The sequence below is a fragment of the Mytilus galloprovincialis genome, chromosome 2, assembly GCF_965363235.1.
Source record: "Mytilus galloprovincialis chromosome 2, xbMytGall1.hap1.1, whole genome shotgun sequence".
NCBI lineage: Eukaryota > Metazoa > Mollusca > Bivalvia > Mytilida > Mytilidae > Mytilus > Mytilus galloprovincialis.
This window is the reverse complement of record NC_134839.1, coordinates 1226281-1298369: the sequence shown is the minus strand read 5'-3', so window position 1 is coordinate 1298369 and position 72089 is coordinate 1226281. Positions and strand designations below refer to the sequence as shown.

The 72089-nt window shown below is 33.0% G+C and overlaps 2 protein-coding genes across 2 annotated transcripts; one reads left to right on the top strand and one right to left on the bottom strand.

The window, feature by feature from the left end:
- The first annotated feature begins 951 nt into the window (after positions 1-951).
- Positions 952-18037, top strand: LOC143062647 (fibrinogen-like protein 1). Its single transcript, XM_076234335.1, has 6 exons — positions 952-1306; positions 2262-2361; positions 3212-3345; positions 6313-6409; positions 8048-8212; positions 14995-18037. The coding sequence occupies exons 1-6, from the start codon at positions 971-973 to the stop codon at positions 15249-15251; spliced, it is 1089 nt and encodes a 362-aa protein (XP_076090450.1). The 5' UTR covers positions 952-970; the 3' UTR covers positions 15252-18037.
- A 19107-nt stretch (positions 18038-37144) lies between these two features.
- Positions 37145-50948, bottom strand: LOC143062646 (uncharacterized). The gene is made up of 3 exons (XM_076234334.1): positions 50584-50948; positions 39272-39421; positions 37145-37531 (listed from the first exon to the last, which is right to left on the bottom strand). The coding sequence occupies exons 1-3, from the start codon at positions 50807-50809 to the stop codon at positions 37332-37334; spliced, it is 576 nt and encodes a 191-aa protein (XP_076090449.1). The 5' UTR covers positions 50810-50948; the 3' UTR covers positions 37145-37331.
- Between the last annotated feature and the right edge of the window lie 21141 nt (positions 50949-72089).

Here is a 72089-nt window from a genome sequence, read left to right as displayed (position 1 = left end):
TCTTTTTGATGGGGATCTTGCTGTTTAGTATTTAGTTTTCTATGTTGTTTTGTGTACTTTTATTTGTCTGTTTGTCATTTTCTTTTTTAGACATGGCGTTATCCGTTTATTTTCAATCTATGAGTTGAATTTTCCTCTGGTATCTTTCATCCCCCATTTTTATTTTAAATCCTATCTTTGAAATAGTTAGTTTATATTTGCCTAGATGTTCTTATAAAAACATATGCTGTTGCTAATGATTGTATCCAAACCTTTATATAAGTTATACATTTTTTAAATTTGTGACTATACACGTATCATTTGGGCAATTAGTCTTCAATGTGTCTGGTATCTATTATGAGTTTATTTATCATTATCACTTAACAAATAAAAACGCCATTGATAAAGAAAAATCTCCATAGGAACATCGATGTCTGTCTATACATTAATAATTTTCCTTCTTTGGAAATGAAAGAGTAGATAATTTATGTCATTGTGAATCAAGAAAATGTACGAACTGTTTCGTATGGCATGAAGTTTAATTTTGAAATTGTAGTTATATATTTCATATTCTTTTAAAGGAAATATAATCATAAGAAATCATATTTTATTCTGAATTTTTTTTTTATTTCTTTGTATGAAAGTGTAAAATTTTACGACCAAAGATGTAACAAAGCAATTATGTCAAGTCATTGCAAAACGTTATTGTTCACTAAAAATAATGAATTATTCAGACCATTTAGAGAAAAATAATTAAAGGCTGCGGGACAGGAACTTGTCATTTGCTAGCATGGCATTAAGAAATTTAATATTTCGTTGACATACACAATCATTGATTTTAAAAGTTAAAGCATTTATAATTCATTGAATACTGTTATAAATTATTAACATTAAATTGGTTATCACTGTTGCTAAGGCGTTTATATTTTCAGAATAGTCTTTATTTTGTATGTTCTTTAAACAAAAGAAAAAGCATACCATAGCGACAATCATGGTAGTAGTTTTATCTAATGTCCATGTGCTATATTATTATATCGGATTTACATTACTCATACATTTGATAGGAATATTTTGTCAGGAATGTCGTCTTAGAAGCTTAAGAGTAGACCCTGATCATATCAATGCTCGTTTGCAAGGTTATACATTTATAACGTTTGAAAACGTTGGCGCAAATGCCTGTTTTGATAAATGCATTCGTCGGAGGAGATGTCTTTCCTTCAATTACAAAGAAAAACAACGCCACTGTGAAATGAACGAGAAAAACGGTGAAACTGACTTAGTTGAAGGAATTGGTTATGTGCATTTTAATATACAACAGTACAGAAATGTAAGTATAAATCAGAACATTAACAGTTGCAAAGGATTGCAAACATCCTATCACAGAATTTAAAATTGTACATAATTTCAGAAGCATACTATTAGCCTAGTATATATTGCCTATAGGAGCTACACAACATCAATATATATATTTTTTTTTAATTCAGACACTATCTTCAACTTCTTAATATTGTATCTTACACCAATACAATAATTAAAAAAAAAGACTATTTTGGACTCAGATGATTGTACTATTTATCAAATCCAGTATATTACATAGATATCCTATAAAATATTAGATTTCTTTTCCATACACTTCCTGTTGATTGATAGAAGCACCGTAAAAGCTGATGATATGGCTTGCAAACCATCACCAACAAACTTTTTCGCTTAAATGTACTGTACACAGCTGAAGGTTTATGAAGATTAAACAGCTGAGGTACATAATCATACGCACAGTATCTCTGATGCATTAAAACCGCTAAAAAAATCACTGGGTCGTTGTCACTTGTATACTGGACGTTTTAGCATACCAGTTCCGTATTTAATATCATTTAGTGCTGCCAGTCTATAAAACAATGCTTATTAGATTCTCAAATCATATGAAGGACTCAGGTTTTATTCATCAACACGCATATATGACAGACGATCTAGTCATCATAATTTAAAAAGACAAAAAGAGAAAAGCAATTCAGATTGTGGACGAAACGCGCGTCTGGCGTATAAAATTATAATCCTGGTACTTTTGATAACTATTATGTATTTTTGCTATGCACTCAAATTCATTATTAATCATCATTTTACAAAATGCAAGGTTCTTAGTAACTATTGGTAGTATTTAGGTAGCAACCATTTAACTTAAGTGGGTATACTACAATTTGAGGTAAAAAATGTAGCAGTATTATCGTGAAGTTTAATTGGTTAATTTACTTGTTAAATTAAATTAAATAAAAAATGTTGAACAGTTCTCCAGATATGACCCTTGCTCAAACATAGGAATTTGTCAAGTCGGTGAAATCTGCCAAACCAGTAGGGAGGGCGAAACATTCTGTGTTAAAGACATCAGTAAGTATAACTCTTATTTTGGCCAGGTAAACAGTCCTAAGAATGACTGGAATGATTGGTTAATACATGTATATATCTTAACAGAAAGTCATCTGACAACCCAATTCAACGTAATACCAATTGCTGAAAATGCTAATTCGATCAAAATTTCTTATTTTCAAGATGATTGCCAACCAATCAAAAATGCAAAGTTCGTAGATTTTAAACTTTGTCGCTAATCAGGACTTACATAATATCTACATGTGCATATCCACAAATAAATTGTATATTTTTTTTGTAAAAGTTAATTCTTTATATTACGGATTGAAATGAGTTTTTGTTCACCCAGGGTTAAGTTCTTCTACGCTATGTTCATACGAACATAAATACCACATCTTCCTATATCTATATAAAGTTTGTATTAATAATGCGTAAATAAAACAAAAACACAATATGACTTCAGATATTGCACTGATTAGTTTAATGATAAATCATGACAATTCTGGAGACTTGGTCTCCAAAGCTCCGAATGAATAGTAGGTAATATACAAATACAAAAATGTTCAATCAGAAAATTAATAATTCTTTTGAATAACATATTTTGAATGTATACTATACGTTTCGATCTAATCAGTGAATTTTTCTTGACGAGAGAATGGAGCGAAATTGAAAGATATATATGTAAAAAATAACGAATTTCTCTCTGCATATGTAAATAGTTATACGTCGTATTAAGTAATGAATATAAAGTGGAGGATCTTTAATTATAAACATAAAATTAATTTTTTAACACCCCCATTGTTCTCGTCATAGAATATGATTAACCTTGTATTCAAAACATTTATGTTGCTTTGCACATATACATATTTAGATCAAATACAGCCAGTTACTGACTGTAGTGGATTACACCCAGATCTTCCAAGTGGTACCTATGAAATACGTCCGAACCATTTTCATGTCATAAAAGTTTATTGTGATCAAAGCACTTCCGGTGGTGGTTGGACGGTAAGTAGACTGGTTCCTGATCGCAATATTCAGATGTCATTCTGCAATCTTCGGTAGAATCTGCTTCTCTCCTTCTATGAGATTAGGGTACGGAATCGGCCGAGTTGTGACGAATGATTCAGATATTACACATATACTTATATAACATGTGTAAGGCAGAATAGACGGTAATGTTACCGTAACAAAAATCTTCAGGAATGTCCGTTTTGGTTATCGCACAAAATCAAATTAAAAAAATGAATGATTAAATTTTATGAAAATACTATAGCCCTGATATTTAAACTGAGTAAATAGCATACTTTAAAGTTGTTTTAAGCTGACAATTAGAAAAATAAATTATATTATAAAATATTAAAATTGCTTTCACCATGATCACACGAGCGCATCCATTTATGTAATTTGTAATCTGATGTAATGAAAGAATTGTGGTTTATTATTAATGTGTAAACTTTTGCAATTAATTAAATAATTTCTAATTAGAAAAATAACATCATTAAAAAGTCGTATTAATTGAACAATAATAATCAATCATGAAAAATAAAAACGAATTTGCAGAATACTGTGTTTAAAAGATGAAGATGTATAAAAAAAAAAAAAAAAAAAAAAAACAACTAAATTATAATGCCCGTGTCACACTGTCCCGATTTTTACGCCGATGGCAACACGATAATGGAAATTTTCAAAATCGGGACTGATCGTATCCAGATCGGGCTATTCGTAGTGCCATCTTTAACCATCTTTAACCATCGGCCACTTTTTCTAGCCTTCGGGGACAACTTCGGGAAGGGTTCTAAATTTTTTAACATGTTAAAAAATCCCCGAAGGTGCGTCCGATGTTAAGGGTTCGTATTGAGTTCGGTTCACCATCCTCACCATCGTAATGTCACCGGGAATGCATCTTTGCACATCGTATTGCATTCGTGTTTCCATCGTTTCCATCGGGCAGTTTTGACATTACGATGTCTACACGAATGAATCACGAAGATACCCGAAGGTCTTACGATGGCAACACGACTGCGTGAAGACCTCGTAATCCAGTCGTGCTTCCATCGAATAAAAGTACGAAGGCGACAAGATGGAACTACGACGGCAATAAATCCAGCTAAATATAAGTTAATTTTCGCGCTAAAATACATTTAAAGTGCCATGCGCGATATGCACTGGTCAGTCTAATACGACAGTTAAGAAAGACATGGAGCTCATATCATATGATTCTATGAGAACAAGAAAGGCGACAGCGTTGTTTCTATTAATTCAAATGGAACAAGAAGAGCAGCTATTACAGGCTCAGGATTTACTTTTACAAGAAAAATATTATTTTTTGTCAATTTTTCATATCAAGTAACATAATGAAAATCATAAACGCGCCTCGTACACCAACACTGCAGGTACACGTATATAGGGAAACCAACTTTTTCTTCATTATTCTAATTTTTTAGGTATCGTCTGAGTTGTTGTCACACGAATGTTTACTCCATAACCATTTTGTTTTCTATATGTCATATTTTGCCGCATTTGTTGCTTTCCCCACATCCTTCCTTTTGTCTATATTATTATGATATTCTCCTGGAAAGAGCTCTTTTTGAATAAAAGGGATCAACGAACCCATTACCTTACCTTTAAGATAGACCAGTAAACATGGGCATAATTATGGGTGATTATTCAGACTAGTGCACACATTTTACAGTTCAAACAAGGCAATGCCGAGCGTGGCATCCCCTCGTATGTAACATATTGGGGACAAATATGGACACTATATTTGTATATGACACATGCAGAAAATGGTAAATTGAATATGCATATATACATAAACTATTTTTTTAGAAATCAACCAAAACATTCAGTAACTGGAAATACCTTTAATATTGTCTTTAGAACCAGCAGGTAAAAAAATGAGCAACCAATTTCCTGTGTATTATGCTATTTCAAGGAGAAAAAACAAGTCCATCTGCATGACCTTGACCTTTGGCCTTGAACGTAAAAAATGTCAGATCATTACCAAGGAGGAACAATATACCAAATGTGGTTAAAATCTTTTGAAGCATATTGGTTTTAGAGTGTCCACAAGGGTGATATTGCCTTGCATTACAACTGTCACTGTGACCTTAACCTTTGGACTTTAAAGTCAATAGCGCTTAAGATATTCTTAACGAGTAACACCATACAAAGTTTTGATCATTTTGGTTCTAGAGTGCCCATAACAATTTCATCTACACGCAACTTACACGTAGAAGCCGAGAGGATAATAAACTAAGTTTTATAAGAATTAGACAAAAAGATCGATTTCCCGCCATGCATGGCAGACTTGTACAGAAACGATATGTTGTCGAAATTCTGTTCGTATCTTTGAGACATCGTATGGCCATCGCACCATCATCGTAATCCATCTTTTAGCCTTTGTAATCCATCGTTTAGCCTTCGTGATCCATCGTGTAGGCTTCGGCTGAGATATGAAGCTTAAATACCCGTCTTCGGTTAACCTTCGTATGTCCATCTTTTGCTATCGTATATAATTTCGGCACCATCGTATAGACTTCGTTATTTATCGTACTTACTTCGGTCACTTTTTGGTATTTTAACGAGATCGGGACCAACTTCGTACGAACTTACAATTTTCGCATTCGGGTGTCCATCGTATATAAAAATCGGGACAGTGTGACGCGGGCATAAAGAAAGACAGAAATGAAATAAATTACGAGAACACTTTAATAACGAGATAAATAAAAAAAAAAAATGACCCTTTAGGCTTTCGTAAGAAATACTTAACTACATCAAAAATTTGAATTAAGCTATTGACATAATGTCAAGATAATCATGTTCCCGGGTAAATCTAGGCAACAGTAGTTTAACTTATTCAAAACTTAAATCTATTATGGAGATAGTGGTGTAAAAAGCACAATATAAGAACAAACAGTACACCTCAGTTGAAAAATGCTTAACTCGAAAAAAAAAAAAAAAAACATAAAGGTGTTTCAAAGAAGAAAAGATGGATCTACTGATTTTTATCGTGGCTGGACTGATTACGAAAATGGTTTTGGTGATCTTGAGAATGAATTCTGGTTAGGTAATTATGTTTACATTACAATGATTTTGATTTTTTACTTTTAAGCACCATATTTAGGCTATTTCGTTAAGTTTTTATTGGTGGAGGAAGCCGGAGTGCCCGGAGAAAATCACCGACCTTCGATAAGAAAACTGACAATCCTAGTCAATTAAGATTGAAGTTTAGTGCACCCGCACGATCGGGGTTAGAACTAACAACCTCAGTGTCGACCAGCTAGTGATTACAGTAGTAACTACTAAGACCACTCGGCCACCGAGTCCCCCTGTATTACAATGACCACAATAGAGATATTAGAGAAAAACATCAAGTATTATATTCTTTCATTTAGCATATCAAATAAGCAACGAGCTATAAAGTCAACTAAATACAGTAGAATGATTAAACTTTAAAAAGGAAGTCTATTCGATAATGTGTTACTCTGACAATACTTGCTCCATACAAGAGTCTCTCATTTGTAAATGCGGAAATCGTCTATGTAAAAATAAGGCGATGTGGTATGACTGCAAATAGGAAAAATATCGATAAAAGTTTAACTAAAGCGGATTTTAGCCACTATAAGGTCTTCATCAATAAAATAAATAAAAATTAAAAGAACATACCATGAAATCGAATGTATATGCCTTGACATGAAAAAATTAAGACAATTTAAACGAACAAACTAACAGCATAATTTATACCAAAAATACGTAAGAAAAAAATTGACAGATATGATACAACGACAGACTCTGATCTACAGGCTCTTGGTTAAGAATAGACACACGCAGAGTATGCCAATTGATCGTTAAGCATATTTATATATCTCACTTAGCCAAACGTTCAACTTCCTTAGTAAGGATATACTGTTATATCGAAGATATTCAGGGAGGACTATGTTTTTCCATATTCCACTCATGTATAGCACTGGCCATTATGTTTATCAATTAAAAAGGTTAACCAAACAGGTAAATTTTGTTTTTTCATTTGTTCGGGCGTTTAGGTTATTTGAACGAAATTATCTTTACTAATAACACTTTAAATAACTGAAAAATCCAACGGGTTGAGTTCTTAAGGCATAAACTCACAATTAATGAAAAACTTAATCTCAAATATATATATCAAGCGATAAGTATATGTAAAAGAATGATAATCCCTTTCTTCATGATCTTTCTCTTGCAAACTTAGAATATTGTAAAGTGTTCAATGCACAAGGATCTCTTAATTTGTTGTACATAAGAATTTGTTTCATTGTTGGTGTAAATTAAATATTTATAATTGATGCATGACTTCATTTTGCAGTATTTCATATATGGCCTAGTTTTAGTGATGTGAGGACTTTCTTTTAATTTGGGAATTATTAAAATAATGCGTTATAGACCAGATGTAAAGTTACACAGCAGTACAAAATATATGTTTCTTGACTGTGAATATGAATGTAAATGTTTGAGCGAGGAATTATCTTTTTTTAAGGGGAGTTGTAACTCATTTATAAAAAACTCTTCGTTTTGAATTGTAAGTAGGTCTGCACAATAGGACAATCCCTTACTAAGAACATGATTTACATTCATTCTTCACAAGTGAGAGACACCAAATTCTACAATTTCAATGGTAGAGAACATTTTGCTATAGTCTAAGTGAATTAATCGATCAATCTGTCTTTAGGAAACAAGAATATTCATGCTATAACTTCCCAAAGGCAATATCAGTTACGATTTGACCTTGAAGATTTCGAAGAAGAAACCAGATACGCTGTTTACAGTACATTCAACATTGGGAACGCCTCATCTGAATATCAATTGACAATTCAGGGCTACACAGGAGATGCTGGTATGTATTAAGCCTCCTGCATTTAGAGGTCAATGCATTTTCTGTAAGTCAATCGTGCAAAGTACTTACAAGTATAATTTTTAAATGTTCAAATCGTAATGTAATGCAAGTTATGAAGTAATAATAGTTTCTTTTATTCAAATATGAGTGCATGTTATTCATTGGATCGTATCAAAACACTAATAAGTTAGCTATATGTATCAGCTCAACTGTATTTAAACTGTTTAATTGGTGTATACCCCCCTTTTTGTTAATTTACTTATTGTTTTACATGTCTTTCATATGTTTTTAGAAAATAATGTTCTCCTAAACCTCTTTGATCGTTTCAACCACGACACGACACGATACATACATATGTCATATGAAGTTATTTCCTCTCACCCGTCCAACGTGCTCGTGTTGGCGTTAACACAAATATACATAGTTATCTTATATTTCGAACATCTTAAAATATGTGATAACCTCATTGATGGAAAAAATGTGCAGATTATCAAATAAAGGAAACAGTTATTTACTGCTGTTCAATAGTCATTATTCGATAAAGTATTACAAAATAGGGGTAAAAACTAAAACTCAGGGAAACACAGTAACTATAAGGTAATATAAACTTAACAACAACAAAAAAAAAAAAAAAAAAAAAAAAAAAAAAAAACACTGAACTACAACAAAAGCAAACACCAACATGCATAGAAACGAAATGTAAGTAATAATTGCATATTCCTAATTTGGTACAGGACACCAAATTAGATACAAAAAAAAAAACAACAACAACTCTGAAATACAGTATATGAACAAATAAAACGTCCTAGGTTAATGGATGTGAGGAATTTTCCTCCATTAATCAGAAGCGATTTTAGAAATTAAGGTTATAATCTACCATTAGCTCTTTTGGGACCAGTCGAAAATGAGCATAACATAGTATTCAGAAACAAAAACATGGCTGATTTTGATTTGGGTGGAGTATGCCACAAATAATATTTTTTTTCCTGAAACCTTATTGATTCTTAGTTGTAGCAATGACAAAATAAAATTTGATTCCTCCTTCAGAAATAGTTGAGAATTTTTTTTCTTCCTGTTGTTGAATGCATAAATTTTACTGTTATTTTTGTGCGAGATTGACGGTCACCCTTGACAACTGTAAATTACACCTAGAAAAGCAACGCGACCATATCATTTTTTTTATGAAATATGTTAACACAATAAATATTCTTTATTTTAAAAAAGGTTTTATAATAAAAATCAACTCAATAAAATCAGTACAGCAAGAAACATTACTATTGTCGGCAATGGAAAAATCAATTGTTTTTTACATTCTATATTGGGATGAAATTTACTTTCACTTTCATTTTAGAAAAGCAAGTTGCTGAATCAGACTTTTATTAAAACGTTTTTCTGATTGTGTCAGCATCATGGAGGACTTTTATAAAGATTTAGAGGGGAGATTTCTTAAGAAAACAAAAAAATTGGGCAATATGCATGGTTGTGTAGCATGGGACGGCTATGTTGATACGGTGTCATGAACGTAAACTGGCCAAGGGAGGGTGCAAAAAAAGAAAGAGCACATAGACTAGCATATATGATTAAGGAAAGAATAAGCCACAATGATATGCCAAGACTTGATGAAAACAACAATCGCATAGAATGTAGTCACTTGTGCCATAATAAGACCTGTGTCAATTCAGAGCATATTGAACTTGAGCCCCATGCTACAAACCAGGAACGTATTCATTGTAAAGGGCAAAATTTATGTGCAAAATGTCATGAACCACACTGTATTATATAAAAGAATGCTTTATTTACAAATTAACACTTCTTTGTCACTGCAACTCGTGGTTTTTTGGCGTAGGGATGGTCCTCGGCTTGCGTTTTGGTACGTTTTACTGGCCGCATAAGCTTGTTTTTCTCATAACATTTTTCTTCCTGATGTTTTTCATAAATTTTATACAAATGTTTCCTAGTATTAGACCTCTCCTTTTTATATTTCATTGATTTCTTATAAGCTTTCTGCATTCTGTCTGTTTTTTGTATAGCTTTAAGTTCTTTTTCAGCAGCAGACCCAGGACTGATTTCTGCTCCAAGTTGCTTACAGATCACTAGGAGAGACTCACCAGGACCAAGATTTACACTATGAATAGCTGAATGGACACGACCTTCAAAGTTTTTTGTATAGGTAACATTTTTTGGTAGTGATCTACGCAGTGATCTGTTAAATCCCTCGACTTTTTGAGTATTTAGGTTCAATCTCGTCTTTTTTAAAGCGCTCGGACTGAGACGATATAACACACACTTTCTTATGGCATTCAAATTTTCATCCAATTTTCTGATTTTGAAACTATTTGGTAAGAAAGCTCTGTTGGACAACCAGAACTTTTTTCCACCCTTGCAAACAAAGGAATGTCTACGACAAAGTTCATGATTGCCAGTGTAACATGCGGGTATGGCATCAACGGTGAAAGAGATTTTATTCTTCACTTTGGTAAAGTCACCACCATATTTTTCCATGGCTTGGGTAAACTCCGACTGACATCTCTCAGCTAAATCCAAAGCAAAATTGTTCAAAAGCTTTTCACGGTCTTTTTTAGTTCTACCTGGCATTATTTCTCCCAATTCTTTATTATTCTTGATGTGTTTTCTGTGATTATTTGAAAAATGCCGGGTATCTAGAAAGTGTTCTGGTTCTGTAGATGTTGTATTTTCAAGATACAAATCATCTGCAGCTCTATAAGCAGAGCTATCTGGATCTGTTGTTAAATGTTTAGCCTCAATGCCATCACTTGCAAGATCTTGAAGAGCTTCTTTTGCCCAGGTGTACTCATCTCCTATGCTTTTCATAAATGTTAAATTTGAACTACATGAAGATGTACACTTTTCACCAGACTTGATTGGATGAATTGAGCAAAGTTTATTTTTGCAAACCACTCCTATTATACTTTTATCTTCTGTTTCAGCTTCTGCAACAGAGTACACCACTTGTGTAGCAGGCTGGAATGGGGTTTTTCCAATGCCAGAATATATTGCATTGTTGTATGCACCGTCAGCCTGTAGACTTACAGAACCAGGATCTTTTCTCCCTCTGAGTGTGTTAATTTCAATCAACTGTTTGCGTCGCGCTTTCATGTCTTCCTTATTTATATTTATTATTTCAGGTAGAACTTTATTTGCCCTCTTTTGAAGTCCTGAAGCAGATGGAGCTGGCATGTTACAGCCAAGTACTATCTTCCTCAAACCAGTATATCCAAGTGGTGTTTGACTTAGTGCTGCTTGAGCTGATACATTTATCTTGGCTGCCTTCCTTCCTGGTTTTTTGGTTTGGACTTCTTCGTACAGTTTGAACTTTCTTGATTGATAGTTGCATTTATCACACATGGCTTCCTCACGATTAACAAATCCAAATTTTTCTTCTCGTTCCATATTCCACTGTAAAAATCCATTACAGTTGGGATGAAGTCTTTGGTGTTCTCTAAATACAGAGTTCCACATTATTGCATTCAGTCTCACATTAACTGTTCTATTAGATGAATCTTCAGACCTAAAATTTAATAGAAAAAAATGCCATAAGAGAGTGTGTATCTACCTGTAACAGAAGTTTCTAAATGTACTTCAAAATATTTGTGAATTACCTCCCTTTGGTCACAATTTTTTTTTGGTACAAATATAAAATGGAATTTCTTGGTATTATGAAGCTAAGCAAGTAAAAGTGTCATTATTTTCTTGAAGTTAAGCATATATTTTATAAATTCAAGAAGGTACACCAACAACATAGGATTATTTCAAGGGAAATTTGTAGATTTGATGTACTGATAGGCATTCTCAATCCGCTTTTAGAAAAATGATTTAAAATAGAGTTAATTAATACCTATGTTCATATTAACTGGTATTTTGATATTTTATGTTATTACTTTAATTATCATTTAACCTACCTTTGATTTTTCTTTACTGATTTCTTTGTTTTTGGAATTTTAGGAGCAGTATCCCTTGGTCGCAACAGAACAGCAGGTTTGGTGTCATTTACACATTGAGTATCCGTATCCTTATATGGAATGTTTTGCACAAGAGAAGTCATTTTTCTGGTAAGTCTTTTATAAACTGTTTGTGTTTTGTCACTTTTACTTGGTTTTACAGTTTTTCTTTGTCTATTGTAAGGCACAGTTCCAGTTGGAAAACCTGAATTATTTCCCTTTCTAAATTTGGTCATTTTTATATGTAGAATTTATTTTTAATCAGTGAATGTAACTGTTTAAGAAAAAAGTTTGTGAAAGTTTGGTATTCTGTCTTTACTTTTATATTGAAGATTTGGTTAAAATTTGCATCTTTTATTAGAAATAAAGGCACCAAACAGAACTCTCATAAAAACTTCTCATAAACAGAGAGAGATAGCAGTACAGATATAAATTTTTAATTCTTACAGCTGCAGTGACAGATTTGATAAGATAATTGATTCATCATCTCTGGTCAATGTCTTATCTGTTTGGTGTAAGGTTATGGTTTTTTAGTGCATTAAGTTGTTTCATATTAAACTTTTAATACTTCAAAATTAAGAAAATTGTCATTTTTCCCTGTAGTTTTCAATTCTTGGGTAGAATCTACCCCATTTATCTGACAGCTGATGTTAGTGTTTTATGTGAAAGTCCTATCCACTAGTCTACTGATAAAACACACAGACTTATTGCTTTTGTATATTTAATAAGAAAATAAATAAGTTTTATTTGTCAAAAAAATCAACGCTCAGCTTCACATTTCCTCTGCCGTCATTTGGGGTACATGTTGAACTTTTCTTTTTTCTTCGCTTGTAAGTGATCGACATCTTTTTCCTACAACTTTTCCATTACTAGATATAACAAGTATTCATTTGACCTAAAATTTGCTAGATTCTGGGCCCTTTTTTTGATTCTATAGGTTATAATCTACCATTAGCTCTTTTGGGACCAGTCGAAAATGAGCATAACATAGTATTCAGAAACAAAAACATGGCTGATTTTGATTGGGTGGAGTATGCCACAAATAATATTTTTTTTCCTGAAACCTTATTGATTCTTAGTTGTAGCAATGACAAAATAAAATTTGATTCCTCCTTCAGAAATAGTTGAGAATTTTTTTTCTTCCTGTTGTTGAATGCATAAATTTTACTGTTATTTTTGTGCGAGATTGACGGTCACCCTTGACAACTGTAAATTACACCTAGAAAAGCAACGCGACCATATCATTTTTTTTTATGAAATATGTTAACACAATAAATATTCTTTATTTTAAAAAAGGTTTTATAATAAAAATCAACTCAATAAAATCAGTACAGCAAGAAACATTACTATTGTCGGCAATGGAAAAATCAATTGTTTTTTACATTCTTAATAACATATCACAGTCAACAGTGTATTATTTTCATTTTTGGAATGCTTGATTCGGGCTTCAGATAACATCTCACAGTCAACAGTGTATTATTTTTATTTTTGGGATGCTTTATTCAGACTTCAGATAACATCTCACAGTCACCAGTGTATTATCTTTATTTTTGGTATGCTTTATTCGGGCTTCAGATAACATCTCACAGTCAACAGTGTATTTTTTTTTAATTTTTGGTATGCTTTATTCGGGCGTCAGATAACATTTCACAGTCAACATTGTATTATTCTTATTTTTGGTATGCTAATCAATAATTTACAAATGTTTTAATTTTCCTCTGAGTTTTCTAGCATAACTAAGAAATAATGAATATACGAATTTATTTAAATCTTGAATAGCTTTTAGGATTTTACTTTGATCAGGATCGCTAAAATTTTTAGCATTTAAAAGCAAGAGATATGCTAAGATGTAGAAACATTGGGAGGTTTAAATCCATTCCTTTTCAACTAGACTGATGGAGATAAAACAGTAGCTTCTAAAGAAATTTTTGTATTTATTAACATAGGTTTATAAAAACAAAAGGTATTAGCAAAAATATCGAACTCTAGTGTTATCTTAAAAGAGGGAAGTCCATACAATTTGACCAATACACGACACGAATCAAGTAGCGAAACAAATGGAAAAGAACTGTACCATTCCTGACTTTACACAGACAATTTTCAAAGAAAATAGCGCAGTAAACTTCCCACCAGCATGACAGTTATTTATAATTTATTCAGCTAAACGCAATTGCTAGTAGACAGACATTAATCTGAAAATCAGTTTTTATAAGTTTTGTTTTCATTGAATTCTGTCAATAGGGTAGACAATACTGGTTTATATTTACTTAGGAGTTTATGCTTTTCCATCAAATGCTCTTCAAATTTATATATTTGACATATAATAATGTGTCGCAGGCGGTATTGTTAAATATTATCCAAGCACAAGTAATTCTACCTTTGCACTGTAATATGAATTATTAGCTTATTTCAATATAATCTGAACATAAAATCTGTTATACCACTGTCCCAGGTTAGAGGGAGAGTTGGGATCCCGCTAACATGTTTAACCCCGCCACATTATTTATGTATGTGCCTGTTCCAAGTCAGGAGCCTGTAATTCAGTGGTTGTCGTTTGTTTATGTGTTACATATTTGTTTTCGTATAAATAAGGCCGTTAGTTTTCTCGTTTGAATTGTTTTACATTGTCTTATCAGGGCCTTTTATAGCTGACTATTTTGTATGGGCTTTGTTCATTGTTGAAGGCCGCACGGTGACCTATAGTTGTTATGTCTGTGTCATTTTGGTCTTTTGAGGATAGTTGTCTCATTGGCAATCATACCACATCTTCTTTTTTTATATAAAAGTTGTTTTTGCTAATTTTAAATCATATATATTTTAAAGGCAATGCCATGACGGATTGGGAAAGGAGTTTGAACGGAAGGAAGTTTTCAACGAAAGACAGGGACAACAATTTACATTCCGATAACTGTGCAGTAACACGCCATGGTGCTTGGTGGTTTAGAGATTGTACCCGTTCTCATATGAATGGTCTGTATAGAACGGACGGAACAGAAGATCTAACTACAATTCACTGGTATACATGGCATATTCGCAGACCATTAAAAAGAACAGAAATGAAAGTGAAGCCCGTCTTGTAAAAATACGTTATAACGAATTTTCAATTACATATTTTTCGTAGATTACATTTTAAGTAATCAAATGATGAATTCAAAAAAAGATAAAATACTCTCTTTAAGAATATGAATAATGCATTTCAAAATCAGTTTAATATGAGAAGTTGATATGTGACGAAAAAAATAATAAAAGAGATCATACTTATTGCGCTTGGTAGCTTTATGAATGATCGAATTTAAATAATTACTGTTTTGATCCTACACAGTGGAAAATCAAAGTACCGAAGTACTGAACATCGGATGACCGCAGGTTCTTGTGAATGGTCAAAGGCACATGTCACAGAAACAGATCACATCTCTATACCTGAGGTTAATTTAATCAATCAAGTTCGTGCTTGGATGATGAATTAATGACAGGAAATTCAAAGTAACCATAATAACTATTATAGTGTTGTGATACAAATCAGTATACCTTGAACTATTATACTAATATAATAATTGTTCCAGAGAATACACTAGTTTGTTGTTATATATTATATCAATATTACAGTTGCATGTATATATAATTTTCATCTATTTGTATATCATTCTATTCTACTATTATTGTATTTCAGTACAAGTGCATGGTGAACACTCTTCTGTAAAAAAAAATCAAAGCCTTAAAGGCTGTAAAATAAAAGCAATTGTTGCCATGCTAATGTTTTGGGGACTTTTATTTTTCATCCACATATATAAGAATTAAACCTGACAGAACAGGAGTGTTGACTATGAAAATAACGAGATAACTAGAATTCTGTTGCAATCCCGAAAGGGGGGGGGGGCATAACAGACAAACATGACATTAAATTGTCATTATACGAACAAGAACAAACGGTAATAAGTCAAACTTGTTATGTCACATTCTGTGAAAAGTGGACGGAAATTACGACATTTTGAACATATCCGCTATCCTGAAAATTCTGAAATTAGTACGTGCATTTATAATCGGATTTTATCATTTTAGTCTGAAAAGTGATTTTAGTTTTTGCGATATTGAGAAACATCCTGTCCAATTCATATGAAAAATAAATAAAATGCGAGTTCAAATTATTACGATAATAACCTAGTCGCAATTTTCGCAATACTAAACACATCGCAATAATTGACATTAATTTATTAATGGGATTTTATCATAAGTAGGCTTCTGTTGCCGTAGCATATGTATAAAACTGTAAAGATTGAAGGCTTTAGAAATCGGGACAATTTCCATATTTTTGGGTTCTATGTTCTTTTTTTGGCATATATGTGTTTACTCTTTTTTTATATTTACACATGTTGTATATTTATGTTAAATACTAGTTTATATCTGTGGAACATTTTTATGGCGCCGCAACGGTCGGAGTTGTCGGTGCCATATAGTTCTACCCTGGTACGAAATTCCGTAATTTCGAATTTCCGTAATTCCGTCATTCCGTCATTCCGCAACAAACCATTATATGGATTTTTTTTGTAAACGCCTTCAGATATTGAGCTGATTTTTGGTATGTGAGTTAACCATGATGAGTTTCAGATCAAGTTTAAGTTTCGTTCCGCTTCGCTAATTTTTACCGAAATTACAGTCTTTGGACTTTGATAAATTGTTGAAATTCTCAGTTATACAGACTTTTTTAAAACTCTTTCAGATGTTGGGCTGATTTTTAGTATGTGAGTTAACCAGAGCTGATTTTTGATATGTGAGACTACCATCATGTTTGTGTCCTCATGTGTTACTAAAATTACAGATTTTGCAATTTTTTGAGACGGGGCCATTCGTGTCGATTTGACGCATCTCGTTACATTTAAAAGTACAAACATGAAGATTGTTGGCGTAACAAAATTGGGACAATTCCATATTTTTTTGTTTCTATGTTCTGTTTTGACATATATGTGTTGACTCTTTTTAATATTTACATATATTGTCATATTGTACATTTATGTTAAATACTAGTTTATATCTGTGGAACATTTTTACATTTAAAAGTACAAACTTGAAGATTGCTGGCGTTAGAAAATTGAGGCAATTCCATATGTTCTGGTGTGACATATATGGCTATTCTATATTTACATATTGTATATTTACGTTCAACACTGTTTTATGTCTGTGGAACATTTTTACATTCAAAGGTATAAACTTGAAGATTGCTGGCGTTAGAAATCGGGACATAAACATATATTTTGTTTTTGTTTTTATGGTCTGTTATGGCATATGTGTGTTGATATTTTGTATATTTTCGTTAAATACGTCTAGATAATTTTTACGTTTCAAAATACAGACATGAAGATTGCAGGCCTTAGAAATCGGGAAAGTTCTGTATTTTGGTTTGGTTGTTATTCTGTTTTGGCATTTATGTATATTTATAGATTAATGTATATTTAGGTTAGATACTATTTTCTGCCTGAGGAATATTCATATATATTGAAAAACTTGTGTCTTATCCATGTATTCTTTTGAACAATAACATATGTTTAAACTATTCATATATTTTAAATCTCGGATATGCCATAATTCTGTGGCGAAAATACAAAAACGATTTTTCGATATTTACTAATGGATGGTTTACAGATTTAAGTCTTTGGTTAAGCGAGAGATTTGATGCTTAGGATGTTATAGCGCACAGAGCGTAAATTCACAAGTTGTAATGATCTGTCTCTATCTTGTACACATAAATCATACTTAACCAAAACAACCTCCATTGAAAATCAAAGCATTTTTTTTATTCATGATTTTTATCATTTGGGATGTGATCGAGGCTTTCTGTTTTTTTTTTTTCGAAATAATTAATTTAAATATCGATTTCTTATATTAAATGCGTTTCCCTCGGTTTTAGTTTGTTACCCCGATTTTGTTTTTTGTCCATGGATTTATGAGTTTTGAACAGCGGTATACTACTGTTGCCTTTATTTATTCATGTTGGTCATGATTTTCAAGCAAAAATCCAAATGTTCAAATAGTTTTTTTTTTCACTCGCCAACTCAATGTGATTTAGATGACAAATGTACATTGAATGTAGCAGTTTTAAAGATTTTTATCATTTTAATTCCATGAAGAAATTTTTTTAGTATACTATGGAACGCCAACATACATGTATCTTCTTGTAACCATTTTCATTATATGATCTGCATTTATCTTTACATGACATGCATTTGTTATTATGATGTGCAAATATCCTAATGCGATGTGCAGATATACTTATATGGTGTGCAATTATACTTATTTGTTGTGCATAAATTCTTATAAGATGCGCAAATATACTTATATGATGATATATATTTTGTGCATATATTCTTATATGATGTGCAAATATAAAGATAAAAAATTCACATCTTAAGCCCCAGTCCCACTAGACCACGATCGCACCACGCTCACCGCGATCTAATATAAATTTCGATCGTGGTGAGGTCGCGGTATGAGCGGCTTGAAAATGTAAATTTTCGTTGCTTTCACGATGCTACTACGTCCTCTCTACGCTTCTACAAAGATCCCGCTACGATTATACCACGTTCTCACCGCGCTTATTCTGCGACCTCACTACGCTTATCAAGATCTTTCTACGCTCTTCACGTTCTCACTACGACCATACCACGAGTAATCCGATTGCAACACGATCTTACTGCGATTATTACACGTTCTTACCACGATTATACTACGTTCATAGCGCGATCTTACTACGTTCTCAGCAATAACGTCAACATCGTGTTCCATATCAATACAGTTCAATTCCTTCTATTTCTGATTAAATCGTAAATTTCTCGGAAACAATACAGTCATGCCACCAAAATCTACCAGAACACGTGGGCATGGTGGTAGGAGTAGATGTAGAGGCAGAGGGAGCAAAGTAACGAATCCTGACCAAGCAGAGATGTCGGACCGACCAATCCAACCTAAATTACAACCTATTGCTGGTCCATGAAGCTCAATGACGATATTTTAGTGAACGATAGCAGAGATGACATAGATGTATCAATATATATATAGGAAGATGTGGTATGAGTGCCAATGAGACAACTCTCCATCCAATTAACAATTTATAAAAGTAAACCGTTATAGGCCAAGGTACGGCCTTCAACACGGAGCCTTGGCTCACATCAATCAGCACGTTATAAAAGACCCAAAATATTACTAGTGTTAAACCATTTAAACGGGAAAACCAACGGTCTTATCTATATAAAAACGAGAAGCATGGTTGAGCCGTTAGAGCAAATGGATAATTACATTCAAACAAACAAAATCTAGGGAGCTTTTTTTATATTTTATGTAAAAATGACAATGAGAATGATGGTCGTAGTGTGAACGTAGTCAGGTCGTAAGAAGAGCGTGATGAGGACGGCAAGGGCGTGCTAGACTCGTACTATGGTCGTGAACAGCGTGGTATAGTCGTAGTGGAAGCGTAGTTGGGTCGCAGTGAGAACGTGATGGTCGTAGTAAGGTCGTGATAACGTCGCTGTGCGATCGTAGCGCAGTCTCTCCGAATAGAATCACGCTTTCGCTACGCTCTCGCTACGATTGTACAGCGACCTTGGCGATCTTACTACGATCTTAGTGCGCTCTCACTACGCTTCTACTACGACCTGATTTCGCCACGACCGTACCACGATTGTTTTGAACATGTTCAAAGTTGGCCACGCTCTTCACGATCTTGAAGACCTCACCACGACCGTGATACGACCTTTCTGCGATCTACACGATCGCACTACGATCATCAAAATTTGCATTTTTTTCACAGATCGTAGTGCGATCGTGGCCTAGTGGGACTAGGGTATTAATAATTGTTGGAAAATTGTCAAATTATAAATTGCAAGGCTAATACCGCAGTTCCACTACGATCTGTGAAAAACAAATGCAAATTTTGATGATCGTAGTACGATCGTGTAGATCGCAGTAAGGTCGTATCACGGTCGTGGTGAGGTCTTCATGATCGTGATGAGCGTGGCCAACTTTGAACATGTTTAAAACAATCGTGGTGCGGTCGTCGCGAAATTAGGTCGTAGTAGAAGCGTAGTGAGAGAGCAATCAGATCGTAGTAAGATCGCTAAGGTCGCTGTGCCATCGTAGCGAGAGCGTAGCGAAAGCGTGATTCTATTCGCCCACGTGTTCTTAAAGATTTTGGTGGTATGACTGTATTGTTTCCGAAAAAATCTATGTAATAATCAGAAATAGAAGGAATGGAATTGTATTGATATGGAACACGATGTTAATGTTATTATACTGATAACGTAGTAAGATCGCGGTATGAACGTAGTATAATCGTGGTAAGAACGTGCTATAATCGCAGTAAAGGCGTGGTAAGATCGTGTTGCAATCGGATAACTCGTGGTATGGTCGTAGTGAGAACGTGATGAGCGTCGAAAGATCTTGATAAGCGTAGTGAGGTCGCAGAATAAGCGCGGTGAAAACGTGGTATCACCGTATCGGGATCGTTGTAGAAACGTAATGAAGACGTAGTAGCATCGTGAAAGCAACGATAATTTACATTTTCATACCGCGACCTCACCACGATCTGAATTTATTTTAGATCGCGGTGAGCTTAGTGCGATCGTGGTCTAGTGGGACTGGGGCTTTACTTAGAATCAAATTAAAATTTCTTGGACAACTTTTCTAGCAGTGATGAAAGCCATTTTGATGATTTGCAACTATTTTAAAGATACTTATACCACAGTCTAGTGGGACCAACCCCTACCACTTCGCACTACGATCTGTGAAAAAAATGCAAATTTTGATGATCGTAGTACGATCGTGTAGATCGCAGTAAGGTCGTATCACGGTCGTGGTGAAGTCTTCAAAATCAGGTCGTAGAAGAAGAGTAGTTAGAGCGCACTCAGATCGTAGTAATATCGCTAAGGTCACTGTACCATCGTAGCAAAAGCGTGATTCTATTCGGAGAGACTGCGCTACGATCTAACAGCGACGTTATTACGACATCACTAAGACCATCACGTTCTCACCGGGACCCAACTACGCTTCCACTACGACTATGTCACGCTGATCACGACCATAGTACGATTCTAGCACGCCCTTGCCGTCCTCATCACGCTCTTCTTGCGACCTGACTACGTTCAAACTACGACCATCATTCTCATTGTCATTTTTATATAAAATATATAAAAAAGCTCCCTAGATTTTGTTTGTCTGTATGTAATTGTCCATTTGATCTAACGGCTAAACCATGCTACTCGTTTTTATATAGATTAGACCGTTTGTTTTCCCGTTGAAATGGTTTTACACTAGTATTTTATGGGCCTTTTATAGCTTACTGTTCGGTATGAGCCAAAGCTCCGTGTTGAAGGCCGTACCATGGCCTATTATGGTTTACTTTTATAAATTGTTACTTGGATGGATAGTTGTCTCATTGGCACTCAAAGCACATCTTCCTATATCTATTGACACATCCGTGTCATCTCTGCTATCGTTCACTAAATTATCGTCATTTGAGCTTTGTGGACCAGCAATGGGTTGTAATTTAGGTTGGATTAGTCGGTCCGACATTTCTGCTTGATCAGGATTCGTTACTTTGCTTCCTCTGCCTCTACAACAACCCCTAACACCACCCCCACGTGTTCTAGTAGATTTTGGTGGCATGACTGTATTGTTTCCGAGAAATCAACGTATTAATTAGAAATAGAAGGAATGGAACTGTATTGATATGGAACACTATGTTTACGTTATTGCTGAGAACGTAGTAAGATCGGGGTATAACGTAGTATAATCGTGGTAAGAACGTGCTATAAACGCAGTAGAAGCATGGTAAGATCGTGTTGCAATCGGATAACTCGTGGTATGGTCGTAGTGAGAACGTGAAGAGCGTAGAAAGATCTTGATAAGCGTAGTGAGGTCGCAGAATAAGCGCGGTGAGAAAGTGGTATAATCGTAGCGGGATCGTTGAAGAAGCGTACTGAGGACGTAGTAGCATCGTGACAGCCAGGAAAATTTGCATTTTCATGCCGCTCATACCGCGACCTCACCACGATCTGAATTTATTTTATATCGCGTTGAGCGTGGTGCGATCGTGGTATAGTGGGACTGGGGCTTAAGGTGTAATCAATTTGTCTACAACAAAAATATTATTGTTATATTTTTCCCTCGGTTTGAATGGAAACAAACTATATTTCCGCTTTCCTTCTAAATTGTATAAAGATTTCTTGAAGAAATTTGGAATCAAACATTTAAATAAAATATGCTCCTCCCAAAAAAAAGATGAATGGTTGGTACTTTACCGATGATTACAGTTCGAATCCTTGAGGGTTGAGGTGTATATATGAGATGTTTCCTATGGACAATTTAATATTGCGGGTTACTGTCTAGTTAAAGTACCGTCTAGGTGGTTTCGTGGAAGAGTGGTCGCATTGAGTGCGGGAAGTCATGGTTTTGAACTCAGGGCGGATTAAATCTAAGACTTTAAAATTAGTTTTTGTTATGCACTCGTCTTAAAGAAATAAGACCAAAGAATAATTTGTTAGGAATTAGAATAATGTGTCCGGTTAAGATGACATGTCTTCCTTGTTACCTAGCACGGTAAAAATCCGACTTAACGTGTCGGTCTAGTATCAAGCAGGGAAATGATTTATATTGCATAAACATCATATAAGTAAATCTGAACAGCATATACTGCTCATGTTATTATTAATCAAATTATGTTGTCGGACACCAAAGCTTAGTTTTGCTGATCTATCGTGTCCTGACAGCACAGAAGGTCAAGATAAAGAAATACTGCTTCATTTTTTTGGGGTTAAAATTGTGCACAATCTTCCAAAACTGTATCTACGTTTTCAATGATAATTGAAAATGTTTTTCTTTCATTTAGTACTATTAAAATTTGGTACCAGTATCGCTGGATTAGATGCAATATAGTAGTTTTTCAATGTCCTTCTCTAAGGAATACATAGCAAATACTTAAAAACATTAAATTGAAAAAAAATAATGAGAGAATATCATGAACTCCTTAAGGAGTTAAACAGGATGCATCGACAGATAAAAAGGCATACTCTTGTATAGGACGCTACATTTGAGGATTATTCTCCTATCCAATGGATCTAACACCTGAAAAATTGTCGAGAGTGATTTGAGACACGAACACATTGTAACAGTATGGTGACTGTCAAATTATGTAGTGTCAAATGCAGTCGTTAATTCCTCATATCTCTTTTATATATATATAAAATGATTGCCAATGAGACAACTCTCTACAATAGACCAACTGACATAGAAATTATCAATTATAGGTCATTTTATATTATTTTTGACATCAGGAAAAAGTAAAATAACAAAAATACTGAACTTCAAGGAAAATTCATAACAGAAAGTTCATCAACAATGGCAAAATCAAAAGTTCAAACTTATCCAACTTATTACAGGTGTTTGCTTATAAAAAAATGGTAAAATAAACCTAGTTGTTTAGTTAGCTAGACTTGAACTTGTATGACAGTCGAATAAAATTCCATCATATTGGAAGCAATGTTAGAGCAAAACTAACAGACATAACATAAAAGCAGCATACAGAAGTGCAATAATATAAGTCGCTTTAAAACAATTTACAAATTGATGTTTGGTTTCTCTGAAATTAGGATTTTGAGCAATTACCTTTTGCAGAAGTTCATTTTAAATTATGTTTACATCCTTAATGACATGGCCAGAGGGATGTGAACATAAGACGAGTGGAAACAGTCACATGAAAGCCAGTCTTACAATGCTTGCTTATATTTGAATACTTTTTGGTGCAATAATTTCCGTCATAACTGTTGAATACAAAAGGAACAGACTGTATAGAAAAAAGTAGAATTTTAGATGTCACCTTTTTAGACGAATGACATTGTTGGTGTTGATAGCATCGATTCCTTTATAGGAAATCTGAACTGGAAGGAATTACTTTATTCATCATGTAATGGGGCCCCTTTATTAAAACTGTTCTTCACAAGTTCGGATTATGGCAGTTGTTATCAAATACCGTATTCCGTTTTTGTCTCGCCTTGACTGGTTCAAAAAGCTAGAAGCAAAACGTACATACCTTATTTTGTGATTAGGTAAGTTTATGAGGAACCGCTAGTGGTAGGTCAGTGATATTTGGTATGCAGTTGTATGAGCATTGGCATATCTCATTTCCATGGAGATTATTTAGCTCTGTCCCCTAATTCATATAGACTTTGACAATTTTGTTTAATTTTCATTTATAAGTTTATGATTAGGTCAGTTCAGAGGGAACCATTAATGGTAGGTCAATGCTAATTGGTTTTCAGTTGTTCAATTGGAAGTGTTGTTCCCATGGAGATTATATAGCCCTTCTCTCTCATCATGCTTCATTGACTTTGAAACATTTACAGATTTTACACGTAATGTTTGTGATAGGTTTGTTTAAAGGGAACAACTTATAAGTCAATGGTATTTGGTATGCAGTTGTACTAGCGATGGGACATCTCATTTTAATGGAGATTTTTTAGCCATGTAAGTTCAATCATGGTTTATCGACTTTGAATATTTGCATGTTTTACATGTCAAAGTACTGCTTTTTTTATTTCAATATTTTTATGATCAAAATTTAAAAAAAGGCAAACAGTTTATTTGTGTATGTTGGCGTTTAATTCTGTTGCAGTTTAATGTTTCCTTTGTTAAGTTGTTTTCCTCTTATCGTTGGTGTGTTTCTTGCAATTTCGGTTTATAAGCCAGGTTTGTTTTCGCTAATTCGATTGATGACATAGAACAGCGATATACTACTGTTGCCTTTATTTTCCAATCTCTCTGGTTTAAAAAGACGAAAAGGAGCTACATCACAAGTTATAATGACCATATAAAAAAAAGAAAATGTGGTATGATTGTCAATGAGACAACTCTGCAACAGGGACTAAAATGGCATACAAATTAACAACAGTGAGTGACTACAGGTCACCGTACGGCCTTCAACAATGATCATTCAAAGCACATACTGCATAGTTAGTCTGTATATTGACGTACTGCCATGTTAATGAAGTTTGTATGGTGTGACCATGCATGAGTGTACCGTATTAATTGATAATGCATATGTCACAAGATATAACAGAGGATATGATGTTTGCTACTGTTGAGAAATGAGAATTTAAGAAATGGGGATTTGGTATCATCACGTTTATCATAATTATATTTTAGTTTGAAGCCGTGCATTTTTTGTCACATTTAGGCAACCATTTAAACTGTCAGTGGTTGGTTGTTTTATGTTTATGTCTTCATGGTCTTAATGGAATTTGGTATTGATTTCAAATGTCTCTGCTGAATGCCATCTGAGTCGACCGGACCGAGGGTTGATGATTTCGATTGCCATTTGAATATAAATATGATTGAGTCCTGGTCATTCAATTTTGAAAAATTATTAGTTAAGACATGTTCAAGCATTTTAAAAGTCCTAAAAGGTATGCTGAAAATAAACAGAAATGTTTTACATTCTGAATAGTCAATGGATTTGGTATCGCCTTGGATTTTAATAGTGGGTAGGAAAATTTCAGAGATTGATTTCTTGACCATAGTTTACCCATATTTTTCATAGTTGGCAGTTGTCTCGATGGTATTTTATTGAACACTTCAACTGTTTGTGATATTATTTTAAATGATGAATTCATTACTAGTATACAAAGTAACTTTCAACATTAAAAAGTTGAAGCCATCATCACCAAACGATATTACAAATATGTAACTGTCCGAAGCAGTATAAACACTTTTTTTGAGATGTTTCTTTGGCTTTACGAACATTCTTTACTGGATAGCGGCTACAAGAATCCAAAAGAGAAAGGAGTAGGTTCAGTAAGACCCCTTTTTGGCCCCAAAATATAGCAGTTTTACAAAATTGTTAAAATGTAAACCTTTAGTTATTTATTGGACAGTAGAATGCTTCTGCTACATAAATATGGGCTGTTTTTGACAATACAATGCACATATATCCGGTACTAGCACCATTAAGTCATGCTAAATTACTGAAATCCTCATAATTCTAGCATTTTAGTTAAATTTTAGACGGTTTTCGTGTAAAACGAAAGTGGTGCATTCGTGTTCATCCTTAACATTGAAATGTAAGTTGTATTTTATCATAATACATAACATATATAAAGGTTGAGGATGAACACGGATGCGGCCACTTTCATTTTTACCAAAAACCATCTGAAAAGTGACATTTTTCGGCATATTAGGTAGATTTTACATATTTGAGCTTGAATCGGATCGTTTTTAATGACTTAATCTGTTAAAATCTTTCACATAAACTAATTAATTCAAATAAAATAGACACTTAAGTGTTTAAAAAGTGGTCAATATCTTTCGTATGAACCTGAAATTTGAGGCCAAAATCGGTCCTTACCGGACCTACTCCTTTGATTTTATTCTATGTGGTCTCGTTTCGTTCTTATGCATATTTGTTTTATGGATACCTTTAGTATTGTATGTCAAGAATTATATTTCACATGTCGGAAACATCGGTTTTAATTGACCGGGAAATTAAGGTGTTCAAGGCAAACAATGAACTAAAATATTCAACATTTTCGTTTAGATTTGATATCAACATTTATGAAGGCACAAATGAAATCTTTTCACAACTAGTATTTTAGCTCGTCGTTGAGCCTGTATAACATGCGAGATATAATGATGTTATTACTCAGCATACAGGTATTAAGAATTTATCTTACCTCCTATACATTTCTAGGAATATCATGATTGGTTAAAACGACCGTATAGAGACCGTGTATATTCCATATTAGGTTAGTAGGGAGGCGGGGCTTATTCCCATACAAGGTAAGTAGTGTAGTTACGACTTTGGTACTATTTGATTATTTAAATGTATTGAAAGTTCTGTTAAATATTGTTATATCACGATTGTTGATATTAAATTGTTATTGTTAACTTTAGTTTTTTGTGCAGACCATGCAATGGATGAAATATTTCCACAACTACAGTGGAGATCACTTCTAACCTCTCATTAGAACTGTCAGAATATTCTGTCATAGAACTGTTCTAACCTGTCCTAGAACAGTTCTAGCTAGAACAGTTCTACCCTAGAACTGTTCTAGGTAGAACTGTCAGGATCAGTTCTAGGTAGAACTGACTAAATCAGTTCTAGGTAGAACTGTCAGGATCAGTTCTAGGGTAGAACTGTCTAAAACTGTTCTAGGTAGAACTGACCAAATCAGTTCTAACCGTAGAACTGTCAGCAGAACTGACTAAATCAGTCAGGACTGTAGAACAGTTCTAAATGACGTCACTGCAGAAAGGGAAATTTAGAATTTAGAAGAAAAAATCAGTTTCAATTACTTTACTATATATAATAGCAGATGTTTCTATATTTTTTACTGATCAAAATTTAGATGTACAAATATCGAAGTGGATAGGAGGTTATCCAACTCATCGGAGAAATATTTTTATCAGATTGCAAATGAAACATCATTGTTTACGTTTCTTCGTTCCCCGTTTTTAACAGTCTCTTCGTAAATATAACTCTGCATTTAGTTCAAGTTAATTTAATCTTAATTTACCTTGTTTGCCTTGGATTTACATTCATGATTTAAGATTCTGTGTCGACAAATGCTCAAACGAAAATTGTACAGTGGATGAATTATGGGATATCATAGTACATGTAATGAACACAAAGTGCGTCCTGTCGCCGGCTATATTTTGCCGCCATCTTGGAAATATAAAACAAAGTAATATTTTATTACCTCCCGGGTATTCCAGCACCTCATTTTATATTTTACTAAAATATTTTTATGAACATTTTAACTGTTTCCTGGTAAATATACCCGTGCACTGTACATTATCCCTTGCAAGCGAGTCTGCATCATATCATCCAACCAACATAAACAATCCATTATGAGTCTAGTTGAAATGAGAAGACGTAGTAATAGGGTTAAATCAAAGAAAATGGTCTACACACCTGTCAAAACTATAAACAATCAGTGTAAAGGCAATTCAAAAACTTCAAAGATATATGTTGACTATGAACTGAACAAAAACAAAGCCATGTCAAATAAATTAGAAGCTTCCGAGAGAACCCTTACGGTTGTTCCAGAGTATAAAAGTGGTAACTTGGTTTTAACATTCTCTGCGGCAGCTTATGAAGAATTCCGAATAGTCACAAAAAATGTCCTCCTGAGTTCAGATTTACATATAAATCAGACTAATACTACTGATAAATCTGGAGCGATTGTCTCGGAATCTCTAAATGTTACAAAGTGTAGAAAAAAGATATGTGTACTAAACTTCTACAATTCAACCTCTAGAGTACTTTTGAATGGAAATCAGAATCATATAATTGACTTTGTATCTTCTCAACTATCTGACATTTTGCTGATATTAGACCGTAATAAAGACTTTATGAACTTAAATGCCAAAATTAGAGAGTACTGCAAATGCTTCCTCAATAAAAGTAAATGTCAAGATTCAAATATAGAACCAACGAAAGACTGTGATCCAGAACCCTCTGCTTGTTACTCTGATCTGCCAATAACATATGATATTAATTGCAGTGATAATGAAAATGATGAAAATTCAATATGCCCAACATGCCTATTATTATGTGAAACCGACTCAAAGGCTGTGGAATGTGATTCCTGCTCCTTTTGGGTACATTACGAGTGTGAAAATATCACGTCAGAAGAAATTAAACACCTAGAAGAAAATAGCAAAATTGAGTATATCTGTAAGGGGTGTGTAAAACTTAGAAATGATCATGCCATTAACAATCAGACTCCAAAAACTGTTACTAAAACTTATTCTGCTCTTAACAATAGTGCAAGCAATCAAATAGTGTCAAAACAAACTTTACACAATGATACAAGTACATGTATGAATATTGCTGATAACAGTAACAAGAACAGTGATGAAAGAACTATGCACTCTCCCAACATACATGTAAAGAGAAATATACAACTGAAGGTTAATAAACTACCCACTCAGTCGACAGATAAGAGTCCTGTGAAGGTACAAACACAAAAACAGTCTAGTCCGTCAAAGTTTAACATCCAAAACTCTAGCTCAATACAAGATGAGGAAATCAGTCACTTGAAAACAAAACTAGCTCGTAGTGAAAAACTTTTGAAAACTAAAGATAGCCAATTCTGTAAACTTGACTCAGAAATGAACACTTTAGAGAAGGAGCTTGCAACAAATAGAGCATATACAGTAAAACTAGAACAGGATATTATTGATTTAGAAACGTCACTCAGAATCCAAAAACAAAAAAATGGTGTCTATACAAGAAAGGAAAGCCATAATGGAGATGAATATGCGAGAGATCAAAATGAGGACTTAAAGTCATGGGTTTTAGAACAAAGAATAAAAACATTAGAATTTGATGCAATTAAACAGGACAACAAAATTAGCAATTTAAGTGACAAACTTATGGATTTGAAAATTGACTTAATGTCTCATGGCAACCAATCTCGTCGGCCACATAGACAAAAACGATCCAACAGACATAATAATGAAATAAATGAGCCCGGAAATGACAATATAAATTCATGTACAAATAACATTGATCATTTAATGGAAGAAGAATTTTGTCTAAGAACAGATGAAATACCTGACTCACAATCTGGAGCTAGCCTTGATTTTTTAGACAAACAAGGACAGAAGAAACATGCAAGAATGAAAGAAAATCAATTACCGAAAAACCGAAAACGGCCAATGAATCCAAAGGTACATACTCCAATCAAGAAACCTCTTGTAATTCAACAAACGTATCAGAATCAACCTATATATCAACCGCCTCAAAGCTTAGCATCACATCAGAGCCATTACCCAAACCAGCACGCTCTACTCAATATACCACCAAGAATTCCTCCAATGATAACACCATTTCAACAAGTGCCTCAACATCTATATCCATTCCAACCAAACCAACATCTGCCTCCAATGATGCGAATGTACAGTCAAATCAACCAAACTCGACGAAACTAACTTGTGAAAGCCATGTTTTAAAAGGCCACAACAAAAAGCCAATTACTATTTTATCTTTTAACATTGAAGGATTCACATCGAACAAACTATATTTAGAAAACTTGTCTAAAAGAGCCGACATTATTTTTATGCAAGAGCATTGGGTACATAGTTGGGAAAAGAATAAAATTGAAGACTTTATGGACAATTTAAATTTTATAAGTCACATAAAATGCTATGATGATGAAATTATTATGGACCCACTTGAACGTAAACGTGGGCATGCTGGGGTAGCCATCTGCTACAAAAAAGACATTGCAAATTGTGTGGAAAAATTAAATGATGGTGGAAATAGAGTAATAGCTATCCGAATAAACTCAGCAAAGCCTATTATTTTAATTTGTGTATATTTGCCAACTCGTGGAAACAAGATTTCGAGAGATGACTACATAGCTGTACTTGATGAGCTAGTTGAAATTGTTTTAAAATATAGACAATCATCTGATATATTGATTGGAGGAGATGTAAATGCGTCCTTACATCGTAGTTCTATAAATGTTAGAGATAATGACTTTAAAAAATTTCTACTTGAAAATAAATTGAATGTACCAGCTATGTGTCCTGTACAAAATACTTTTTATCATTTTAACAATAGGGACGAATCCCAAATTGATTATTTATAGAAAACAACAAGATTGTGGAATTTTACATAACATTTCAGAGAGAACCTCTTAATACATCCTGTCATGACCCTGTAATGATATTAATACATAGAGATATGCAGGCTGTTAAGACACTTAATAAAAAAGTACATGTTCACAGAATTAAATGGAACAAAATGGATACTTCTGAGTATGAGAAATTGGTTGACATTGAGATGAAAAAGAAGATAAATGAATCTGAAACGTTAACAGTTAATAATATAAACTCATTTATGTCATCTATATGTAACACAATAGTTTCAACAGCAGAAAAACTGCAGCCAAGGAAAAACAAGTCTGTTAAGAGGAAACGTGAATGGACACCTCAAATGTCAAATCTTGCTAAAGATGCAAATTTCTTTCATTGGAAGTGGAAAATGGAGGACAACAAAAACAGGAACAGTGAAAATTATAGAAAAATGAGATCAATAAAGAAAAATTTACGTTCTGTCCAGAGGAGGCATGAAGCAAATAAGCGTCAAAATAAAATGTCAGAAATAATGACACTTAGTGAAACTAATGACAAACAATTTTACTCGTTGGTAAAACATCAAAGAAAACAAGGATCCTCGTCTACCTCAATCTTAAAATATAATGACAATGTTGCAGATTGTGATGAAGATATACTGGAAACATGGGCTGATTATTTTGAAGATCTTGCCACCCCAGTTAATAACCCATGTTTTGATAATGAATATAAGACTCGTGTTGAAAATGACAATTGTGTATTGCATGAGATTTATTCTACACATAGAGACCCACTACAGATGGTAAAGGAAGAGGAAGTTTTGGATTGCATATTATCTTTCAAAAACGGAAAATCTCCCGATGAGACCAGAGTGACTAGCGAACACCTTAAACATGGAGGTCAAAATCTTATATACATACTAACAATCATTGTGAATTTCATATTCCAAAATATACATATTCCAACTGTTCTCAAGAATGGCATAGCTTGTCCAATTTTTAAAAGTGGTGGTAAGCCAATAGACAATCCTAATTCTTACAGAAAGATCACTGTAACCAATCCTATAGGAAAAATGATAGAAAAACTACATTTATCTAGAAACAGCAAAACTATCAGTAAAATCCAAAGTATTTTACAAAAAGGATTTACCGAAGGAGAGTGCCCTGCGATAGCTGGATTAATTTTGACAGAACTATTTATTGAGGCTATTGAAAACAACAGAAACATATGTTTTGCCTTAACAGACGCACAAAAAGCATTCGATATAGTTTGGCATGACGGATTGTTTAGAGAAATGTTTAAATGCAATATAGTTGGTGATAACTGGCTACTTTTTAAAGAATGGTACAACAACGTTCAAACAAAAATCAAATGGCAAGGACAATTTTCACATACTTTTCCAGAATTGCAAGGGGTTAGACAGGGTGGTGTATGGTCCCCTGCTGCATACAAAATATTTATTAACTCTTTATTAAAAATTTATGAAACTGAACAACTAGGTGCACGTATAGGCTCAGTTTACTGTGGAGTCCCAACGGTAGCAGATGACGTGACCCTTGTCTCTAATAATCCGTTTGAATTACAATCTATGCTCGATATCCAAATGTTTCATGCAAATAAACAAAGATACATTATCAGTAGTCAAAAATCATGTGTTCTTCAAAGAAAACGCAATGAAACTCACAGCTGGAATATCAATGGTCAAACTCTGAAAACTCCGGATACAGCAACTCATCTGGGAATTAAACGAGATAATGGGTCAAAAACTGGCACAAAAGAAGTTGTACCCGACAGAATTCAAACTGCACGCAAAACTGTCTATGCTCTAATGGGTGCTGGCCTCCATGGCCTTAATGGTATAAATCCAAAAGTGTCTCTTCATCTCATTAACTGTTATGTAATTCCAAGGTTAGTGTATGGATTGGATGTGATTTGTTTGTCAGCAAAAGATATTAAAAACCTTAGTACTTATTTCATAAAACTTATGAAGCAAATACAGCACCTACCAGAAAGAACTGCTAATACTGGTACTCTATTGCTACTAGGTCAGATCCCAATTGAAGCTGTTGTTCACAAGCGAATGCTATGTACTTTTAGGAACATTGTTGCGAATAAAAACTCTGTGGAATATAATATTGCCAATAGACAATTAGCTATCAAAAGCAAGGACTCTAAGAGTTGGTTTATAAGAATTGTTGAGCTTACTGACAAATATGAGCTACCATCTCCTCATGAGTTATTAGTCAATCCTCCATGTAAATATAAATGGAAAAAACTGGTATCGAAAGTTGTTAATTTTTTCTGGCTGGACAAACTAAAAACTGAAGCCAAAGATAAATCAACCCTAAATTTACTTAACATTGAGGATACAATTATTGGCAAAACTCATAACATTTGGTTTAGCGGGGGAGCTGAGCCGTTTGCTGTCAAACGTTGTAATATAAAATCCAAACTTGCTTGTGGAACATACACACTTCAACAAGACAGAGCTAAATTTAGCAGGCAATCCGTTAGTCCAATTTGTCAACTATGTAAGCATGAACCTGAAGATCGTGAACATTTTATAATCGATTGCAAAGTATTGGAGGAAGTAAGGTCTCCGTTTATCGACAAACTCAGATGTTATATTCAAGACATTGCTAGTGGAATTCTATTTGATGAATTATTTCAGAGTAATAACAACTTGCTACAATTAATTGTTGACTGCTCAAAGTTTCATTTCTTAACAAATCAACAACACGTACACATTGAGAAAATTAATGCTGGATTATGCTTTAGCCTACATCAAAAACGTTCGTCATTGTTAGAATAGTGAACAAAATGTCTGTGATATGGAAATATAAAGGATTAGTAGAAATGAGAACTGTATTAACTGTGTAGATAAATTGTTGGTGGGATATGTACAGTGTACAAAGTATTGGTTCTATAAAGTTTTAACTAACCGATTTTTATCAGTGCACCGTTTTTATTGTGATCGTGTATATGTACAATATGAAGTGACAATTCATGGATTTTAAATAGTTAAATTCACACTGACAAAGAACAACAGTGCCAGTGGTTCATCTGATAGAGGTGGCAAATACAGGATAGGTAAAGGTAAAGAACACAGTGTTGTTAAACGCAAGAAAACTATGTACATTTGCACTGAGGTCTCAGATTTGCATTATCTCGTTGCCAAACTTATCCATAACGATAATGAATAATATCTGGGAGTCTGGATCGTCAGAAAAATATACTCGATCTGAACATGAATGAAATATTTGCCACTGGACGTAAGGCTACAAACAAAACCAATCATTTTCCTTCTTCAAATTATATCAACTATTAACAGTATACAGTATACCTTTCCAAGAAGAGAACTTCTCATACATGTACTTTTCATTTTAAAATAAAGTATATGAATCAGTGATGTGAGTGTTGGATGATGCCGTTAAATAGTTCTGTTTAAAAAAAAACCATCATGAACTACTGACTGAATAAAAAGTCACTTTTTGTGACGGTTCATTATTTAATAATTTAAGTTTGGATGTAACAGGTCTTCTGTCGTTATTGTGTTATCAGCGCCATAGACATAATTTAGTCATGTTTGTTCAATTTCCAATATTGCAGTTATTTATATATACTACAGTAAAAAAATATAACTGAAGTACTGTTCAACTATATAGACTCACATAAAAAAAAGCAAATATGGTCAGTTTTTGTTGATGCGGTCAAAAGATTTTATTATACAAGTCAGTCTGAAGTATGAAAACTACTGATATTTGTTTACGATTCAATACTTTGAATAAAAAGAGGATATACTGGCACTATAAATTCATGCGAACAAAATTTTGAGGTCATTGTTTTCCAATATTGCTGTAACTTGTATATTACAGTCCCTCTTGACCTAAAATTAGAACTGAATTACTGTGCAGCTTTATAGATTTGCAGAAAGAAAGTGCAAATAAGGTCAGTTTAGATTGATGCGGTCAAAAGATTTTATTACACGACTCAGTCTGAAGTATGAAAACTACTGATATTTGTTTACGATTCAATACTTTGAATAAAAAGAGGACATGCTGGCACTATAAATTCATGCAAACAAAATTTTGAGGTCGTTGTTATCCAATATTGCTATAACTTGTATATATTACAGTCCCTCTTGACCTAAAATTACAACTGAATTACTGTACAGCTATATAGATTTGCAGAAAGAAAGAGCAAATAAGGTCAGTTTAGATTGATGCGGTCAAAAGATTTTATTACACGACTCAGTCTGAAGTATGAAAACTACTGATATTTGTTTACGATTCAATACTTTGAATAAAAAGAGGACATGCTGGCACTATAGATTCATGCGAACAAAATTTTTAGGTCATTGTTTTCCAATATTGCTGTAACTTGTATATTACAGTCCCTCTTGACCTAAAATTATAACTGAATTGCTGTACAGCTATATAGATTTGCAGAAAGAAAGAGCAAATATGGTCAGTTAAGATTGATGCGGTCAAAAGATTTTATTACACGACTCAGTCTGAAGTATGAAAACTACTGATATTTATTTACGATTCAATACTTTGAATAAAAAGAGGACATGCTGGCACTATAAATTCATGCGTACAAAATTTTGAGGTCATTGTTTTCCCATATTGCTATAACTTATATATATTACAGTCCCTCTTGACCTAAAATTATAACTGACTTGCTGTGCAGCTATATAGATTTGCAGGAAGAAAGAGCAAATAAGGTCAGTTTAGATTGATGCGGTCAAAAGATTTTATTACACGACTAAGTCTGAAGTATGAAAACTACTGATATTTGTTTACGATTCAATACTTTGAATAAAAAGAGGACATGCTGGCACCATAAATTCATGCGTACAAAATTTTGAGGTCATTGTTTTCCCATATTGCTATAACTTATATATATTACAGTCCCTCTTGACCTAAAATTATAACTGAATTACTGTACAGCTATATAGATTTGCAGAACGAAAGAGCAAATAAGGTCAGTTTAGATTGATGCGGTCAAAAGATTTTATTACACGACTCAGTCTGAAGTATGAAAACTACTGATATTTGTTTTCGATTCAATACTTTGAATAAAAAGAGGACATGCTGGCACTATAAATTCATGCGTACAAAATTTTGAGGTCATTGTTTTCCAATATTGCTATAACTTGTATATATTACAGTCCCTCTTGACCTAAAATTATAACTGAATTGCTGTACAGCTATATAGATTTGCAGAACGAAAGAGCAAATAAGGTCAGTTTAGATTGATGCGGTCAAAAGATTTTATTACACAACTCAGTCTGAAGTATGAAAACTACTGATATTTGTTTACGATTCAATACTTTGAATAAAAAGAGGATATGCTGGCGCTATAAATTCATGCGAACAAAATTTTGAGGTCGACTCATTGTTTTCCAATATTGCTATAACTTGTATATATTACAGTCCCTCTTGACCTAAAATTATAACTGAATTACTGTACAGCACCCTTTTTATGGAAGATCAATGCATTTAAATGAGGACAATAAATTTTAGTTGGACCCCCCCCCCCCCTTTTTTTAAACTGCTGGATCCGTCCCTGGTGGTTTCGGCCGGAATAACGTATTTCATTAAGGTCAGATAATTTTGTTATGTAAAACGAGTCATCCTGACTCCCCGAATGACAAATGTAAAATAAATGAAATAATAATGCCCCCCCCCCCCCCCCAATATTAACGGCTTAACTTTTATGTTCAAAAAATGAAAGAAAAACAAATAATTTATGTAACACATCAACAAAAGAAAATCACTGAACAACAGGCTCCTGACTTTGAACAGGCACATACATGCAGAATATGGCGAGGTTAAACATGTTCTCTTGCCGATTATAAATCTGAAATAAAACCGGCAAAATAGCAAAACTCTATATAATATTAATCGCTATTTTGCCGAAGCCTTTATATTAAGACAAATATCCTTAAAACTTATAAATCAATTCTAGCCGTAGAATTTATAAATCAATTTTAGCCGTAGAATTTATAAATTAATTCTGGCCGTAGAATTTATAAATCAATTCTAGCCGTAGAATTTGAAATCAATTCTAACCGTAGAACTGTTCTAGAGTAGAACTGACCAAATATCTGGTCAGTTCTAGCTAGAACTGTCAGGATCAGTTCTAGGGTAGAACTGTCAGGATCAGTTCTAGCTAGAACTGTCCAAATCAGTTCTAGGTAGAACTGACCAAATCAGTTCTAGCTAGAACAGTTCTAACCTAGAACTGACTAAAAGGTGTCAGGCTGACAGTTCTACATACTGTTCTAGAACAGTTCTCCTGACAGATTCTGACAGAATTTATGAGAGGTTAGAACTGATCTCCACTGTAGTATTTTAGCTCATCGTTGAACCTACATAACGTGCGAGCCATAATGATTTTATTACTCATCATACAGGTACTAAAAATAAATCATTTTTCATTCCGATATCTATTTATCCATCCAATAGGCGGTTATTCGAATGTCACAAAAATAGTCCACGCACTCCGGATTCGTTTCGAGTGTTTCAATTCATTCAACTGTTTATCCGTGGTGTTTTGGCAAATCCCATTATAACACCACTTATGACAAACAATATTGCAGCTACTATACTCAGTGCAAATGACCAGGAGAGTGAATGTGTATATTTAGCACTAACAACTTGGTATGGGACTGGCGCTTTTCCTTGGCTAACAGAAACTCCATACAGGACTGCACCGATAATGACTAAAGAACCTGCAAAATACATAGGAAAATATGAATACCCAAATGTCTATACAGATAAGTTTTAAAACAATGTTGGCTTCTGTACCGCTATTTTTGACATTTATACTTTTTATGTTGTTATTTTGTTCACACATTGTTGTCAACATATTGGAATATGATGCGACTGTCATACAAGTAAGAGGTTTAGCTAGCTTTATTAACCAACTAAGTGCATTATTGCCAAAAGTGACTGTTTATTATAAATTACATATTTTCTGTAATGGCCTTGTTTTTCTGTAATGGCCCTGTTTTTTTCTGTAATGGCCCTGTTTTTCTGTAATGGCCCTGTTTTTTCTGTAATGGCCCTGTTTTTCTGTAATGGCCCTGTTTTTTCTGTAATGGCCCTGTTTTTCTGTAATGCCCCTGTTTTTTCTGTAATGGCCTTGTTTTTCTGTAATGGCCCTGTATTAATGCCCAGTTTGTCTGTATTAAGCCCTGTTAGGGTTTTTAATAAAATTAATAAAACTAAGTTGTAAAGAGTATAATACTTTTTTGTATTTTATTTAATTTAGTAACCAGCAACCAACATTACAGAACCATATAAAGGGATCACTGTTCATCCTGTTTTTTAACACATATCTCTTTCAACTTAAATCTTGGATGTTTGGTATATTTAATGCTTTATAATGGTGAAGTACAAATTATTTTGTTCAAACTAAACTGTCATTAATGTATTAAGAAATGGGTGTTTTTATAATGGCCCTGTTATATGTCCTCGGTCAGTAATAATGGCCTCGGATGTCTGTAATAGCCCTCGGCGTTGCCTCGGGCCATTACAGACTTCCTCGGCCATTATTACAGACCTTGGACATATAACAGGGCCATTATAAAAACACGCATTCATTAATACTATAATAAAACCAGGTTTAATCCACCTTTTTCTACATAAGAAAATGTCTGTACCAAGTCAGGAGTATGACAGTTGTTATCCATTCGTTTGATTAGTTTGAGCTTTTGATATTGTCATTTGAATATTGAATTTTCGTTTAAAATCTTCCTCGGAGTTCAGTATTTTTGTGATTTTACTTTTTGATAGATCGAATCATTATCGTTGACAAACTGACGGAAATGTGCTGAATGTATTGATGTAATTTTGTACAATAATTACAGGAATGATTGATGTCATCTTGTTATTAGTTACATATATGTAAATGTTAACCTTTGTATACTTATGATCTCGTTAAAATCCTCATTTTCAATTATAACCAGTTTTTGGTATTAATGTATGGTAATAATGAGACGACTGGATATGTACTGAATAAATAGTTTGATGCTCAATGTCAAGCCACAAATTTCGTGTACAATGTGTTTAAATGTTTATGAATATACACGGATCTTTAAAGATAACTAAAAGCTTAACCGGATTCAAAATGGAATAACTTGTCAGCATATCTGGGGTTATCATAATGATTCTTATCTAAATGCCGCATACATGCAAAAGAAGCATCAAATACACATAAAGTAGTCATTGGAGTGACCAGCCCGTTGACTGGACCTGCGACCTCCTGTACTGGAGGAAAACACAAACCATTTGAATGCAAAATTTTCGACAAAATATAATATTGGGCTTCTTATACTGTAGCAAAACATTTCTGTAAATTAAAAAATCCTGAAAATATTGTTTTTAAATAAACTTTCTTTTAAATAACTTAATCTTGACACAAACATTGAATATACTGGTGAACGTATGTAGAAAAAGCAGTTACCCACCTGCAAGTAAAGCACTAATTAGTGCTGAACTTCTGATAATTTTATTCCATTTCTCTGAATAAAGAAAGGTAAATAATCCCATGAATACCAGAGCACAACTCGCAAAGATCATACCAATCACATTCAATGCCCTCACTGCAACCATCCATCCTGGAAATATAAAGTTAAATATTGTTACTAAATACAGCCAAATATACAGGCAGCGGAGAGGAGATGAGACAAATATACAGGCAGCGGAGAGGAGATGAGACAAATATACAGGCAGCGGAGGGGAGATGAGACAAATATACAGGCAGAGGAGAGGAGAGAAGAATATGTATATGATTTGCATTAAAAAAAAAGGTGTGTATCGAATAATTTACATAAACTTGTTATCAGACTAAACACTTAAAGGACACACACGTTTAGATTGTAAGCACTTAAAGGACACACACGTTTAGATTGTAAACACTTAAAGGACACACACGTTTAGATTGTAAGCACTTAAAGGACACACACGTTTAGATTGTAAGCACTTAAAGGACACACACGTTTAGATTGTAAGCACTTAAAGGACACACACGTTTAGATTGTAAGCACTTAAAGGACACACACGTTTAGATTGTAAACACTTAAAGGACACACACGTTTAGATTGTAAGCACTTAAAGGACACACACGTTTAGATTGTAAGCACTTAAAGGACACACACGTTTAGATTGTAAGCACTTTCATGTACATGTTTAGATATTAAACATCTATAGCCCCTAAACATGTTACCAATTCGTCAACATGAAATGTGCTTAGAAAAGTGTTTAGGTCATAAACACAATTTTTACAGTACAGTGAACAAACTTTCATTTGAGATTTGCATTTATGGCTACCGCAGTACAATAGATCAAACGTTTTTCATTGTAGATTGTGTTTCATATGAGACATCTTCAAGAAGAGAGCGGGAGTGGACCGTAACCCTTGGCTAGCGAAGATGCATATGAGATGGCAGCAGTCGTTAACAGCACATTTGACATTGGTGTTTTATTTGTAATAAACATGATAAAATAAAAGGGTTTGTGCTGTTGTGGCAAACTGAAAATCATGTAACGATGTTGAGTGTAGTTTATTTATTATCTATGTTCGCATGAAGTATAGCAAATGAATGTAAGACAAATTGCAGTCTCCATTCAGCATAGGTTCTACATAATTAATTACAAAACTTCAAGACGTTAGTTACAGTTTTCGTTGTATCATTATATCGTCCTGAACATGCATGAAATATTAGCAACTGGACTTTAAGCAACATACAATCAGATCGTTATGATTGCCGCAGGGACTCCAAAATCAAGTTAAACCAGAAATAGTCTCTTTTTGACAACTGGGGTATGGATGCATCATTTCTAAGTTTAAGAAGATGGTTAGTACGCTGTTAATAGTTGTTGCAAGATTGTATACTAAGATACTTCCATTAGCACAGCTAGTGTTTGTGGTGTAATATTTTCAGACATTTTGTTGTTTATTACAAAATGCAAGAAAAATAGTTAACTGATTAAACTCATATTTTTGGTCGGAATTTTAGAAACAGTTCTTAATTTTAAGACATTTCACATAATGTTAAAAAAAAAAAGGGTCAGTTACACACTTATAAACTAACTTTCTTTTTAATATTTTTTCAGACAATTCGTTTTAATACCTTTTATTTATTTTTGTCCATGAAGTGACACCTTTGTGAATCATTCCAATATAATTTCTACTTATAATATTGTATTACATGTGTTACATTCCAAATATAGAACAGATATATGTCCCCAATTTGGTCTTCTAACGACGAAATTCGAGCACAGAATAGGTGACATGTGTACAGTGCTCTTTCTGCATTACCATATTAGCATAGCCCAGCTATTTAAAAAAACCAACTTAACATATATATATAATATGCAAGATAAAACCACTGGGTTGTCGATGTAATAACATGATCTATAAAATGTATTTATTAGGTCCAATGACACAGTTATCGCCCTTTGGTTTTCGTTGGAATATAGTCCCTACTGTGAACAGTGTAATAACAGTATAACTTGCATTTTTTATTTGATACACTTTCCCAATTTATTTCTTGATATTTAATGCATGAAATATTAAGTAAGGGGATGTAATTTCATGATATAAAAATTTAGGTGCTGAATCTTTATGTAAAGTAGTGATTTGGTCAGGTTAAAAAGGTCAAATTTTATTACGTCGAAAGCTGTCAAACTGAATTTTAGACCCCCTTAGATCAAAGAAGCCAGGTTATTTAATTTCACTTTCAGATATATTGATGATGTTCTTTCCATTAACAATCCGAACTTTTCTGATTGGGTTCCATTAATATATCCACCAGAACTAGAAATTAAAGAGACAACAGACACGGCTTCCTCCGCCTCATTTTTAGACTTATACCTCGAATTTGACATACACAGTCATCTTAGTACCAGAATCTATGACAAACGAGACGATTTTGATTTTGAAATTATCAATTTCCCCCACCTTAGTAGCAATATACCAACTTCACCTGCATATGGAATATACATTTCCCAACTTATTCGGTATTCTAGAGCTTGCAGCTCCTACTCAGACTTTGTAAAACGTCACCAGTGTCTGAGCAGAAAGTTGATGAACCAGGGGTATGTCAAAGAACGTCTCGTCCTTTTTCTAAAAAAGTTCATCGGAAGGTACCCAGAACTTGTTGATAAATATTCCGTATCAACTTCACAAATAATACACGATGGTCTTGAAGTATAGATTTTGCGTACTGACGTTGTTTATCATCTTAATAACGTGTTGTATTATTCTTTTATTTGTCTTTATTAATATAACTTTTACTGTTAAGTCTGTTTTTTTAGATATCCTTTTGACGTAACTCTGTGCTGATGTATCCCATCATACTTTGAACGACAAAATTATTTCATGATGTGACTCTGTACCTATGTATCTTGTCATACCTTGAATGACAAAATTATTTTATTTATTAATATTACTTTTACTGTTAACCCACTGTTTTTGTGATATACATTTGACGTGCCTCTGTACTTATGTATCCCGTCATACTTTGAACCGCACTATTATTTTATTTATTATTATTACTTTAACTGTTAAGCCAGTTTTTGTTATATCTATTTTGCGTGACTGTATTTATGCATCCCGTCATACTTTGAACGACAAAATTATTTCATGTCTACCTGTGCGAATTTCAAACGCGCAATTTTCACCAGTACTCAAAACCCTCCTTCCTTGATGGGTGCATTTTACATAGACAAATAAAATCGTATAATATAATCAAAATGAGGATGTTAATTTGATGTATGCCTTTTTGTGCTTCGTTACATTTGTTGTTTTTATAGTGATTAAGATGATAACACAATGTTGACTGCTGTACCCCTATTTTTGACATTTTTACCTATTGTGTCTGTTTGTTTTGTTCACGCATCGGTTACAATATAATGGAATTTGATGCGACTGTCATACAAGTGAGAGGTTTAGCTAGCTATAAAACCAGGTTCAATCCACCATTTTCTACATTTGAAAATGCCTGTACCAAGTCAGGAATATGACAGTTCTTGTCCATTCATTTTTGATGCGTTTTGTTATTTGATTTTGCCATGTGATTATGGACTTTCCGAGTTGATTTTCCTCTGAGTTCAGTATTTTTGTGATTTTACTTTTTACTACAACCAAGTCGATGTCAAGTTTCTTCACAGAAGAAACTTTACTGCTGGTGGATTATTCCCCGAGGGCATCATTAACTTGGTAGCTTTATGCATGATGAATACAAATAATACGAAGAACAAACCGGCTAGGACGTCGCCCGGGTTACCAAGGTCCTCTTTTGCTGCACGGAACACTGTAGCATTTGATTTGTGTGTTCCACGAAATATCCTCCGGGATACCCCTGATTTGACATATGTTCAGCCAGAAGGTAATTACTATTTCAAAAATTCAGATACCTTTCATAAATTAAAGCCATGTTGTGTCAATATTTTTGACTGTTTAAAGACACCTGCTACAAGTGAATCAACACCTATTATTTCTTCTTGTAAACATAAAAAAGGAAAAAGGAGCACATGTAAGACATGTGATATGTTAATCACGACTCCTGATTTCACTAGTAATTTAACATCTAAAACATATTATACTAAATCTTTCGAACCTCTGGACTGTTCCACGGACAATGTCGTGTACGGAATCGAATGTACTTTGTGTGGACTACTTTATGTTGGTGAAACTCGTCAAACTTTGCGTAAAAGAATGAATCAACACCGGTCTGATAATAAAGATCCTCAATTTCGAGTTCTTTATAACCATTTTAATCAACCGGACCATGATCCTTCTTTATCTATGAAAGTACGCATCATTGAGAAAATTTATCACCACACAAATAGCCCTGTACTAAGTACTCCTTTCCGCAAAGATAGAGAAAATTTCTGGATAAGGGAGTTAGGGACTGCAATGCCATATGGTTGCAATGACAATATTAAAGGAGTAGGAAATTTGTCAAGTCCTGCCTGCAGTGATATTAATGTAATGAGTTTATTTAATACTACCTTACGACAACAACGTAGTCATGGGCAAAAACATTACCATCGGCCTAATGTAAAAAAGTCTTCCAAATCTAGATCACTCTCTGGGAGCTTTGATGACCTTCTTTCACATCTTCATCATCCACTAGGGTTACATTACATAAGAACTATTCTCTTTTCACTGCCAGTTAATTTTCTAAAACGTTTGAGAGATTATGCACTTGACAAAGGAGGCACCAATACATTTTCTGCAATATACAGACTAGTCAGTATTATTTGTGATGTAGCTCTTTTCCGTCTTTTCAAACCAGTAAGATCGGAACCTTTACATGAGGAAAAGAGGAAATTCCTTCCTGTTGATTTTGCCAATAGAGGAATTGATGCAATCAATATCGGCAACGTTCTACATCACAAGGAGGTAACATCTAAAATTCCTATTTATTTTCAAAATCAATCTGTTCCTATTGTATCCTACAGTTACACCAAAACCATTGCACCTAAAATATTTAACTATAAACAAGCATTGCAGGACCTTGACTTAGAACAATACTTACAAAACCCTCCGACATGTGACTGTTCCCACTCGCCTTATAATTACAGCCACCCTGGTCATGTTATAACTGGAGATCTAAACATAATTCAACATGAAAATCTCCGAAAGGTGATTTCTCATGGTCCTAAGTTTAGAGAACCCCAACACATCAATTGGAACCATAACTTCAAAATAATTATGGATTCCATTGAGGACTACGCCAGAGCATGGGCTAAGCGAGAAGAAGTTGAACTGGACACTTTGTCAGAATGGGTTAAAACTATCAGGTCTCTGATAAAACGTCGCATTCACAAGTTGAAAAACTGTGTGAACGATCGACCAAAGTCCGTTTTCAGAGACAAAGAGGCCATGAAATGTCTATCATCTCTTCATGATAAGTATGTTGTTGTTCCTGCGGACAAAGCTTCAAATAATATTGTCTTTGTATGTAAATCGTATTACTACGAATGTCTTGTAAAAGAATTGGGTATAAATGAGCACTCAGGTAATCCCACATACAAAGACATATCATTTGACAAGGATGAGATTTTAGCAAATCATAAGTCCTTCATGGCTTCAATAAACATTACATTGAACACCAAATCGGAGGACTTACCTTGTTTGTATTGGATACCAAAGCTTCATAAAATTCCGTACAAACAACGGTATATTGCTGGCTCATCTTCATGTTCCACTAAAGAATTGTCCATTAGATTGACTAAAATTTTATCCGCAGTGAAAGAGGGTCTTCAGAAATACTGTGAAACTGTTTACTCGCGTAGTGGTATTAACCATATGTGGATTCTTAAAAATTCTAAAGAACTTCTAGACAATTTTAAATCTCGGTCTATTTCTGAAATTAGCTCTATCAAAACTTTTGATTTTTCAACCCTGTATACCACCATTCCCCATGTGAAATTGAAAAATCGCCTAAAAGAAATTATCCACAATGCCTTTCAACATAAAAATGGTAGCATACGCTATAAATTTATTACTTTGGGATTTCATAAGGCATATTTCGTTAATAGTGACAAACAAAAAGGTAAAACATGCTACACAAAAGAACAAGTGGTCAGTATGCTGGAGTTTCTTATCGACAACATATTTGTTGAGTTTGGAGGTAGACTTTTTCAACAAATTGTCGGCATTCCTATGGGAACGAACTGCGCGCCTCTCCTTGCTGACCTCTTCTTGTTTTCATATGAATCTGAGTTCCTTCAGACACTTGTCAAAAACAAGAAGATCAAAGAAGCCAGGTTATTTAATTTAACTTTCAGATATATTGATGATGTTCTTTCCATTAACAATCCGAACTTTTCTGATTGGGTTCCATTAATATATCCACCAGAACTAGAAATTAAAGAGACAACAGACACGGCTTCCTCCGCCTCATTTTTAGACTTATACCTCGAATTTGACATACACAGTCATCTTAGTACCAGAATCTATGACAAACGAGACGATTTTGATTTTGAAATTATCAATTTCCCCCACCTTAGTAGCAATATACCAACTTCACCTGCATATGGAATATACATTTCCCAACTTATTCGGTATTCTAGAGCTTGCAGCTCCTACTCAGACTTTGTAAAACGTCACCAGTGTCTGAGCAGAAAGTTGATGAACCAGGGGTATGTCAAAGAACGTCTCGTCCTTTTTCTAAAAAAGTTCATCGGAAGGTACCCAGAACTTGTTGATAAATATTCCGTATCAACTTCACAAATAATACACGATGGTCTTGAAGTATAGATTTTGCGTACTGACGTTGTTTATCATCTTAATAACGTGTTGTATTATTCTTTTATTTGTCTTTATTAATATAACTTTTACTGTTAAGTCTGTTTTTTTAGATATCCTTTTGACGTAACTCTGTGCTGATGTATCCCATCATACTTTGAACGACAAAATTATTTCATGATGTGACTCTGTACCTATGTATCTTGTCATACCTTGAATGACAAAATTATTTTATTTATTAATATTACTTTTACTGTTAACCCACTGTTTTTGTGATATACATTTGACGTGCCTCTGTACTTATGTATCCCGTCATACTTTGAACCGCACTATTATTTTATTTATTATTATTACTTTAACTGTTAAGCCAGTTTTTGTTATATCTATTTTGCGTGACTGTATTTATGCATCCCGTCATACTTTGAACGACAAAATTATTTCATGTCTACCTGTGCGAATTTCAAACGCGCAATTTTCACCAGTACTCAAAACCCTCCTTCCTTGATGGGTGCATTTTACATAGACAAATAAAATCGTATAATATAATCAAAATGAGGATGTTAATTTGATGTATGCCTTTTTGTGCTTCGTTACATTTGTTGTTTTTATAGTGATTAAGATGATAACACAATGTTGACTGCTGTACCCCTATTTTTGACATTTTTACCTATTGTGTCTGTTTGTTTTGTTCACGCATCGGTTACAATATAATGGAATTTGATGCGACTGTCATACAAGTGAGAGGTTTAGCTAGCTATAAAACCAGGTTCAATCCACCATTTTCTACATTTGAAAATGCCTGTACCAAGTCAGGAATATGACAGTTCTTGTCCATTCATTTTTGATGCGTTTTGTTATTTGATTTTGCCATGTGATTATGGACTTTCCGAATTGATTTTCCTCTGAGTTCAGTATTTTTGTGATTTTACTTTTTAACACAGAATTGTCAATATTTTGAGTTAGAGCTGGTAGAAGTTTCTATAAATTTGACATTATTTGTCCCACTAGTAGTACACTACACTGTAAAACTCTTTTTGAGAAAGAGCAGGTGCGTTTTGAATGTGTCTATGGGCCACTCGATATCTCTCGGCCGGAAGTCAGAATAAAAATCTTGGAACGTCTCTAAAATTTTCGGTCATATATACAGGTCTTAACAGGTTGTTATCTACGTCTATGATATGGTCCCTTGATGGCCCTTGACGACGCAATTATATTTGTTTTAAAACGACCACTGTGTACTGTGTGTATCTGGGTCAATTATAACGTGGCATTGTCTGTTGTCTCGATAACATGTAACTAATCATGTTTGAAGATTTAACCACGGGATACTGTGTATTTCATCATACTAGACTTACGGGAGATACAATTCTGGTTAAAATATTAATATTAGATCGGAAAACAGAAAGATAAATAATACTAGATCGGAAAACAGAAAGATAATATTCTTATCAAAAGTATTTAATTCAATCGGAAACAAACAAATATATACAAAATAAATACTGTATTTATGTTTCTGGAGAAACTAACAATGATTGCAATCAGAATATTTTCAGAATTGCAATTAAAGTATTTTATATGACGATACTCTGCTTTGGTATTTTTTAATATTCATTTGTAAAGGAAACATAAAAATTAAATCTAAATAAATTATTGCTTCCTACAAAAAAATGTGTATAAACAATAATCATTATATTTCTACATTAATTATTTCATACCATTTTAGTTTTTATGTTTTATGAGTAATTATTATTTATTTTTTTGTATTGTAATATATCCATAAAACGGAAAGTAAGATCAATTTATTAAATATTTAAATTTTAAACGGTCGTGAATAAAAATACTTGTGTGTTTTCAATTCATAAAGCATGATTTTAAATCCTTGCAGCTCACAACAACCGTACAAATAATTTACAATAATTACAACAAAATTTAATTACAACCCCAATGTTGATTATTTTATACTGTTAGTATGGATTTAGAAGTCTTTGTATAGTAATATATTCACATAGTGGAATGTTAGAATTTAAAAATAGATTCATTCGATAAATAAAAAGTCCATCCGTAAATACTTGACGTTCGTGTTTATTGATATTATATATATTCAAAAGAATTTGAAAAAAATAACTAATAGGAACGTTATAGTTTATTATAAAATTTTAATTCAATTTTTGTTTGTTTGTTTTAATAATTTAACCTTCTAGCATCTAAACTTTATTTGTTCTATGGTACGGTTTTGAAAATTGTATTAATAGTGTTGACCAACTATCCTACACGTCTTGATTCATTCACATTATAGATAACATTTCAAAAGCACACTATATATATCGGTTTGCGTTCTCAAAAATTCCGGAAAAAATGTCAATGCATCCGGAGTCAAAACATTTAATGTAAGCCATTTGACATTCGATTTCAACTATTAGATTAAGATATGTGATGACGCAAATGTGTATTCTTTTCCTGAGTATCAGTGAGATGCTTTCTATTAACTATTTCGTGCGCTAAAATACTACTTGCATGCAAAACTATTAAATTCAGTCGTGGAAGCTTATTTTCGTTTTTGTTATCTAAATTCAGGACACGGCAGAAAGAGCTTTACATGTGACTTTCAATCACGGTCATCATTACTAACGGTATTCTGACCTCGAGTTGTTTCTCTTTTGTTTCTTTTTTGAGACACTGTCCTATTATAAACTTTGGCCTTTTCAAAAAGCTGAGGATTGTCTACCCAAGGAATAGATTCCTTAACTTTGTAATGTATTTAGCCTTTTAAATTTTTTCATTCGAGCGTTACTGATGCTTTTTTTGTAGACTTAACTCGTGTCTGGCGTTTTTTTTATATCTACATACCTTTTTACATAAATTGGTTATTTTGAAAGTGTGTACAGGTATTCATAAACTTCTGAATTAAGAAATTCTTTGGCAAAACTAAGTTTCTCTGTATAATGTTTGAATTGATTTAAGTAAAATCAGGAAATCCTTAAAATTTGATATGTTTCATGAGACCAAAATAAGTCTTTTCATAAGAGGTCCCAATCAATTGCATGCCACAGGTTTAACCGCATACAACATCTATACCATGAGTAAAGACAGCTTCAAATACGAGTTGAGAATATAAAGGCATTCATTTAGGAAACAAAATATAAAGATGTGATAGATAAAATAAATGCATCCAGTATTCCAGATTATAAAGCAATCTGAATACATAAATTTATATTGCGATAGGTTGGTGCAATTTGCATAAGTTATCCGGTTAGTAGAAATTAGGATTTGCCAATGGGTTATAATCGGAAAAAATAAGTACATTCCCAAGTAATATATAGTCGAGCTTTAAAATAACTATTCAAATAGAAGCTGTAAATAAATACGTTCAACTGGCTTCTTCTATTCACAATCAATTATTTCAATTCAAAAGTAAACACAAATTCAGCAACAATCTTTTGGTGACCCAGCAGTCAGCGGTCTTATGTTCATGTATTGCTTTTCTTTTTTTAAAGAAAGCAACTTGTTTTAATTTGAATGTATTGTCTAAAAGAAATGCACTACGAAATAACTGTGTTCTCGGGCCCGATTTAATTGGATATCCGTGTTACATTGTACATCTTAAGATGTACATATTTATCATTCCCGACTTTTGTAAATGTACAAAATATATACAAAGATGAGATTGACTCTTATTAAACGCATCTAATTACATTGTATTATCATATTCGACCATCTTTATGTATATAAATTCAATTTTGACTAGACCGTGAGTGTGTAATTTAGTATCCCCTGTAGCTATAGGTTTACAAGTTCAAATATGTGGAATGCTACCAGACGACAATTTTTATGCTTAAGTGGTCAAACAGATGTCACATTGAATTATAAGAAATTATTTTGTTTTTATTTGTAATGTGGGCATATTTTTGTAAAGACATTTAGTAGATGATCTTAATGAAAATTTAAATATAATTTAAGATAAACACAGGTTTAAACTAAATAGTTAAACTTATCAATGGAAGGTAGTGTATAGACATTTCGACATCATTAATTATCATACATGTACTCCTCTGTCACATGTTAGGAATGAAATTAACAACATGTTTACATTTTCAGCAAAACAATTTATTATATTTCTTAGAACAGAAAACCAAACTTGATTAGAACTATCATGAACCATCCTTAAAGTCAACGTAAACATTTGTTAACAACAAAACTATGATGTAAACTTTTGAAAGAAAAGCCGAAATAGTTTAAGGTCATCGTTGCCCGAGGGAGTTAATTTGGTTTCGTAAAATTAGTTTCGTAAAATTACATATTTTAAAGATTCAGAAATTTTACAATTTAAAATCTAACATTCAAAAACAAATCAGAGCACTAAATTGTAGCTAGCAGACACGGTAAGGACATTGGTGGTCTCGCCTGGTACACTATTATTATCTGTTATTAAAACATTTTTTGGTTTTATTAAATTATGGGGAAACTGTTAGGAATTCCAAATTTCATGTTGTATACATTTTGCATATTCACTTTACGTACCTGCAATTGCATCTGCATAACTAGAACAACTAACAGTTGTCACCACTGTAGCTTGTGTTCGTCTACAATTTAACCATAGTCCAGAATGTCCAATATTTCCTAACGTGTGCGTACTAGATAATGTCCAATATGGTGTAGCTAATGCCACTATTTCTACAATACCACCAATAATAATAACGACAATCGCAACAAACGAAAACCGTGAGAATTTATCAAAAAACTTCATTGTTCAACAAATATTACTGACACTTTTAAAAGACACAAATTTGATCTTTTGTTGTCATAAATATATCCAGCAATATTTCTATCGTTGCCGGAAGCATGCGGTCAAAATTGAACGAATAATTGTCACTCCCAACTAAATCGTTATCAATAATTTGTTCTTTCACATCTTTTGTGATTTATTTAGCTGGGAGACAATGTTTATCAAAAGAATAGACATCAAGGTCTTTCATATATTCACTACACCATACAGGTAAACACATAGATATGAAAGGTCGCGGTAAACTTTACTTGCATGTGTATTTGAACGTAGAGCGACGAAAGCGTTATTCGCATTGTATGTAGCGCTTAATCCTTTTTCTATTATACGTGTGTTAATTAGTCTCCGTAATCCCTATTTCACGACCCGCTACATTTTAGATGTTAAAAGTAGTGCATGTTTTATATTCATTACTTGTTTAATTCAAATTTGAGAGATATGACTATAAATGATGCAATAATAATCATTTGACATTCTCTAGAAGGTTGTGTAATAACCATGGAGACGGAATTTGTTATTATTGTTCTTGTACATGTTACTTGGTTCCACTTAAACGAAAAAAATCACATGATCAAGGCACAACCAACCTCTAACTGGTGTATTTGGTTGTTTTGATTTGTTTTGCTCATATTTAGAATAGGTATTAAAAAAAATGATTTGGTATGATTGGCAATGAGATAACTCTCCACAAGAGACCAAAATGACACAGAAATTAACAACTATAGGTTTCTGTAAGGCCTTCAACAATGAGCAAAGCCCATACCGCAAAGTCAGCTATAAAAGGCCCCCAAATGACAATGGAAAACAATTCAAACGAAAAGACTATAAATGCCTAGAACAAGTGCACATTTTATTTCTTAATGGATACTAATTAGTGGGCAGCATTTTGCCGCAAAAACTGATATATCTTCCTTTATTTTGTGATAGAATGAAATTCAAAACAGTGTGGCTGTGGCCATTGATTGGCACATTAAATTCATCCATTGACTGGGACAATTTAGGTGAACGTTTGTATGTAACGACCACTGCTCACTGTGTACTTTTTAAAGACACTTAAACTATGGGGCCACCAAAGGTTTTCAACGCCTTAATAAAGTAATTCGAAAAATTAATCAGAAATAACACGATGTTTTGATTTATATCAATTATATAGATCAAAACATAAAGGTTATTCCTGATTATTTTTTCGAATTATTTTATAATTAAAGGCGTTAAGAAACCTTTGGTAACCCCACAGTTTAAATGTCTATCGTAGGTACGTCGTGAACAGTGGTCGTTACAGACAAACGTTCACGTAAATTGTCCCAGTCAATGGATGAATTTAATGTGTCAATCAATGGCCACAGCCACACTGTTTTGAATTTCATTCTAAATTCAAAGCGATTTTAAAAAATCTCCTGCTCATGTTTTTTTTAAATTATAAATGCCATTTATAAAACAGCACAAGGTATGACTCATGTATTCAGAATACACATAAAAAATTATGCCTTCTTTTTACAGCACAAGGTATGCCACATGTATTCGGAATACACATAAAAAATTCTGCATTCTATATATGTCTGGTACCATAGTAAGATATAATAAGCTTCGAAAGATGTTAATGAAATTCAAACGAGAGAACTAGCGGCATGAATAATGTACAATTTTTTAAAAACAATAACGATAAACAAATAGGATATAGATCTAAAGCAAGAAAACGACAACCGCTGAATTACAGCTAGGCTCCTAACGTGGGACATGCAAATACAGAATTTAGCGGGCGTGCCTTATTTGCTGGCGCCAAACCTAGCTCATGAACTGGGACAGTAGTGTAACAGTACAAAATTGGAACACACTATAAAAGCATGACTTTTCCGATCAGATCGATACAAAACACACACACACACACACACACACACACACACACACACACACACACACACTAATTATAAACAAACACAAAGTACAGATTTGAGCTTTTCGCAGTTACTGAAAGCTAACTCGAAGTCAATAAGAGCATAAGAGCTCATACAAACTTATGTGCCTAAGATTGAAAAAATAATCAGTAGTGGTTCATTTAAAGGCAGCGACTTTCCAGTTGGACAGTACACCCTTAATTTTCTTTTTTTTAGTTAAACATTAAAGTACTCTGTGTTTGTTTTTGTTTATTATATTGTGTTGTGTGATTTATGGTTACATTTTGTGTCTCTTATTTGAAAGAAAGATCCTCAATACACACAATTATACCTACATTTCACTTGTACTTGTAAAAGATTTTGTATATTGAGTACACTTTAACGGTAGGTTTAAACTGGTTGTAAATTGATTAGCCCCTAATTAATTTATGTTTTTATAACACTTAATCTATTACAAATTATTCAACCTATGCCAACATTTTTTCATACAATTTTATACCTAAATTTCAAAATGTTGGCATAGTTTGAATGAACCCATGCAATATATAATGCATGTAGTAAAAGACGTCATTCATAGTGAACATGAAATGTTCAATGCCAAAATATGAATTATTCAATGATCTGATTACAATGATTTTTTAAAAACTTTTATAATAAGTTAATTTAAAGGATCGTATCAAAATTTACGGGCTTGGGAAACAACATCATCGTAAAATTTAAGATTTTCAATCACGTTTGTAATAAGTCTTAGATACGTACAGGTAAAGCCAAACTTTTAATAATGCATTTCAAAAAATATCTTTCAACTATTTCTTACTTCGTAATTTTTACCTACATTAGGTCACAATATAAAATCCTGTCAGTTTGCTGTATATCTATCAAATTGAATATCTGGTAGCTGTGCATTTGTGAATACAAATAATGGTCCGAATAAGATCAAAATCTTTTGAACTTTATAATAATTCTATAATGCCAATTTCACAATTATTAGTGTAATTAGAATAATGATAAATTGAGAATGGAAATGGGAAATGTGTCAAAGCGACAAAAATCCGACCATAGAGCAGACAACACCCGAAGGCCACCATGGGTCTTCAATGTAGCGAGAAGCTCCCGCACCCGGGGGCGTCCTTCAGCTGGCCCCTAAACAAATATGTATACTAGTTCAGTGATAATGGACGTCATACTAAACACTGAATTATACACAAGAAACTAAAATTAAAAATCATACAAGACGAACAAAGGCCAGAGGCTCCTGACTTGGGACAGGCGCAAAATTGGGGCGGGGTTAAACATGTTTTTTGAGATCTCAAACCTCCCCTATACCTCTAGCCACTGTAGAAAAAAACATGCTCTGCTTACTGACAGAAATACAAAACTTACCATTTCAGACCCTCATTTCAAGTTAAGGAATTCTGTCACTTATTAACCCAGAAATAACAGATAACTTGATATAGAATACATATTGATTTAGTACACGTACCATCAAAAACAAAATACTTGCTGTTTGTTGTACCAATAGATTTCTAAAATTTACTATTCATACTGTACTGACGATTTTTACATCATGTGTTTAGAATTCCAATTTTTTCATTTTCTGCAACTAATACAACATCAAAGGCATATGATAAAGTTTTTAATTTTCCACTAGAGGTCGGTCATTTAAAAACGTACCACCGTATCATATACGTTGACGTATACGCATCTGCAGATATACCAAAAAATATTGTGTGATCCCGAGCTTAAGACTATTATACGTTTTCCCTCTGTCCCTCTGGTATCTTTCGCCCCTCTTTTACTACAATTAAGACAGCAAAACAATTAGATGCTAGCATTAGAAATTAATCAGTTGACCGTCTGCATTATTGAAAGTATATACAAATAAAGCTCGGGATCACATAATGATTATTGGTAAATCTGTAGATGCATATATACGTCAACGTATATAATACGGTTGATACGTCTTTAAATGACCGACCTCTAGTACCATGCATTATATCATGCTTTGATATTTGCAACTAAGCTACTTATAAAAAAATATTGAATACTTTTTGCGTTGAAGTACAGTCTTGTTTTAGACCCCAAATTGTGCTAAATCATTCATTTATATTACCATTCCACTCAATTGCTCTTACAACATCAGCAAATAAGTTTAAATGGCACACGGGAAAGGTTTACCAATGATATTTAGATTTTTAAACAATTGGATCCTATTTAACGGAATAGTTTTTTTAAATCTACATAAAAAATAAATAAATATAATATACATTCCGTAATTGTTTTGTTCCATTAATAAGTTTTAGCGTACTCAAATGATCAATATTAATAGCAGTACAACAAAACCATTTTGCTCATCATGCATTACGTGTTTAGATCATAATAGTTATCAAAAGTACCAGGATTATAATTTTATACGCCAGACGCGCGTTTCGTCTACATAAGACTCATCAGTGACGCTCAGATCAAAATAGTTAAAAAAAGCCAAATAAATACAAAGTTGAAGAGCATTGGCCACGCAAGATACAAGCTAAAATAAAATAATTAAAGATATATAAATAAAAACTAAAAAAGATGAAAATGTGGATATCGGTAGAGTTTTGAATAGAAATGGTATAAGGGGGTGTATCATGACTTATAGAAATACAACATATCGTGCATTCGAAAGGTCTTGTTATGACAATGCAGGCTTTTCGTTGCTTTTGAGGTTTTTGGACGGACCTTTATGTAAGATATTTTTCACTGTATATGATAGTCTCGATCATCCAGCCGCTTTATTTTTCAAAGTAGAGCGTCTGGATGAGAAGTGATATAAAAATGGTAATTTATAACATTCGGAATAGTATCGGCTTTTTTAACTTGTTGTTAGAGATCATGTCCAAGATGAATAACCAAGAAGTTGGTTATTGACTTCGGAAGAAATGACAATACGATAATATTATTGAAAACCCCGAGTGTACCGATTGTTGTTGAAAGCTATTTATATATTTTTGTGACGACATACAATTCATGGAAAACACCATACAGCATGGCTCACATGGGCATGGACGCGAAGGAAAAACCACACATCCAACCTTGGTAAGATGTTATAACAACACACATTGTAACATAAATTGCAATGCAACCTGATACACCGAGTAGTTATATTCTTTCATGCATGTCCGTGCAACGAAAACGAGTTTATAATTATACAATAAATGTCAATTGTTATGGGACCACTCGAACAGTCATATACGTTATAAATACATTTTGGGTTGATGTGTAGTATCGTTCACTTTATATAAATACTTGATGGAAAACTGCTCTGACGCCGAAATATCACATTCATCCAAGATAAGTTCGTTGTTTCTATGTAAAAAAGGGGATTTGCATCTTGATATGTTTAAAAAAAAAGGGGGGGGGGGGCGGAGAGATACACAATGATGTACACATTCAAAGAAAAACAAAGACTTAAGTGTATCTAGAAGATGCCAGTTTTTACATAGTACACTAAACGGTCAAAATGAATGAAACTGAAGATAAAATTGACAAAAGCTCAACATTACACAAATAAGGAGATGCGGTATGAATACCAATGAGAACTATCCATCAAAGTTCAAATGAATTGAATGTGAGAAATTATAAGCAACTGTATGGCCTTCAACAATGAGAAAAATCCATGAATGGTTTGGATAAAGAATACAAACAGGGAATGTGTCAAATAGATACATGTACTGGGCAACCCAACCAAAGAGCAGTGAGGCCCCTCATGGGGGGTCCTAGTAATCACATAATCACCATTTTTTTGCCAATATAATCACATAATCATTAAATATTTGCTTATCTTTATTAATCAAGTAATCATAAACTAAAAATACAGTCCTAGGTAATCAAATAATCATGAAATATTTGGCTTAATAATCAAATAATCATTTAAAAAACGGCCAAGTAATCACATAATCAAAAAACCCATGAGGGCCATCAGCAGTAAACAGCCCAATGTCACCAATGGGTCGGGTCTTTAACGCAGCGAGATAATCTTGCACCCTAAAGCTGGATTCAGCTTGCCCCAGGACAATAATTTATACAATATATTTCTATGATGTTTTTTTAAACAATTTGTTTTTCATATATATGCTATGCTGGTGACTAAAATTGATATGATTTTAATATTTACTTTCTTTTGTAGACAAACCAATGATGATTTATGGACACAGATTTTATGTGTAAAATGTGAAGAATCAGAATTTTAATTGTATCATAAACATAAACAAGATTCAAACTGAAAGATTTTTTTTAATTACTGAAGCATCAATCAGTATGAATAGATCACAGTACCAAAAATGTTGGGTAGACATTATTTTGACAGCCGCCACAAAGCGAAAAAAAAACCACCACAGAGTGACGTATACTGATTAAATGTAACAAATATCAAGAAACTCATTGTTGTCAGATATGTTACGGAAATTAGATTTGCATTAACAAATTAAAAATCATATGAACAATTAAATAGTTAGTGTTTACGGTTGAATTGTATCTCATTTTCATGTCGGGCCCTTTTATAGTTGACTATATGGTAGGGAGTTTTCTTAATATTGAAGGCCATGCAGTGATCACATTTGCGTATATCCATGTTATTTGAACTCTGCTGGGTTGTTGCCTCGTGAGCAATCATACCAATTTCCTTATTTTTTATATAAAAGGTTCACAGTTATTGTTCTTGTGAAGCTGTCCTTTCATTGCATGCTTATACATGATGGAAGTTAGAAGAGTTGGAGAAGTAGAATACACTTTTGATCATGAGTTATTATCCTTTTTTACAAGTTACTATGCAGTATGGGATCAATCCCATTCCATCTTTTCCATGTGAATGATTCAAACATGCATTCAAAGAGTATTGGGTTTCATGACTGACTGGTTAAGTTCTGTATTTCTCCATGGACACGGGCTACACTGGCAAAGTGGTTTTGTGTGAAGGTTGGTTCCTAAATATTTTCTTCCCAAAAGGATTAGGCAATTATTAGTGTAACAGCTAAGAAACATTCAGACTATTCTGTCGTTTGCAGTTTTAAGATCAGTTAATTTTGTAAATGGAAATTGAGTTGGCTCATTGTGTGATCTCGCTGATATGCCAGTTATACTTGTTAAGGAAGTTTTCTACATATATGCAATCTTAGTATTTGTATGAGATGTTTTTCTTTACATAGACGTAGCTTGATGTCTGCTTTTTTGTAAGGTAAGTGCGTCAGATATATATATAAAAAAAGGAACTGAGAATAATGAGACAAAATAATGGATAAATGGATAAAAAAAAAAGAATAGAGACTAACGGTGACACAATATACGGATGGTTGGTTGCTTAACGTCCAGTGACAAATATTTCATGCATGTTTAGGACGATGTGATACAGTAAAAAGAACAGAGAATAGAAGCTGGAGAATGGTGGTATTTTATAGTATGAAGATAAGAGAGTGGACAGGTGTGCAATAATATAAGAATAGTTTGATCTTGTGGTAAATAATGGTAATGTTCAGGACGAAAAGAAATTAACAATAATTATAAAAAGGAAGTCCTAATTTATAGTTCGTTCGGGATACAGGTTCGAGAAATTACCACTCACTAAAAAATAAGGGTATATTGTATTGAAGCAGAAATATAGATTTAAGTATAACGGTCCACCTATGATGAGTGCTATAATATTTACACAGGGCCGTAACTAGGCCTCAGAATAAAACGAGACAGGCGTTTGGGTGCCGCCGTCTGTGGTACCCAGGTAATGGGGAAACCAGGGGTGACACAACCGGCCGAAAACTAGAAAAGTATAGTTAATGATCAATAATTTTTTTTTTTGATATTTGTCACTGGACGTTAAGCAACCAACCATCCGTATATTGTGTCACCGTTAGTCTCTATTCTTTATTTTTTTTATCCATTATTTTGTCTCGTTATTCTCAGTTCCTTTTTTTTATATATATATCTGACGCACTTCGTCAAAAAAAAAAAGAAGAGTAAAACTTATATAAAGTACTTTAATTTAATCAACGAAAAAAATATCCGATATCTAAAGTACGGCCAATTAAAGCTTAATTTTGACTAGATCTTTATTACATGTTTATAAATCATTCAGTTTCAGACAAGAACTCTGAGAACATGAATACGTGTGAAATGTTTTTTTAAGCAGTTCTATTTATTTGACTTCACGTTTGTATTAAAATTCCACATCAGCAAGTTGGCCAACATAGATCAACATAGAGTGAGCTACAAGAATGTCATATATACATGTACATTTACTACTACACTGTTTACTATTGTTTAAAAAAATTATATTGGGGATAACGGAAGTGCTATTTATATTATGTTCTATATTTAATTATTTGTTACGCCCCCTATAAATATTTGACCAGTCCGGTTAATCACCCCAGACGCTATATTTAAATATGCGTCTGGGTAATCGAGACTATGTATATGATTGGTAGGGAAGGATGTAAACGACATGAACGAAATTATGAGAATTGCGGATTTTTTTAAAAATTTAACTGTTTCAAATAAACTTGTGACAAACCTAACAAAATGCATAATGGTAATAAAAGGTTGATATGCCGGTTAAAGATATAATTTATATGGTTGATGGGTTGAGATCTGATCAGTTTTTCAGACATTTGACTACTTATGCAAAATACGTCAAACGAGAAAACAAGCTGCTTGATTCATGACAAAACAATCAGCAAAAAAAATAATATACGACATATAATAGTGAGTTATAAAGCACTGGCGTAGAAAGTTAACATGGGACTATGATGTCACGACGACAGATAAGAAAAAAAACCCTGGAAAAACCAGTCGAAAAGTTTTGAGTCATCATACATTTCATATCAACCCGATTTATGAAAAGAGATAAAGGCACACATTACCAATGAAAGAATACTACCAGTTACTGAAAGCTCTAGTTCAAAGTCAATAACTTTAAATACATGTATGTATTCAAATAATTCTATCCCATACGAACACGTGGTGATTTATGGTTGTGACGATAACTAATCTACAACTATGGTGAGTAGAATAGAGAATGGAAACTGGCAAAATAAGAGACACCAACCAGATAAAAATGCAGACAACATCCCATTGCAACCAATTAACAAAGCGAGAAAACCGCACACAGAATCGGGCTACAGATAGCCTGCAATAATAATGTATACTTGTATAATTGTTGAAAGTTATACATTTGCCTACCACGGCTAACATCCATTTCTTTCGAACTCTAGTTGTCTCATTGAAAATTATATCACATCTACACATGTTCTTATGTCCATATAGTTCAGAGAAATGGATGCCACACTGAACTCAGAAACATGAAAATTAATCAAACTAATAACAAAAAAACCAAAAAAACCCAATAAAGTCTATAGTGGTTCCGGACTTTGAACAGACACAACGATTGGATAGGTTGAAACATATGTTGTCAGATTTCAAACGTCCCTATTACCTCTTAGCAATGTGGTATAACCAAACACACAGAGATACGCATAATAAAAAACTCTATTAAAAGAAGGCCAAGCCCGATGTTAGAATACATAACATAGAAACTAAACAAAATGGCAATGATCAACACAAATTAACGAAGGATAACTAGCAGATAATGACGTCAGCTCAAGACCTCAATTAAACTGATCGAAAGATTAGGTCTCCATCATCTGAAAATCAACCAAAATCCTTTATGTTAGGGATTTAATAGCATACCATCATGAAGATCATTAGAAGAACGGTCAACATAACCTGTATCATGCAAACAATGATTTTATGATACATTTGTTTGTTTCCGATGCAAAGACTATATGAGTGAATCCATATCATTTCTTAAAACTACCACCCTTAATGACGTGACAGCAGTTTAATAACTTAATAATTTGTTTGTAAATAAGTCTGTTTCAAGGTTTCAAATTGGTAAGCGTTTGATGTGAATGATGTCATTTTTGTGCTTTGTACTGAATATTACAAAAACCAGATGGAATGTGAAATAACCGAATGCATGAGATGGGTGAACGTTTATTCATATTCACGAATGATTCATGATGTCCTTGTATCGATTATAAATTTTACAGAAAGTTAAACAATTTTGTGGTATTGAAAATCTGAGTTAACAATTGTTCTAGTAATATTTGTTAAAATCAAATTATTTGTTTCATATACGAGCGAATCGAAAATGTTGAGATATATAAACATCATACAAAGATGCCAAGGTAACGTTACAAAACGGTCAACTAAAAGTATCACCCCTTTTGTCGCTTTTTATTAATAGTCGTGTCCATTACCAATCCCAGCAAAACGTATTAATACCTTTGTCAATAAATGATTTATATATTGCTTCCTGTACAGACTTTTTTTAAAAACAAATATATTGCGTAACTTATACATTTATTTTGTAGTTATTTTCATCGTCACCTGATTTGACTTTTCTTATGTAAAATAATTACTGTTAGAAAGGTGTATGTCTGTTATAAGTTGAGGTTATAAGATTATAATGATGTGTGGTAATCAAGTAGAAGTATTCGATGTCCAGTGATGTAAAAATGATTAAGCTGCACCTGGTGTTTCGGATATCATTTAGGTCATTTTTGACCAAGACCGTAAATCCTCATCAGGTACCCTAGCCTTGTATCATAATAAATACTATTTAATTAAAATTTGATTAGTTCTTGCTCTGGTAACATATCAAATGTAGTGTTATTTTTAGGGCACTTTATTAATAGTCGTGTCCATTACCAATCCCAGCAAAACGTATTAATACCTTTGTCAATAAATGATTTATATATTGCTTCCTGTACAGACTTTTTTTAAAAACAAATATATTGCGTAACTTATACATTTATTTTGTAGTTATTTTCATCGTCACCTGATTTGACCTTTCTTATGTAAAATAATTACTGTTTAATAGAAAGGTGTATGCCTGTTATAAGTTGAGGTTATAAGATTATAATGATGTGTGGTTATCAAGTAGAAGTATTCGATGTCCAGTGATGTAAAAATGATTAAGCTGCACCTGGTGTTTCGGATATCATTTAGGTCATTTTTGACCAAGGCCGTAAATCCTCATCAGGTACCCTAGCTAGCCTTGTATCATAATAAACAATTTGATTAGTTCTTGCTCTGGTAACATATCAAATGTAGTGTTATTTTTAGGGCATTAGTGTTATTCATACGTTGTTCAACCTTCGTATTGCCTTGATTTAATTAGTCTTGGTAATCTCCTAGTAGACATATTGATGCACTGTCTCTATTATACTGATAATCAGAATTATTGAACAATGGGATGTGATAAGTATTGAAATAATATCATAACACACTACATTACAGATGGAAGTTGGATTTTTACTTTTTTTTAAAAAACAATCTATAAGTAAGGTTGTTTTCTTTAAATATAACGTCAATTCGCATATTTAATGCAGACGTCGGAGACTATAAGAATACAAGTAATTATTGAATTAAAATTACACATTATTAATGGTCAATTTATAATTTGAGCCATAAATAGATACTGACTTGCAAAGTTCTGTATACCTACCGCAAAAACGTATCAGATGTAGATTTATTGATGGGTACAACATTAATGTGGAATCTGTGAAACCATTTTGGAAATGTCCTTTGTGATAAAACAATACAGCGGAAACCTTTGATGCAATACAAGTACTTGAGAGGTTAGGTCATACACTGTGTGACGTAGCTTGGTTCAACATATGATGCTTTTCATTAACCAATCAACTTTCTCCTTGGTCTTCAACAATTCATGAAGATATTTCACGAACCAATCACAAACCAACACGTATATACACTTTCTTTCTCGCGCGATGTTAGCGTTCTCTTTAGTTCTTAGCAAATTTCAGAGAAACACGATTATTTCTTATAGACATCATTTCTGAGAGGATTTTTTTCGAAATAGAAAAAAACTTCTAAAAAACGAGATCAATGTATAATTCAAAGATACAAAATATATACACTTATAGATATCATCTCTGAGAAGATTTTTTCGCAATCAGGAAAAAAAAAAAAAAAAAAAAAAAAAAATCTAAAAAGGAGATTGATTAATTACTATATTACACCATAGAAATTCACTACAGCTTATATCTCGCAATTAGAGATTATAAGCTAACCTATCTCAATTTGAATCTAAACGAATCATATCAAGATATAAGATGTCAAATTATATCGCAAACCTACAGATAATTACCAATACTTAGAAAAATCGTTTGCTCACCCAGCATCTGTATTCAAAGGATTTATAATTGGGGAAATTACAAGGTTCATTAGATCGTGTTGTATCAGAGATGACCTCGACATACAGATAAAAGTATTCAAACAAAAACATACACTAAGAGGATACTCGGAAAATGAAATTAATCCACTAATAGATAAAGCATTGAGAAAAAACAGACTGAATACATTATGTTATAAAAAAAAAATAAACAAAACTGTCCACCACTAGTTCTAGAAACTTAATTTAATCCACTCTTAAAACAATTGGGAAGAGTTGACGAATAAGAAAACATTGGCAGTTAATAGAAAATGATATAAATTCTAAGAATTTATTTCCCAGACCACCTATGATTGCTTATCGTAAACATAAGAACGTAAAGGAGTATTTGACCTCGGCAAAATTATAATCACTGTAAACAATTAAATAGTAATTAGATAAGAAAGGACATAAGAATAATAATGATATTGCAGATTCACCAGGTGTCGTGCCCTAAAAATAACACTACATTTGATATGTTACCAGAGCAAGTATAAATTACATAGTATTTATAATGTTACAAGGCTAGGGTACCTGATGAGGATTTACGGCCTTGGTCAAAAATGACCTAAATGATATCCGAAACACCAGGTGCAGCTTAATCATTTTTACATCACTGGACATCGAATACTTCTACTTGATTACCACACATCATTATAATCTTATAACCTCAACTTATAACAGACATACACCTTTCTACATGTTCTAACAGTAATTATTTTACATAAGAAAGGTCAAATCAGGTGACGATGAAAATAACTACAAAATAAATGTATAAGTTACGCAATATATTTGTTTTTAAAAAAAGTCTGTACAGGAAGCAATATATAAATCATTTATTGACAAAGGTATTAATACGTTTTGCTGGGATTGGTAATGGACACGACTATTAATAAACAATTTTGTGGTATTGAAAATCTGAGTTAACAATTGTTCTAGTAATATTTGTTAAAATCAAATTATTTGTTTCATATACGAGCGAATCGAAAATGTTGAGATATATAAACATCATACAAAGATGCCAAGGTAACGTTACAAAACGGTCAACTAAAAGTATCACCCCTTTTGTCGCAAATTTTAGTTTTAAGATTCATGTTAGAAATAAAGATGTAAGGATCCAATAAATTGCAGTGTTCTTTGTTAGTATCAGCTTTTTGAATGTAAATTCAACTAAAAAATCTCTTTAGGATACACACTGAAACATCCATTATTGAGAACGTAAATATCACCCTAATGTCTAAATCTGAGGTGTTTATGTTTTTATCGATTTAAAGGGGCACTAGCTGTCACATTCATGGTCACCGATTAGACTAAAATATTCATATTTGATTTATAACAATGTAAAACATTTATCCAAACTATCAAAAGTCTAAAATAAACAGTTTACAGAGCATGGGGTAGATAATATATAGGTTCGTTTCGTGTGTATTTTAGTCCAGACGCCATCTAATTAAGGGACCGTTCAATATTTATCAGATGGATGGGCCGTTACAAAATGGGGCGGGGCAATCACTTTTTTTTGTGGAAATATTTGGATGGGCAAGAACTTTTTTTAAAATATTTTGTGGCTGGGCAGAACATATTTTATAGGAAAAATTTTGTTATCAATTTTATTAGTTTGTAGGATATTTCTTTTGCGGGCACTTAAAACATGTCTCAACAAACTGGTAGCTTGGCTCATTTCTGTCAATTTTAAGGATTTAATTAAGGAATAAAAAGCTAGAATTTTCTGTTCAGACTATCTTTTAGATAATTTTGACCTTATAGAATACCAAATTGTTTAATAGTTTGGTGTATTGTTGTAAAATTTATGGATTTAATTAATAGGTAAGAAAAAAAAGCTCAAATTTTTAGATAAGGCTAAATTCAGATAGTAAACTTTAAATTTTTTTCTAACTTTTTCAAATCAAATTGGATTTTCCAAAAACTCTACAGCTATCTCATTTATATATTGATCTTATAGAAAGCCAGGTTGTTTGGTAGTTAGATGTATTGCTGTTAAATTTATAGATTTAATTAATAGGTAAGAAAAAAAACCTCAAATTTTAAGTTTAGACTGAATCTAGATAGTCATCTTTAATTTTTTTTTTTATAACTTTTTTAAATCAACATGGATTTTCATAAAACTCTACAGCTATTTTATTTATATATTGATCTTATAGAATGCCAGATTGATTGGTAGTTTGGTGTATTGTTGTCATTCTTATGGATTTAATAAAAAGGTTAAACGAAGCTCAAATTTTCAGTTTAGGCTAAATCCAGATAATCATCTTTAATTTTTTTTATAACTTTTTTAAATCAACATGGATTTTCATAAAACTTAACAGCTATTTCATTTATATATTGATCTTACAGAATGCCAAGTTGTTTGGTAGATACTGTCATTCTTATGGATTTAATAAAAAGGTTTAAGAAAAAGCTTAAATTTTCAGTTTTTTGTTATTTCAAGATAGTCATCTTTTTGATCTTATAGAATGCCAGATTGATTGGTAGTTTGGTGTATTGTTGTCATTCTTATGGATTTAATAAAAAGGTTAAACAATGCTCAAATTTTCAGTTTAGGCTAAATCCAGATAATCATCTTTAATTTTTTTCATAACTTTTTCAAATCAACTTGCATTTTCATAAAACTCTACTGCTATATCATTTGTATATTGATCTTACTGAATGCCAGGCTGTTTAGTACTTTGTTTTTTTGCTGTCATTTAAAGGATTTAGTTAATAGGTTGAAAAAAAGCTACAATTTTAAGTTTCGACTAAGTTCAGATGGTCACCTTTCATTTTTTTTATAACTTTTTCAAATCAACTTAGATTTTCATATAACTGTACAGCTATCTCATTTATATATTCATCTTAAAGAATGCCAGGTTGTTTTATAGTTTGGTGTTAAGCTGTCAAATTTAGGGAATTAATTAATAGGCGAAAAAGGCTGCATCAAAGTCAAAAACAATGTCTGCCTATATTTGCTTAAAAAGACCATAATAAATTTCTTTTTTGAAAAGTAGAATAGATAAAGGGACATTGATATTTGAACTATAAACATGTTCTGTTTTTAGGACAATAATTAGTTATTCAGTATATGAAAATATGTTTACTAGTCCAAGAGTTATTGTCCCTTAATTTGAAATACTTTCATTATTTTAAATCAATATTGTATTTGAAGCTGCACATATAAAATCAAATCTGTACATGTACATTCATACTGGTTTTAAAAATCAATAAAATGTATGGTTCTGATACACACATAGATATATACATATATAATTAACTAGCACATTTTAAATTTTGTATAAAGTCTATTCTTTGATTTCAAGACATAAAAATTTAAAAACTTTAAAATAGAAAAAGAACCTAAATCATTTTTGATTGTCTTAGAGTTTTAGAGGGGCAAGGACTTTTTTTTATAGATTTTTTTAGATGGGCAAGGACTTTTTTTCACAATTTAAAAGGATGGGCAATAACTTTTTTTTAATAAAACAATATTAAGAATGCACCGGCCCATCCATCTGATTAATATTGAACGGTCCCTAACGTCTCTTTGATATGACAGTTAAACATATTAAAAGAGATAAAGCAAAAAAAATTAAAGTAATGTTTGGATGGTTTTTAATTAACAATTGATTTTTCCCCACTCTTTAAATTTCATATTTTTCTAACATTGCTATGTTACTATGTACGAGTCATGTATTTTAATTGCATTGCTATTGGAAGAATCGAACGTTAAACAAAGGACACTTCAGAGTTTAAGTTGGGCATTCTCTTTGCATCAAAATTAAATTTGAAATTTAATACTTGTATATTTGTTCATTTTTTTTTTGTTATCCTGATGAACATTTAAGCCTTAAATAGCTTTACATACATTCAGTTGTTAAAAGGGAGAACATAATAAAGCACAGTTGGGACTATTGCTTCAGGATTAATCTTTTTAATCTTTTTCAAAAAAACATTTGGACAATATAGATACTTTGCTACTGAAAAATTGTGTAATCCTTTAGAATAGCTGCATAGATCATTTCAATTAAGATTGTATCTCTTCGAAGATGTTGAGGATTTACAGTTTATTTTCCATTGTATTATACAATACCGATCTGGTCATAACCGCGATGCAAAATCGTGCTCAAACTTCAAAACGAAATATACAATACGACAATGTATACAAGTCCGACAACTTATTGTGGACGGTAAAAAAATCCAGCGTTGTAGCCTGCATTGCCTCATGCGCAGACCACATTGATTGTAGGTCTGTGGCATTTAATGGAAACGACCGCAGATGTCAAGCATTCAACAAAGATTTTACCAATCAACTTGTTACAGGAATTTCTGAAAGTGGATGGAGTCATTATGAAGTTTACCCAGGTATACATTATGTGCAATGTTATGTAATAGACAGGAAAAATTATGGCACATGGGGAAAACACACTTAACCGCGGGAAATGCATAGTTTCTCAAATTTGTAGGAAATGTCGAGATAACACCTGAATTTATAACTAAAATAAAATTGAGAATGGAAATGGGGAATGTGTCAAAGAGACAACAACCCAACCAAATAAAAAACAACAACAGCAGAGGATCACCAACAGGTCTTCAATGTAGCGAGAAATTCCCGCACCCGGAGGCGTCCTTCAGCTGGCCCCTAAACAAATATATACTAGTCCAGTGATAATGAATCTATTTTGATTTGAAGTAAAATAAAAAACAGTACATGTTTGTCTTAATTGAGATATATAGATAACTTCAGAATTAAGAAGCCAAGAAAATTTAACGTCAACGTTAAATTTCGACCAATCATTTCCCGAGAATATATTTTTCACTAGTGAGAGAAATATGTGTCTCACACCGATCAAGAAAAGTGAAAATAGCGCAAAAATTAGAGAAATATATTAATATTCATTGACGCATCAATAGCCAACCAAGTCATTATCAACATCGACATATCTTTTTCGAGGTACCTTAACTCTAAAGTACTTTACAATTTCCTAAACTTCAATATTTTACATAGTTAGCTAGCCATAATGACCATAGTGTGTTATTGTTGTTGGGGTGTACAAGTACCCGGTCACGTCCTCTTGTATTTTGGTCAATCTGATGAGTTAATCCTTTTTCAACTGATTTTTATAGTTCGTTCTTATGTTGTACTGTCATACCACTGTCCCAGGTTTAACCCCGCCACATTATGTATGTATGTGCATGTCCCAAGTCAGGAGCCTGTAATTCAGTGGTTGTCGTTTGTTTATGTGTTACATATTTGTTTTTCGTTCATTTTTTGTACATAGATAAGGCCGTTAGTTTTTGTCGTTTGAATTATTTTGCATTGTTATTTAAGGGCCTTTTATAGCTGAATATGCGGTATGGGATTTGCTCATGTTGAAGGCCGTACGGTGACTGATAGTTGTTAATTTCTGTGTCATTCTGGTCTGTTATGGAGAGTTGTCTCATTGGAAATCATACCACATCGTCTTTTTTTTTAATATGAATTGCAATTTTTCTTATCCCTCCTCAGGAAATATATGCAAGACAGGGATTATAGATACCACAGCAAGAGATTGCTCTGAAGTAAAATCTGAAGGACACAACTGTAGTGGTGTTTATACTATTTCCCCTTCAAACGACATTAAGAAAGATGTTTGGTGTGATTTATATACACAAGGGGGTCGATGGACTGTGAGTATATTTACTTTAATCTCGCGATTTGTATTTTTGTATGTTTTTTTGTTTTTACACACTTAAACGTGATTGTCGGGTAAAGTTCTGAGAGTTTTTTGATTTCTTTACTAAACATTATTCATATAACTCCATGGCTTTCTTCTTAAATTTACAATTTTGGCTTGATCTTCACTCAAATCAGTTTCAAGAGCCGTCTTAAACTTGCAGGTAGGTGATAGCTCTTTTTTCTCTGTGATTTTGAGATGACGCTGACAATAAAAGCGCTGTGCATTTAATCTTTGTGTACTTGTTCATCCCAACAACAAAAAGACACTATATGGTCATTATGGCTACCTTTATATTGATATTTGTCAAGGATACAGTATCCTTAGTTTCCAAGAAGGCATGGCGATGCTATTTTAGAATAGGGCGCTGCTATTTTTAGCGTTCCGAATGCTTTTGAAAACATTTTTTAATGTTAAAAATATGAAATGGGATTTTTTTTTGAATTTTTTTTTTGAAACTTAAGGGGGTACAGAACACCTAAGAAAAGATAACTCTTACTCATAGTCTGATTCATTGCTACGTTTTAAAATTATGTGCAATATGCAAGCTTTTAAAAGATCATGATTAGAATGTTTACATTATTGCTAAGACCAGCTGTACATCCTTTGTTATTCATTTAATCTTTTAATTCATTTAAAGTTACTCATTTTCAATAAATGAATCTTCAATGAGACATAGTAGGGAAATTTCAAAGTGAAATAAATTTACCAAAAGAAAACCAGAACGTTAGAAAAGGAGGGAAACAGAAAGAGAAAGGACCATAACTGTTTTCGTTTTTTACTTGGCAATGCCTAGGTCTTTAATAAAATGAAATAAAGTACAAAAAGTCAGAGGTCTAAGGATAATACCATTTGATATTAGGGGGGGGGGGGGGCAGGGCTAGGATTTAAAATTTTGTCCTGCATTTTTTATAGTTGTAATCATCATTATTGTCCTGCATTTTTTATTTTTCATTCTTTACGGACCTGCAATTTTCATTAGTTTACTGAAATTGTTTTCATAAATTGTCATCCTGCTTGATATGCAAAATTACTGATCCTGCCTTTGTTTGTTCAAAAACCTGTCTTGCCATTTTTCAAATTTCATCCAAGCCCCCCCCCCCTCCTCAAATGAGGGTGAACAGGACCTTTATCGGGACTCCGGGATCAAGTGTTTTTAAGGTCAGGATTTAGGGATTGACCCTTTCGAGATCCGGAAATTCTTTTTTCGAATTTCGGGATGTCCGGATTTAAATTTATTTAAATTCGGGACCTCGCGGATCGGGATTTCGTTTTTAAGCCGGGATTTCGGGATCAGGACCCCTCCTACCCCCTCTCAAAGGGAAGCTCCCTCCGACAATAAAATTTTAACAAAATAAATAATAATCCCTGGACAATTACACAATTCTTATGTTTTTAGATCTTCTTATCAAATTGATTAAATCAAAACTGAATTGACTCCACAATACTTTGTTTTTAAACAAAACATGAGGTTTAGTTTTGAAGGAAATACACTTTACAACCGACCGTGCAAGGGCTGTGTAGCCAGTCAAGGTCGTTAAAAACTTCCATTTGTTGTATGGCCCCAGTAATACATGTAGTAATGTAAATAAGATTACGAATAATTTATAATTTTATAATTGCTGTCATATTTTTTAAAGTGCAATTGAATATTTATTGCATGATTCATATTCATGTAAAAAGTTACAAGATACCCAGAGGGATAATCAACCACCAGTGCATCATTTACATGTCACGGAACAAGGCAAAAAGAAGAAAAAAAAACGTCCTTTTCAGTCCAAAAAACACTACACATATTTTTGCTTTCTGAATTCATCTGAATAAAAAAAACTATATCCTTCTAGTATCTTTTTCCAACCTTTATCCTGACAGGTGTAGAAAATTAACAGGTGTCTTCTATTCCGTCCGCAGTTTTAGGGAAAGTAAAGTCTATATTTAGAATCATAGTTGAAACTGAAACTACACATGTATGATATAAATAGAACATGTCATTTTCGCTTTATCAAATTTAAATTTCGAAGTGATAGCAAAATTTCTTATTTTCTTTTGTTGTGCTTTTGTCATGTTAACTTGTGAATCTTTCCGAATTTTTTTTTATCAAATGCAATTTTGAAATAAATATAAAAAAGAAAGTGTGGTGTTATTGCAAGTGACAAGTGAAAATGTTTCTTCTCAAGTCTCAATTCAAGATTATTACTGAATAGAGTAATCATTCTCTATAATAATAAAGGGCCCCAAAAATAATGTGAAACTTGTAACTGCCGTGCTTTTAACTAAAAACCAGTTGTATCTAATTTTCATAACCTCTGCAGAAATACTAAAAACATTCTATGTTTAACAAACTTAATTTAACAGTATAAGGATGTCAGCTCTATTTCATCTCTCATGAGCCGTGGTTCTTTGCACCAATGGTTTTGTTGTTAAGTTTTGAATTGTATATTTTTGAATCTGGCCAAAAGACCAATAAATTGAAAATCTTAATCATGTAAAGCATCTGTCAACTTTAAAGCTTTTCCCTATGAATCATGTGTATTTTTGGCGTGTCATGCTTTTAATTTCAACAGCTCTTATCTCAAATCAAAAATCAGTTACATCCTTTTTTTGCCCCTGCAACTGAAAGGGGGGGGGAGGTGTTATTGTTTTACCCCTGTCCGTTTGTCCTTCCGTCCGTCCCATTATTGGTATATAGTTATTTGGCATAACCCCTCCTACTGTTTGATTTCTAGGAAGTTTTCACTTTGCTGTCTGTTGAGTAGTTAAGTACGTACGCTGCGCTTCAATAGAAACGATTCCCTTTTCAAACAATTTTATGTGACTACATGTCCATTATTTATTCCGTGTGCATTGAATGGGTTGACATGTCATAAATGTTTCTATATTGTTGTATGGTCGAATAAAGCTTGTGTAATATAATTTTTTTAAATAAATATGAATTCATACTGACTACATAAAAGTCATGGCCCGTACAAGTGTTTCTTATCAAAAACCACAATTATCGTCCTTGAGGTCAAAGTTCAAGGTCACATGAAGGTCAAAATTTTTAGAAGGCACACCACCTCATGATGATTCATGTACATCCACATGCCAAAGATGTAAGGCCTAGGTCAAAAGGCAAAGAAGTTATGGCCTACATGGTTGTGTTTTTCACGGAAAAAAACCCATAAAGTTGACCTTGAGATCACATTTGAAGGTCACACAAAGGTCATCATGATGCAAGACACTAAACCCTGTGATGATACATCCACATGCCAAATAGCTAAGGCCTAGTTCTAAAGACGAATAAAAATATGGCCATTATATCTTTTTTGAATAGATTTTGCTCTTATTTAATGAACCAATTTGAGGGTGGGGCGTAATTTAAACTTAAATACCAAAAAATC

Excerpts from the sequence above, each read along its gene's own strand:
- LOC143062646 (XM_076234334.1), bottom strand. The coding sequence starts at position 50,809 with ATGAAGTTTTTTGATAAATTCTCACGGTTTTCGTTTGTTGCGATTGTC. Across the intron at positions 39,422-50,583 it reads TTATGCAGATGCAATTGCAG|GATGGATGGTTGCAGTGAGG; the intron begins GTACGTAAAGTG and ends TTATATTTCCAG. Across the intron at positions 37,532-39,271 it reads AATTAGTGCTTTACTTGCAG|GTTCTTTAGTCATTATCGGT; the intron begins GTGGGTAACTGC and ends TGTATTTTGCAG.
- LOC143062647 (XM_076234335.1), top strand. The coding sequence starts at position 971 with ATGGTAGTAGTTTTATCTAATGTCCATGTGCTATATTATTATATCGGA. Across the intron at positions 3,346-6,312 it reads CTTCCGGTGGTGGTTGGACG|GTGTTTCAAAGAAGAAAAGA; the intron begins GTAAGTAGACTG and ends AAAAACATAAAG. Across the intron at positions 8,213-14,994 it reads GGGCTACACAGGAGATGCTG|GCAATGCCATGACGGATTGG; the intron begins GTATGTATTAAG and ends TATATTTTAAAG.